Raw genomic sequence first — 72,089 nt, forward strand, 5'->3', positions numbered from 1 at the left:
AACTTTCAGAATCCCTGCCACAGTCCCAGGACAATGCAGAAGCCAAGGAGAACCACAAGGCACACATGCTGACACCTGCCAGCATCGCAGCCATGAACCCGACTAGTGGGAGCAGTCACACACAAATACAAATGTCTCAATCACTGAAAGGTACCGCCCAGGGACAACTACATGATTTAGCAAATAAACAGGTGCCTTGGGGAACCCTGACTGTGTCACATCTGTGTCTGACAACATCATCACCACTCAGAACTGACAAATCCCAATGATGATACACCAATTAACAGTAGTGTGTCATGCACCCACACATCTGGTAGCCCATTGGAAAAGTAGTGGGATGAACCCAGTACCACTCAGCACCCAGGAACATATCAAGGGAACACTGTCTGTGTATGAGCAGGGATGTGGACACACACACATGCTCATACAACACACACCATGGGCCCAGGACATGTCACTGGACAACACACTTGCTTGAGGGGACCCAACTCCTGTGGAAGCCCAACTGTGCCAAACATATTCCCCACACATCTCACTCATGTCTGCAGAACACTTGGTCAGTCAGCCATCAATCAATCAATCAATCAATCACATAATTTGTAAAGCGCACTACATACCCGTGAGGGTTTCAAGGCGCTGGGGGGGGGGGGCAGCTGCTGCTATTGGTCGAAGAGCCAGGTCCTGAGTTGTCTCCTGAAGTTTAGCAGGTCTTCGGTTTGTCGCAGGTAGAGGGGGAGGGTGTTCCAGGTCTTGGCGGCGCGATGGGAGAAGGATCTGCCTCCGGAAGTAGTTCTCCGGATGCGTGGGACCGTGGCCAGGGCGTGGTCAGCGGAGCGGAGTTTCCTGTTGGGTACGTAGAAGGAGAGTCGACTGTTGAGATAGGCTGGGCTGGTTTTGTGGAGTGCCTTGTGTGCGTGGATCAGGAGCTTGAAGGAGGGGTTATGCACAAACCCCCGCCGGGTACCTGCTCGTGGAGCTCCTGCCCTCGACCTCCGATCCGCTCCGTGCGCGCCGCAACTCTTCCGATGCGATTTTTGACGCCCACTGTGTCGACGTCGAAGCAGCCACCGACGGACACCTCTCGCAGCTTCACTGCCGTCCCCCGCGAAACCGCCCGACAGCGATCGACGGCTTCCAGCGATCGTCGGACTTCAGGCCGATTGCCGATTGCTGTCCGGTGCCCGTCCTCGCCACACGACGACCTGGAGGGGAAGAAGAAAACAAAACAAAGGTTAACGCCTCCTAGCGAGGCATGTGTGCGGGGGCAAGCTGGGGAGCCAGGAACCAAGAGGCGGTTTCCTGGGCTCCCCAGCCCTTTATACCCCCGAACCGACGTTAGCCCATCGGCGCAACCCGGAAGTGATTCCAATCACTTCCGGGTCGCGCCCACGCCCGGGACCTATTAGGGTAGAGGGGAGGTTGGGGGGAGGCCGCCGCGTCACTAGGGTGCGCGAAAGGCACGCCCCCATCCCCACCCCACCACCGTCGCGGAGGGGGCCGGCTCGACCGCCATACCTTTGGCGTGGCCAATGCCTGCCCCGCCGTTCTAAAAACCTCTCTCTTGTACTCGTGAATTTAAACAATTGAAAAATGGACGTGTACGAGTCCCACTTAATGGGGCGGGTCAAAATCGCTCACTTTCCTCACTTTCGTAGTGCAGTGGGGGCTATTTTATTTTCCTGGCGACTACCTTGCACAGCGAGCAGATCTCTAAAATCAAGCGCTGGTCAGAATCCAATCTAGACTCGTTGCATCGCTCAGCCTTCCCTCTGACCAGTAGCGGCCGGCAAAACGGATGGGTGAGTTCACGCGGTGGGAGGTTAAGTGGCCATAAATAAAAAAAAAAAACCTTACCTTCCACAAGTTCCACCATCATGCGCTGGTGCCTCAGCTCCTTGCCTCCTGCTTCTCCTGGGTTTTAGGCAGCCTCCCTTGCTCCCCTAAGCCAATCACAGCGCTGCAATGGCAGCATTGTGATTGGTAAGGCGCAGGGGAGAGCGCCCCAGCCGCGCATTTTCTCGTACATAGAGAAAAAAGGAGAGTGGGCAGTCGTGCTTGAGGGCAGGGGGGGAAGTGGCTTACCCACTGTTGTGGGTACTGACTGTTTGGTCGGCCAACTTTAAGAAAATATATTTGGTTAAACACGAGTATACTAAAAGCTAGTGATGACACTTTTCGTTACACAAAGTTTAGCTTCTTTATAGGTATATACCCACACCTTGCCATGCAGTTAAACATTTTGTTAGCCTAAATCCTAATATATAAAACTAAGCATTCTCACACCCACAGCGATGGTGTGGATTTGCATAGAGTCTCCAGACAACCTAAATATCCACCTCTTGCTCCTCCACCTTAATACGCGGCAAGATGTCTGAAGAGTACTGAACTACTACTGCTTGTCTCAACCCACAGCATGTGCATCTGCGATACTTCAGAGCTTTTGTGTTGCCTGTTAGCACTGTGTCACAGTAACCTTCTTGACTAAAGGAGGTCCTTGCTAGTTTACTTTTTGTTGGTTGTACCGGCAATCGGGTCTAATCTCTACTTCCACCTTTAGTCTCCTTTGTGGGCACACCAAAAGGGATCTACTGACTCATCTATGAGACCTGCAAGAAGGTTACGTAATGGAGACAGGACAGAACTCCCAAACACTGCTTCGTTGACCCCTTCACTTGGGAGAGGGTTACCTTAAGGGAAACGGATACCTGTTTATTTCTGTACCACTCATAGCCTAGGTCCCTATCAGCGTACCAGCTTGGCTTTAACATTGTCTTCACGTTATCACCCTCCTGGCTTTCGCTTTTCCTGGACTGATCAAGCCCCTAGCGAACATTTGATCACTTTAGCAGCAGTTACACCTTTGCTGTGGGTTCCCGTGCCAGTCCGTGATTAGTGGACAATATCTATATATGGTACTGTGATTTAGCACTGCACAAATAGCCAAGATCAGCTACATATTTACAGTACAAGATGGCTGAAAGACTAGAATCAACCTTTTCATTCCAACGTCAGGTGATTACTGTTTGTGGGAGGTTTGAATTTTATAGATGAGGCACTGGTGAAGGAGGAAGGAGGACAGGATGCCTGTGCTGGGTAGTTTTGGTGAAACCAGAAGATTCAAGTTGACAGATGTCAGAGTATGGACAGGGTTACAGTGCATTAGGCTGGAGGAAAGCAGTAGGTTGCTAAGTCATAAATAGTTTCAAGTACAAATGTTAGTAACTAGTTAAGGTCTCTGCAGGCGGCATTCTAGCCTAGTACCAACTGGAAGAAAGGGATGTGTGCCAGGGACATTGTAAGTGTTCGTGCTGTGGGACAAAAGAATAGTTAGAGAGACCCATAAGCAGACTTGTAATAAGTATGTTTAGCACAAGAAAATGTATCTATGTGTTCGCTGTATGGACTGTCCTGACAGAAGTTGATGAGAAGTGGTAGAGACACAGGTACAGGAAGCAAGAAATGTGGGATGTTCATCAAATTTGGGATGCTCATGGCAGCTTCTGAAAGGACCTAGAGGTCAACTGGAAAAGGGAAATGTTTCTTAAATCGTAAAATTTTGCACTGAATTTTAGTGGATATTTTTTCCACATTAGGAATGCATATGCATCAGTGCCTCAACGGGAGGTCTGCCCCAGTCAGTGCACTTCCTCCACTAACAAGTCTCACCTGCAACCAAAATAAACTTCCAGACTATGTTAATTACACACAAGGAGCCTCAGCTATTCAGAAGGACCTGTATTATCACAATACAAATTACACTCTATGAGTGGACTAGTGACCGACAATCTATTGAGCTCCATGAAGTCTCACTCACTATGCTGCATAATCTCGACTATTAACCACCTTATTATAGTAAGCCCCCAAGTCTATCCCTGATCACCGCCACCTCTTCTTGCCCACACATCATTGTATTTCCCCAGAATTATGTTATTTCAATCTTGAACACCTGACTCTCCTGACTAGCACGTCTAGCAGGAAACACTTAGACCAGATGGTTTGTAACTTGTGTACAGTACAAGTGATTACACAATAAAGTCAAAGCCTTGTCACAGCTGTGACATGGGGAACCTTTGGACCAATGTACCAAACAAATGTGGCTCTACTCTGATGATCTCGTCTACCAGCACTTCTAACTCACTATCTGTGAACTTTGGATTCGTCTTTGGGGGCATGGTGATGGGTGGTGGTGGTGAGGGATGTGTGTGTGAGGGTGGGTTGGTGTTCGCTTTGCTGGCTGCATGTGTTTGTGCTTTTGGATGAGGTGCTGATGGTGTGTGAGTTGTGTGATGGGTGAGTTGTGAGTTGTGAGTGTCTGTGGTTGCTGTGTAATGGTGTTTGCTGCTGGCTGTGTCTCTTGTTTGCAAGGGATCATGGTAGTGATTGTAGTCCTTTATATATTTGGAGTTGTGGGTGTCTCTTTGTCCCAGGTTTTTTTTATTTCATATTTATTGGCTTTGTCATTGCTTGTTTGGTCCTTTTTTTTCCTTTTTACCTTTGGGTTTTGTAGGCATGAAGGAGACGTTCTTCTGATGGAAACGGACGCTGATGGCTAGTGCGGGCTTCTCTGCCTCGTTCATGCTGCCTATCTTCTGTGTTTCATACGCGTCGGTCGCGGAGATCTCTATTACTTGTGGGCCCGGTTTTCTGTGTGTGTCAGTCGTGCGGCTTGGTCTCCGTGCGAGTCGGTCTGGGTATACACGCATTGCATCGTACTGCGCGGATCGGACATCGCGGGTACGGGTCGGTCGGGTTCATTCCGGGTTCGTGTCGGTCGGTGAAATTCGCGTTGGTTTTCCGGCCGGTTCACTATTTTCCCTACGGCTCGGTCGTACGGCTTGTATTCCGTACGTGTCGGTTGTAATTCACACGCGTTGCATCATACTGCAAGGGTCGTATGGCGCTGGTCTGTGTCGGTCGGTATCCGGTCCGGGTCCGTGTCGGTCGTTACGATTTGTGACCGGAATCGGCCCCAGGGTGGCATTACATAAGCTTCAATTACCTGTTGGGGCTGCTGAATTTCAAGGAAACTGGTTCACTGACAGAATATCAACACCTAAAATATCCCCATACCACAATACCGAGTTATAAATAGCGATGTCAAAAATATCAACATCCTATATTTATTATGGTAAGTACATAAATAGCAAAAGAAATATCGATGTCATAAATATAGTTGTACAAAATATATATATATATATATATATATATATATATTACCTACTGGCGGTCGCCAGTAGGTAGTTATAGTTAGGACCACGTTTCCATAGGAAAACCTCAACATTCTATTTTGAATAACTTTGGCGCCGGTCGACGAATCCTCGCGAATTTCTCAAAATAGGTGGGGCGCTACGCTCCGCTCCTACCCTGAAAGTCTCGGGGGGATCCGTCAAGCGGGGGCTGAGATAAAAGGGGGGTCCCAAAACGCGTTTTTCCCATGCATTTTTCCATAGGACCTTTAGAACGACCTACAGCCCGAACGGCTGAACAGAATTACTCAAAATTTGGCAGAGAGGTAGTCCTCAGGTCAAGGAAGTGCCTTTTGTAGGTTTGGTGTAAATCTGTTCAGTAGATTCTGAGAAAATAGCCTTTAAATCAATATATATATCTGAGCCCGCTTACGGTACGCTTACCGTACGCTTACGGTAAGCGTACGGTGGCGTGCGCGAGCGCGATTCTGATTGGCTCTTAGATCTTAGTAAACATTCGAATCGGCCGAAACCAGGAAGCGGCGGCCGCCATTTTGTGTATTTCACTCTGAAAAAAAAGAGTGAAAACAAAGTAAGGGGGCAATGAGGAGAGTTACAGACCCCCTAACAATTGTAAGGGGGTCAAAGAAGGACAGAAAAGTACAAAAAAAACATTTATTGATTTTAAAAAAAATCACGGGGTACGCGTACGGTAAGCTCACGGTAAGCGTACGGTAAAAAAAATAAAAATAAATAAATGAAAATCAGATTTAAGAGTTTAGAAATTAGGGAGCTCTAAAAAGAGCTGTTGTGTTTATGGAGTCATTTTTTTAGTGGTACTTACAAGTAAGTACCGATGCAGAGTCTAAGGTTCAAGAGGAAGACTCTGTTCCCTTCATCATTGAAGTGCACACCATCTCCTCTATAAATGTCTTGCATGTCGTAACGCAAGTTGTTGTGGTAAATGGCACCCATACCATAGTCACGGAGGAAAGCAGAAACAGATTTGTTGACGTGCTTTCTTGCTTTGTCAATCTGTGGACAGAAATGATTGGACCAGTTCCATTTTTGCCTTTGGCATATGTTGGAAAACACAAAGGCAGTTTTAGGGAAAAGTGTAAACAGTTGTGCAAAGGTGTCCTTCATAAGCATTTCCAGACCTACCCCAGTCAAAGTGCCTAGGTCATTGCCACCACAGTGCACTATTATGAGGTCAGGGTGTTGGATTTGCATGAAGGATTTCACCAATGGCATCAATTGGTGCCACTTTAACCCTCTCTGACCAATCCATTTAATGTCTACATTTGGCAAAGCAAGGTCTCTCACCATATCTGTTTTCTCTGCAAACTTTTCACTCCAGAAGACATAGCTGTGCCCTACAATCCACACTGTGAACATCTTCAAAGGAGAACTGGATGCACTCAGGAGGTGTCTTTCAGTAGAATGGCAATATGAAAATAAAGACAGTTTGGAAATGGAGGCATACATATTTTTTACAAAACAAAAAGAACTGATTGGCTGTTTCATACCATTCTAGAATAAAAAATAGGCTGTATGTGAAAATTAATAGAAGCATGTTTTGTATTGGTACAAAAAAATGTGTAACCAAAGAACAGTACTATGGATTTGCAGTTAGGTTTGAAAAGTCAAGCACTCTTGCTCTGTGGAATTGAAACATTGTGTGTCGAACTTCTGACCTAACTGCACACAGCAGTGTTCCATGAGCTGTTGCTATGGTAGCAGGCAGAAGTCAAGTTGGGGGAAGGGTACTAGGCAGAAGTCAAGTTGGGGGCAGGGTACTTTTGGAAAAGGGTTGGTTTTCAACCAATAGAAATGTGTCATTACATTTGAAAAAAAGGGGGAAGCACTGAGATTTGAAACTTACATGTATATGTGTGGAAAAATAGAGGGAAAGTTTGCCATTATCTGGTTCTGCTGAGAGGAGAGAGGTGTACAGAACAGAGATCCTGGCTCTGATAATCTGCTGTTTGAGTGACACATTTCTTTCACAACTAACTAAATTTAAAGGTGAGTTTACAGTTTGAGAGGGGATGTATGTGGTAACTTAAGAAATGAATAATAGAAATGGGAATTGTTTTTGTTGTAGTTACACATGGTGGATTCATAATGTGTCAGTCTGTAAAAGAGATTTTCACTTGGCCCGAAAAAAAAAGAGCAGTAAGTGTGCTTTCAAATTGGCAAAGAAATTTCGTTTTGGCACTTATGTGAAAACATGACTCTGTGTGCATAGAAGAATTATAGGCAGAAATGTATTGCGTCTTGCTCTGGTGATTTCACAGTTGCAGTAGATGGAAAAGAGGAGCGAATTTTTGGGGGAAGAAGCAGAGGCTTAGCACACACCCATGTGCTTGCCATGTATAGTCATGCACAGTAATTAGAAGCGGGTGGGGTTTTCAGGTTTAAGTCTGTAATGCAAATACATTCAGCATCACTAAGGCTGGTTGCCCCTGCTGGAGTGTAGGCAGTCACAGAGAATACACACGGTGGTGGTCTGAAAAAAAAACAGCTTGGACATGTGCATTTAAATAAATTTAAAAAAAAGGTTTCAGAATGTGTCAGTCTGTAAAAGTGATTTCAAAGTGTAAAAAGAGATTTTCACTTGGCCCGAAAAAAAAAGGAGCAGTAAGTGTGCTTTCAAATTGGCAAAGAAATTTCGTTTTGGCACTTATGTGAAAACATGACTCTGTGTGCATAGAAGAATTATAGGCAGAAATTTATTGCGTCTTGCTCTGGTGATTTCACAGTTGCAGTAGATGGAAAAGAGGAGCGAATTTTTGGGGGAAGAAGCAGAGGCTTAGCACACACCCATGTGCTTGCCATGTATAGTCATGCACAGTAATTAGAAGCGGGTGGGGTTTTCAGGTTTAAGTCTGTAATGCAAATACATTCAGCATCACTAAGGCTGGTTGCCCCTGCTGGAGTGTAGGCAGTCACAGAGAATACACACGGTGGTGGTCTGAAAAAAAAACAGCTTGGACATGTGCATTTAAATAAATTTAAAAAAAAGGTTTCAGAATGTGTCAGTCTGTAAAAGTGATTTCAAAGTGTAAAAAGAGATTTTCACTTGGCCCGAAAAAAAAAGGAGCAGTAAGTGTGCTTTCAAATTGGCAAAGAAATTTCGTTTTGGCACTTATGTGAAAACATGACTCTGTGTGCATAGAAGAATTATAGGCAGAAATTTATTGCGTCTTGCTCTGGTGATTTCACAGTTGCAGTAGATGGAAAAGAGGAGCGAATTTTTGGGGGAAGAAGCAGAGGCTTAGCACACACCCATGTGCTTGCCATGTATAGTCATGCACAGTAATTAGAAGCGAGTGGGGTTTTCAGGTTTAAGTCTGTAATGCAAATACATTCAGCATCACTAAGGCTGGTTGCCCCTGCTGGAGTGTAGGCAGTCACAGAGAATACACACGGTGGTGGTCTGAAAAAAAAACAGCTTGGACATGTGCATTTAAATAAATTTAAAAAAAAGGTTTCAGAATGTGTCAGTCTGTAAAAGTGATTTCAAAGTGTAAAAAGAGATTTTCACTTGGCCCGAAAAAAAAAGGAGCAGTAAGTGTGCTTTCAATTTGGCAAAGAAATTTCGTTTTGGCACTAATGTGAAAACATGACTCTGTGTCCATAGAAGAATTATAGGCAGAAATGTATTGCGTCTTGCTCTGGTGATTTCACAGTTGCAGTAGATGGAAAAGAGGAGCGAATTTTTGGGGGAAGAAGCAGAGGCTTAGCACACACCCATGTGCTTGCCATGTATAGTCATGCACAGTAATTAGAAGCGAGTGGGGTTTTCAGGTTTAAGTCTGTAATGCAAATACATTCAGCATCACTAAGGCTGGTTGCTCCTGCTGGAGTGTAGGCAGTCACAGAGAATACACACGGTGGTGGTCTGAAAAAAAAACAGCTTGGACATGTGCATTTAAATAAATTTAAAAAAAAAGGTTTCAGAATGTGTCAGTCTGTAAAAGTGATTTCAAAGTGTAAAAAGAGATTTTTACTTGGCCCAAAAAAAAAAGAGCAGTAAGTGTGCTTTCAATTTGGCAAAGAAATTTCGTTTTGGCACTAATGTGAAAACATGACTCTGTGTGCATAGAAGAATTATAGGCAGAAATGTATTGCGTCTTGCTCTGGTGATTTCACAGTTGCAGTAGATGGAAAAGAGGAGCGAATTTTTGGGGGAAGAAGCAGAGGCTTAGCACACACCCATGTGCTTGCCATGTATAGTCATGCACAGTAATTAGAAGCGAGTGGGGTTTTCAGGTTTAAGTCTGTAATGCAAATACATTCAGCATCACTAAGGCTGGTTGCCCCTGCTGGAGTGTAGGCAGTCACAGAGAATACACACGGTGGTGGTCTGAAAAAAAAACAGCTTCGACATGTGCATTTAAATAAATTTAAAAAAAAAGGTTTCAGAATGTGTCAGTCTGTAAAAGTGATTTCAAAGTGTAAAAAGAGATTTTCACTTGGCCCGAAAAAAAAAGGAGCAGTAAGTGTGCTTTCAAATTGGCAAAGAAATTTCGTTTTGGCACTTATGTGAAAACATGACTCTGTGTGCATAGAAGAATTATAGGCAGAAATGTATTGCGTCTTGCTCTGGTGATTTCACAGTTGCAGTAGATGGAAAAGAGGAGCGAATTTTTGGGGGAAGAAGCAGAGGCTTAGCACACACCCATGTGCTTGCCATGTATAGTCATGCACAGTAATTAGAAGCGAGTGGGGTTTTCAGGTTTAAGTCTGTAATGCAAATACATTCAGCATCACTAAGGCTGGTTGCCCCTGCTGGAGTGTAGGCAGTCACAGAGAATACACACGGTGGTGGTCTGAAAAAAAAACAGCTTGGACATGTGCATTTAAATAAATTTAAAAAAAAAGGTTTCAGAATGTGTCAGTCTGTAAAAGTGATTTCAAAGTGTAAAAAGAGATTTTCACTTGGCCCAAAAAAAAAAGAGCAGTAAGTGTGCTTTCAAATTGGCATAGAAATTTCGTTTTGGCACTTATGTGAAAACATGACTCTGTGTGCATAGAAGAATTATAGGCAGAAATGTATTGCGTCTTGCTCTGGTGATTTCACAGTTGCAGTAGATGGAAAAGAGGAGCGAATTTTTGGGGGAAGAAGCAGAGGCTTAGCACACACCCATGTGCTTGCCATGTATAGTCATGCACAGTAATTAGAAGCGAGTGGGGTTTTCAGGTTTAAGTCTGTAATGCAAATACATTCAGCATCACTAAGGCTGGTTGCTCCTGCTGGAGTGTAGGCAGTCACAGAGAATACACACGGTGGTGGTCTGAAAAAAAAACAGCTTGGACATGTGCATTTAAATAAATTTAAAAAAAAGGTTTCAGAATGTGTCAGTCTGTAAAAGTGATTTCAAAGTGTAAAAAGAGATTTTCACTTGGCCCGAAAAAAAAAGAGCAGTAAGTGTGCTTTCAAATTGGCAAAGAAATTTCGTTTTGGCACTAATGTGAAAACATGACTCTGTGTGCATAGAAGAATTATAGGCAGAAATTTATTGCGTCTTGCTCTGGTGATTTCACAGTTGCAGTAGATGGAAAAGAGGAGCGAATTTTTGGGGGAAGAAGCAGAGGCTTAGCACACACCCATGTGCTTGCCATGTATAGTCATGCACAGTAATTAGAAGCGAGTGGGGTTTTCAGGTTTAAGTCTGTAATGCAAATACATTCAGCATCACTAAGGCTGGTGGCCCCTGCTGGAGTGTAGGCAGTCACAGAGAATACACACGGTGGTGATCTGAAAAAAAAAAAAAGCTTGGACATGTGCATTTAAATAAATTTTAAAAAAAGAGCAGTTTGTGTGCATTGAAAATGGCAAAGAAATTTCGTTTTGTGACTATTGTGAAAAGAAATGTAGTAATATATTTAAATACAATAAAGGATTTTTTTTTTAGTTTTTTTCAGGTATTGCTGAAGAACAGTGAACAAAATTTAAGATGCCTACAAAATCTCGAGTTCAAAAAACTCTAAAAAAAAAACTATATTTGAGGACAACTGGAGGACCAAAGTTAGTAGAAGATGCTGATGTTGGGAAAAAGAAAAAATCTTCTGGTAAGCAAAAAAGACAATTCCTAAACAAAATATTGAAAACAAACAAAAATGTACAAAATGTCTGTTCTCGGAAAAATGTAACAAAACCTACAGAACAGCAAAAAATTGAGGATTTAGTTAATGCAAATATACCTTCTGCAATTGAAAAGTTTAACATAAACAGAAAAACAGCATTTAAAGAGATACGTAGAAAAATGTTTCAGAGAAGAGTTATGTCCAATTTGATAAAGGATATAAAGAAATATAAGCAGAAGGCTAAATATTATAAGAGAAAAAAAGAAATTGAAGCCATTGCAGCAAAAGCATTAGAATTAAAAAGGAAACTATTCATATTAATTTTGAATAGGATGCGTACATTAGATAAAATGGTTAATGTACTGAAATCACAAAGCAAAAGCAAAAGAGTAGTGAACAGAACAAACTTTTGTAAAGTGTTTTTAGGAAAGTGGATGCATAGTTCAAGTAGTGAACCTTTTTTTAATGAAGAAAGCTATTTTCAAAGCAATAGTTTGCTGCATGCAGTTGACACCAGAGGTCGTTCATACGAAGTAAAAAACGGTTGCATAATGGAGAAGGAGATAATGGTTCCAAGAGATGAGGTACAAGTGATGGCAGATGAGGCAATGGGGAGACGTCCTAAAGCCCCAGTGTACACTTGGAATTGTAGTAGTATTTGCACTGTGCGTCAGGAATCTATTGACAGATTTCGAGAGTTTCTAAGAGAATATAGTAAAAAAAGTGTAAAACAAAAGATTAAGGTGCTTCAAAGTCTGGATCCATGCAGAGTGAGAGAGAATACTGGTTTGCAGGGTCATTCTCTTGCTTGTCTATCTAGAAAAGTGTGCAATAGTGTTTTCCATCATTTTAGGATGCTGGCTGTTCATCATACTGAAATAAGAAAGTTTGTGAGACGGTTGTATTTTGCCAAAAGTCCAGCAATAAAGTTAAATGAATTGAATAGGGCTCTGTTCCGAGGAACGGTATCAGATGTAGAGAAGGTTGTTGATGAAATTCAGTTTTGTTACTTTGGTCCTGAACAAAACAGTGCAGAGAAGGACACAATAAATGAGGCAGAAGTGGAAGAGAATGTAGAACCCTCTGTAAGTAACACATTTAATGATCACATAACAAAATTTGCAATAGTCTCTAATGAAAGACCAAATGTTACTTGTATTTGTTGCCGCAGAACTCATTATAGAAAACAAACTAGGAATGTTGATCTCTACAGAAAGAGTGAAAATGAAGATAATTATAAGTGGATGGATTTTGCCACATATATATTTCTTGAAAATTGTTTTGAATTGGGTGAAGATCAGCGTATTTGCAAATACTGCTACAACAAGTTAGAGGAAAATAGAATGCCGACCAGAGCTGTACATAATAATTTAGAATTGGATGCTATTCCTGCTGAACTTTCTGAATTAAATACATATGAGTCTATACTCATTCAATGTGTTCATCCGTTCCAGACCATAGTACGTATGGAGCCCAAAACTGGTAAATTACCTCCTTCAGATTTACTGAGAGGTTTAAAAGGTAGAGTGGTGTATTTGCCCTTGGATTTGAAAAAAAATATGGAAACTATTGATGCAGATACTTTGGAAACTGAACCATTAATTATTCTGGTTAATGGTGTCCCTACAAAGAATAAGAAGATTTGGCAGGAGCTGGTAGATGTGCGGAAAGTACAAAGAGCAAATTTGTATTTGAAAAAAAATAACAAATGGTATGAATCAATTTATATAGAAGAAGAAGAAGAAGAAGAAGATTTACAAGGAGACACAGAAACACCAACTGGACAAATTGAAAAAGTGGACAAGTCAAAGGAAGAAGAAATTTATGAACATTTTAGCATACATCCTCTCCATTCGAAAGAAGTTATGGGAGACAATATTGATCTCTTTCAGATGAAGAAAGCAAAAGGAAATCCTGTGAGTGTATGGGAGGAGAGCTTGGAAGCTCGATGTTTTCCCCAGCTGTTTCCTAAAGGAAAAGGAGGACGATACGATGAACGTCCGGAACAGATTCCAGCTTCTGAGTATCGGACTACAAGACTATATGCTGAAGATCCCAGATTTCGACAAAGTATCCCTTATTTGTTCCATCTTTTATTTGAAAGCGACTTGTCTGCACTGTCTTATGCAGTAAATCACATTTTAAAAAGTGGAGTACATTTACAAAATGTGTCTGCTAAGGATTTTATGGAGAAAGTGCAGCACCGAGATGATCATTTGGAAACACAACTGATCAATCTGATGGCTTGTCAGCGTGGGACAAATGAATATTGGTACCGACGCCATGGTGAACTAAAATGCATGTTACGCAACTTAGGAACACCAACATGGTTCCTTACCCTAAGCTGCGCCAAGTACGCTTGGGATGATTTACTGGATTTTCTACGAGAGGCCAATTCAAACATTGAAAACATCGAATACAAGACAGCAGGAGAACTGTGCTCATTGGATCCGGTTAATGTTTGCAGATATTTCAATCATAGATTTGAGGCTATGATGTCCTTCATCTGCAATAAAAAAAATCCACCCCTTGGAGAAGTAGTGGATTTCTTTTGGAGAAAAGAGTACCAGGCAAGAGGTGCTCCTCATATTCATATGCTGCTGTGGATCAAGGATGCCCCAAAGTTTGGAACAGATACTGATGAAGCAGTGTTATCTTACATTGAAGAATATGCAACATGTGCTATACCTAAAAACACAGAAGAGAACAAGTTAAAGGAGCAAGTTCTACGTTTCCAAAGTCATCGGTGTGGAAAATACTGTCGACGGAAATACAAGAGCAAAGAAAAATACTACACTAAATGTCGATTTGGATTTCCTAGACCTGTTCTTACAAATGGAAGAGTCAACAGTTTTATGTCAGCTGTGAGACATACTATCACAAGAAAATCACCTAAGAATACCTACAACCTTAAAAGAAAAGAAGAATCAAAAAATATAAATGACTACAACCCAGTCATTTTATCCATGTGGAACGCTAACATGGATATACAGTATGTTGCTGACAATTCCATTGCTGTTGCTCGATATGTAACGTCTTACATTACGAAATCAGAAAAAACAGAATTGAAGGAAATGTGGGAAGAGATTTCTCACGAGAAGACTGTCAGTAAGAAGCTGTACAGTTTTAGTTTGAAGATGTTATCGCATCGAGAAATTGGATCCTACGAATGTTCAGATAGGTTATCTTCTGCAAGTCTCTACTCGAAGTCAAGAAGAATAATTTGGGCAAGTTTAGGCCTTGCAGCAATGAGAAATCGGGTACTGAAATCTGTTGGAGAAATTGAATATTTGGCCGAGAATGACCCAGAAAGTACAGACATATTGAAAACAAACATGTTGGACACATATTATCCCAAGAGAAGTCATCATCTGGAGAACATGTGTCTCTATGAAGTGCTGCAGAACTACATTTATTCACGGAAAGCTGCAGAAGACATCAACAGTGGAAAATATAAAGTTGTTGGTGAAGAAGGATGTTTGGTGAAGCAAACCAAAGGAAGTTTGATAAATCACCGGAAGCTGAGTTGCGACACTACCGACAAGAAAGAATTTTACTACTTGGCTCTTTTACAGTTGTTTAAACCATGGCGTACAGAGGATGAACTACTGGGAGAATTCCAGAGCTATGAAGATTCTTTTAATGCTTGCAAAGACAGCATACAATGCAGTACATTCTCAACTTATCTGCAAATGTTAAATGAAGAAATTGAACAGGAAACTACAATTGCAGCAGAAATAGCTAGAGACAGTTCTCAGGACAGCCAAAGTTCAGGAACACACAGTCAAGATCCCCTAGGACAACCAATCGTTGAAAATGAAGCATCAATAGCCATGAATGAAGTGGAAACGGCTATGAATCTAGCTCAAGAAGAATTTATAGACTTAGAAAATTTGGAAAGACAACTGAATCAAGAGCAGCAACAAATTTATGAAGAGATCAGAAACAAAATTGATCACGGATTTCTACATATCAAAAAAGAGTGCTCATGCACATCATTTCATCCAATCAGGATGTATGTAAGCGGACAAGCTGGCACTGGAAAAAGTTTCCTAATTAAAGTCATCAGAAGCTACCTAAAGCAAAAAACGGATTCTACTTTGTCTTGTGTGGTTACTGCTCCAACTGGGTTAGCAGCATATAACATAAAAGGAATCACCTTACATCGTTTGCTAATGTTACCAGTGGAGCATGAGAACAAAATACAATTCAACAAGCTAACTGGAGAAGCATCCTTGGAAGTTTCACGAGTATTGAAGAAGATGCAAGTTCTCATTATTGATGAGGTGAGCATGGTATCAAACTTAATGCTTGCCTTTGTGCATTTAAGAATGCAGCAAATTTTGAAGACAGACTATGACGTGTTATTTGGTGGAAAACACGTCATAGTTTTTGGGGATCTTTTGCAACTTACTCCAGTTAAAGGACAACCAGTGTTTAATACTGTGACACATGAAGACACGAAGAAGTCATTGGGAAGCATTGGAAATACAAATATTTGGTCCTTCTTTGAGTACAAGGAACTTACAACTAATATGAGGCAAGCAAACGATGAAGAATATGGAAGTATTCTGAAAGATATCAGGATTGGACTACTCACAGATGTTGGGAAAAAAGCATTACAGAGTCGGCTGCTACATAATTTATTTCCAAAGGAAGAAATAGTTGCAGAGAAAATATACAAGAATATTGCAGAAAACAAAAGTGTCATCTGCTTAATGCCAACTCTACGTGAATGCTCAATATTTAATGAGGAGCTTTTGAAATTGGAAAAGGAAGACATCAGGAAATTGGAAGCAGTGGACAAAATTGAGGATGGAAGAATTACAGTCACAGTAACAGGCAAACTGAAAAATAAATTGGACTCACTAGAGAAGAACATCTCCAAAACAGCAGGATTAGAAAAAAATCTTTATGTTTGCATGAACTGTAGAGTGTTTTTAAGGAGAAATTTGGATGTTGAGAAAGGCTTAGTGAATGGAGCGATGGGAAGAGTTGTGGGTTTTATTAATTATCAGAAAAAAGAAGGAATTGAATGTTTACAGATAAAATTTGATCAGATAGAGGAAGTTAAAGACATTTGTCGTTGTTCAGTTCGTTTCATGCTTGTGAAAGACTTATATGTACGTAGGAAGCAGTTTCCGTTTTCACTAGCATATGCTGTAACTATCCACAAGTCTCAAGGATTGACTGTAGATTGTGCATTTGTGAACATTGGTTCAACTGTGTTCAAAGAAGGTATGGCATATGTAGCTTTGTCACGAGTCAAAACATTATCAGGTTTATTCATGATAGACTTTGATGACTCAAAAGTTAGTGCTGATACAAACTGTGTAAAGGAGTATAATAGATTAAGAAGAAGCTATGCTCCTCATTTAGGTCAGTATCCTGTGTTGGAGAAACGTGTAGTTTCTCGTAAAAGGAGAAATGAGAATATCTGTAATGAAGATGTAGAGAAGAGGAAAAAAAAGAGGAGTGATGTAATTGCAAGCAAAAAGAATAAGGAAAATGAAGAACAGGTTGTAGGATGTCATTTTGAAAATAGCTCTGGTGTCAACTGCTACGCTAATGTAGTGCTGAATGTTGCATTTTATCTGGAAAGTTTGCAAGAGCAGATAATAGTAAATCAGGGAAAAAGATTCTGTTCAGAGCTCAGTCTCCTTTTTCAAAAGCTGAGTAAAGATAAAACTCAAATAGAAAGTGCTACTGAAATTAGAAAACTTTTAGATGTATGTTCAGGACGAACACAGTTTTCTCAAAATGAACAGCAAGATGCACACGAATTTTTGATGTATTTTCTTCAGGTAGTGGAAGAAGAAGGAGTTCCCATTGACATTTTTTTTGGTCTCTCTTATAAATGGGAACATAGTTGTGATAATTGTTATAATATATGTGGCTCTATTGTTGATAATGAAAGGTTTATTTATTTGACATTGCCAGAGAGTAAAACAGTCACTTTTGCAAAATTAGTTAAAGATGCTAATCATAGCATGAAATGTGGTGAGTGTAATTCTGACATGTTTTCAACATTAATTTTAAGGGAATACGGACAGTATGTAATTTTAATGATGCAACGATGTAGAGCTGATGGATCAAAATTGGATACTTTAATAAAGAAGTTTACAGGACAGCAATTATCAATTTCAGGAAAAACTTTTGTAACTGTTGCAATAATTTTCCATGATGGACCTACTGTTACTTCTGGACATTACACAGTTTATCTAAAATGTGAAAAAGGCTGGACACTGTGTAATGATTCCAAATTGATTTTCAAACAACGTTTGCCTTTTGATTTAGCAAATTCCTATCTAATCTTCCTGAAACCTAAATTTTAGAGAGATTTGGCAAGATCTGGACAAAATAATTTTACCATTTTACTGGATTACCATTGCAATTTTGTAGAAAAAAGATTTTTAAAATTATCATTTGGCCTAAAGGAAAGATAACCAATTGTAATGTGGACTTTTTTAAATTTTAATGCAATTTTCAAAAACCAATAATTTAGAGATAATCGGTAACTTCTGCACATTTTAATTTATGGAATGCTATTGGACTGCCATTGGAAATTTTTTCAAAAATGATTTAAAAAATTACTATTTGGCCATGTGGAAAAGTAAGCAATTCTATTGTGGACTAAATAAATTATTCAAAAAATTTTCGTGAACCAAAATGTTACAGAGAATTGGTGAGATCTGGACAGATTAAACTTTAGAATTTTAATGGTTTTCCCTTGGAAATTTATTCCAGGAAAAAAAAAAAATACTATTTGGCCTAAAGGAAATAAAATCAGATGTATTTTGGAGTTATTTGAGATATAATATTGTGATTATACTTCTGAAACAAACATATCAGACGGTATTTTAAAGAAAAAAGTATTGTTTTTAGATGATATTTTTTTAGAATAATATGCATTTCTGTAATGATAAGTTTAAGTGAGAAGACATTCTGGGCTTTTTTAATACAATCTTTGTGATTGTTAATTTTTTTTGCCCGCTGTAAAATGATGAATGCAATTGCTTTCACAATTAATAGTGAAATGCAATATATTCTGAAAACAGCAAAAATAAGGCAAAAATATTTTTTTTTAAAAAATGTAAATATGTGTATTGTATTATAAAATGGATAAAAAATATTAATACTTTTTTTTTTATTTTCAGATCGATATAGAAAATTTTCGGAAACTACAACCATTTTAAAAACTATTTTAAAAAAAAACAAATGAATAAATATTTTTTTGAGTGAGTATGGTAAGTTAAAAATAAAAATTGTAGTCTCTCAAGGACTTTGTAATGAGATAAATGATTTTTAGTGTTTTTTTTTAAAAAATAAAAAAAAGGTACGCTTACCGTACGCGTACGGTAAAAAAAAAAAAAAAAAGTTTTTAAAAAAAAAGAAAAAAAAAGATGAAAGATAAGGTTGGCTCTTAAAAGAACCGTTGTGTTCATGCAGGGACAGAGGAAAGAAAGATTGGGAATATTAGACGGTACGACAAGTGTGCTGATCTATTTTACTGTTCACCAGGGAAACACTGGTCTCCCTATAAGTAATTAGATCGTGACAAGTGGCGCACCGTACTTCAACCCTCGCAAACCGAGGGTTAATTTCCAGAGGGCCAGCAAAAGGAGATTCTCCCCCCACAGATGAAGGGCTCACCTGACCTGCAGAAGAAGGAGTCTGCCCTGCAGATGATGGTCCAGGCTGAGCTGCTGTGGATGTACTGGCTCGTCTTTCTGAAGAGTTACCTCCAAAAAGATGACCATGTGTCCTTCTGTGTACTTCCTGGAGGTGTCTCTTCATGGTGTGATTCCCAAAGGAATACTTCCTGTTAGGATTACCTCTAGAAAGTACACGCTTACACAGCTTGCAAGTAACTAAGGGTGCATTCACCTTTTGCTGGCCTTCTGGAAAAGTAAAATACTCCCAAACGTAAGAAGGCTTTACTTTCCTCGCTCTCTGCCTCAAGACAGTGCTGCTGGTGCTAGCCTCACTCTCAGAAGAGCTCTGCTGTTCTGCCATCGTATCCCAAAGACAAACCAGCTCCTTCTCCCAAGGGATCACAAGCAGAAATGAGGGGAATGGGTGTGGTGTAGGAGAGTTCTAGAACTGAAAGTAGTTTCAACCAATCAAAAGTTGTGTTTCAAGATCACATGACCTACCGTACGCTTACGGTACGCTTACGGTACGCTTACGGCAAAAAGTACGCGTGCGCGTAAAAAAGACACGCGCTTGCGCGCATGCGCATAACAGTCATTTCCCGGCACTTCCGCGTAACGTGCGCGTGTTGCGTAAGCGCGCACGCGTCCCACGCGCAGTACGCGCGGCTACGCAAAGTACGTAACTATACGCAAGCAGCGTAGATAGATTACGGACGTTGCGTAAACCGTACGCTTACCGTGAGCTTACGGTACGCGTACTATAAAAAAAAAAAAAAAAAAAAAAAAAAAAAATCTGGAAATAAATTTTACTTGTTTATTTTAAAAAATTTATATAAAATAAATATTTAATGATTTTAAAAAATTAAGCATAGTCTTTATAAAAGGTAAGAAAATTAAATTAAAAATATGTTTGAAAAAAATGAAGAAAAAAAAAAAAATAGCATTTAAAAAACCTTGCAAATTCACTGAAAAAAACATGGGTTTCACACACGTTATAGTTAGGAATTAGCATTTAAAAAACCTTAGAAATTCACTGAAAAAACCATAGGTTTCACACACGTTATAGTTAGGAATTAGCATTTAAAAAACCTTAGAAATTCAGTGAAAAAACCATAGGTTTCACACACGTTATAGTTAGGAATTAGCATTTAAAAAACCTTAGAAATTCAGTGAAAAAACCATAGGTTTCACACATGTTATAGTTAGCTGGACATTTTACTCGTAAAAAACCAATGAAATTGCCCCGTTATAGTTAGTTCAGCTAACTATAACTTGCGCGCCCGCAATGCACTGCTGATGACGTCACATATTACATCACTCATGACATGGTCAGTGACATCACTCATGACATCACTGATGACATCTCAAATGACATCACTGATGACATCACTGTTGACATCATCCTTGTGATAGAGTGGCAGACCTCCTCTCACCTTAATATAAGCTTTGATACACACATTCAAAAATAGAGACTAAAAATTTCAAAACAATGGACATACCAATACCAGTTACAACAACCTCTTCAGTAATTCTAAGATCCACATACACATCCACTCATTCACCAACAGTCCTATACAGTCACTCATACATGTACTCAGTCATCATATGTACTCATACATCTATACATCCTGTTACACAATGCCACTCATCCATAGAGTTACTCACACACATAGTCACTCATGCTAATAAGGAATCAAACATACATTTACTTGCATATACAGTAATACACACACCACCATACTTACTTCTACGGAAACTTACACATACTTAGTCTTTTAAACAATCACTTATAGAAACACATACTTATTCATACAGGAACTCTTTCAATCTCTCCCTCTCACATATACTCACATATATAAACCAATAGTCACATATACTAGTTTAAAACATATGTAGTTACTCATAAAGACACTAGTGAGACAGTCATTCACTCACTAACACAACCATTCACACACTCATCCACCCATACAGTCCTGCACACATGCTGTCTTCAACACATACAAAGAGTGAATCACTCATTCATGCACCTATGCACTACATAATACCCCCCACCGAACCATACAGACACTCAGACTGATACTCAAAAAAACAACTAATAACCTATATAGACACCCATGAAGCTACTCACCAACCCATGCAGCCACTTATACACAAAGTGAGAGACTGATACAGATATTTTCATATTTAAACATTACTCAGTAAGCCATGTATTCACTATGATACACTTAATCAGTCAGTAACACAATAAATTTTTCAAAAACAAAGCATCCATTTAGACACTTATATACCCATTTATTCTTCCATTGACCTTGAGATATACATATATAAAACATATTTAATTTTCAGAAAAACACACATTCACTGGATGATGTCATCAGTGATGTCATCAGTGATGTCATTTGAGATGTCATCAGTGATGTCATGAGTGATGTCACTGACCATGTCATGAGTGATGTAATATGTGACGTCATCAGCAGTGCATTGCGGGCGCGCGAGTTATAGTTAGCTGAACTAACTATAACGGGGCAATTTCATTGGTTTTTTACGAGTAAAATGTCCAGCTAACTATAACATGTGTGAAACCTATGGTTTTTTCACTGAATATATATATATATATATATATAGATATATTATCTACTGGCGGTCGCCAGTAGATAGTTATAGTTAGGACCGTGTTTCCATAGGAAATCCGCAACATTCTATTTGGAATAACTTTGGCGCCGGTTGACGAATCCTCGCGAAATTTTAAAAATAGGTGGGGCGCTCTGCTCCGCTCCTACCCTGAAAGTCTCGGAGGGATTCGTCAAGCGGGGGCTGAGAAAAAAGGGGGGTCCCAAAACGCATTTTCCCCATGCAATTTTCCATAGGGACCTTTAGTCCAAGGTACAGCCCGAACGGCTGAAAATATATATATATATATATATATATATATATATATATATATATATTATCTACTGGCGGTCGCCAGTAGATATTTATAGTTAGGACCGTGTTTCCATAGGGAATCTGCAACATTCTATTTGGAATAACTTTAGCGCCGGTTGACGAATCCTCGCAAATTTTTCAAAATAGGTGGGGCGCTACGCTCCGCTCCTACCCTGAAAGTCTCGGGGGGATTCGTCAAGCGGGGGCTGAGAAAAAAGGGGGGTCCCAAAACGCGTTTTCCCCATGCATTTTCCCATAGGACCTTTAGTCCGAGCTACAACCCGAACGGCTGAACAGAATTACTTGAAATTGGGCAGAGAGGTAGTCCTCAGGTCAGGGATGTGCCTTTTGCAGGTCTGGTGTAAATCTGTTCAGTAGGTCCTGAGAAAATAGCATTTAAATCAATATATATATCTGTAAGTGCGCTCCGTGCGCTTACGGTAAGCTTACCGTACGCGTACGGTGCCGTGCGCGAGCTCAATTCTGATTGGTGGTTACATGACTGTAAACATTCGAATCGGTCGAAATCAGAAAGTGTCGGCCGCCATTTTCTGTCTCTCGCTCTGAAAAACAAAGGTGGATAACGTGAAAAGGGGGCAACGAAGAGAGTTGCAGACCCCCTGGCGTTTGTCAGGGGGTCCACGAAGGACCAAAAAGTACGAAAAATAAATGTAATAATTTTAAAAAAAAATCGCGGAGTGCGCGTACGGTAAGCTTACCGTACGCGTACGGTAAAAAAAAATAAAAAGAATTAAGAATCACATTTAATATATAAATGTAAGGACCCCCAAGGGAGAAAAAAACAATTGATATTTTCTAAAAAATGGCGAGGCGTGCACGGCACGAAATGCGCAACGTGGGTGCTCGGTGCGCGAAGCGCACCGAGTGCCCACAGCGCGCGCACCGTGCGCGAAGCGCACCGTGCGCGCAGGGTGTGTGCGCGGTGAAAAAACAGAAAAAAAAATTAAAAATAAATACATAACTTAGCATTTAAAAAACCGTACAAATTCACTGAAAAAACCATAGGTTTCACACACATTATAGTTAGGAATTAGCATTTAAAAAACCTTGCAAATTCACTTAAAAAACCGTGCGCGCAGTGTGTGTGCACGGTGAAAAACCAGAAAAAAAAATTAAAAATAAATACATAACTTAGCATTTAAAAAAACGTACAAATTCACTGAAAAAACCATAGGTTTCACACACATTATAGTTAGGAATTAGCATTTAAAAAACCTTGCAAATTCACTTAAAAAACCATAGGTTTCACACAAGTTATAGTTAGCTGTACATTTCACTCGTAAAAAACCAATGAAATTCCACGTTATAGTTAGATCAGGTAACTATAACTTGCGCGACCGCAATCCACAATGTGTCATTTCAGATGTCATCATTGATGTCATGAGTGATGTCACTGACCATGTCATGAGTGATGTAATATGTGACGTCATCAGCAGTTTATTGTGGGCGCGCAAGTTATAGTTACCTGATCTAACTATAACGTGGAATTTCATTGGTTTTTTACGAGTGAAATGTACAGCTAACTATAACTTGTGTGAAACCTATGGTTTTTTAAGTGAATATATATATATATATATATATATTTTTATTAAATACTAACATTAATGAAAAAAAAATACATTACATTTAGGGCCAGATTCCGATATCGCTCAGAAGCGCTCCTGACAGCATCTGTCAGTAGCGAGTCCGAGTCGAACGCGCGATTTCCGTGCGATTCGTACAGCTGTACGAGCAAGTACGATGTGATAATCACCTCGCACTACGAGCGACGGCGATCTCCTCCGGACGACTCCACCATGGCCGATACGCACAGTGCAACGGGGTGGATTCCCGGATGACCAAGTATGATGCGCGCGCCGAGCAGCTGGATCGAGTCGTTGCCTCTGACTCGAAAAAGCTCCGGGAAGTGGACTTTGGGGGTCCGTAGCAGGCCCTCCTTCACCCGTGTCCCCCCACACATGCATGCACGATGCGGGCGGGACCGAGGCGTCCCCTCGACAGGGGGCGCCCTTGTCCGAGATGTGCGCTTATTGTTTTTGGGAGCCTATGTACACAACGGACACCAGGCTCCCATAGACTTCAATGGGGCTCTGAGCTACCCGAGTCCATCACCGCAGTACTCTGTCGCTCGGAGCCCAGGAGCCCGTGTCGCTCGGAAAGCTCTACGAGCGCGTGTCGGCCGTAGGGATCGGAATCGGGCCCTTAATATACATTTTAACATTTAAAAAGATATAACAAATAAACAATCTAAAAAGGTTAAACACACATATATTATAATTAATATATATATATATAAATATATTTACTTTAAAACAATTATTAAACTAATAGTTTTAATGTATTTTATATTTTTAAAATTATAGAAAAACATAACAAATAAATATAATATAATGTGACACTAGAACCATCCTTGTTACCATTATATTTATATACACTGGGAGGTTACATATTAACAACCAGTCCCTTTATATACCTTTTATATACTTTTTATGCACTGACACTTTACACTTTAACACCGGTTCTTTAACTAGTTCTTAACTTTCTTTTACAATTTTATTGGATGCACGGTTATAATTATTTTATCACATAGGTCCCATGTAAATATTTTCTGCAATGTACGTTAACAAATGGAAACTCGTATGTCTCTGGCATTCATGCCATTAATTAACTTCTTAAGAGACTCTTCACGTATGGCACCCTGAAATATTATTTTAATAGCTGACATAACAATTAGGATACCATAAAATGGCAGGCATTCAGCGACAGAATTTTAAAGCCTGGTGTCTCTTTTTCGAGTTACATACTGTTGTAATTACATATTTCTGTTTTCTATGTCCATTGCACCATGTGACCTTACAATTTCACTTTAAAAATGAAATCCTTCCGTGTAAGCGCTGTCATGTGATCAAGGCAGAGGAGGTGCCGCAACGCGTCATGGTGGAGTGTTGCTTGTAACAATAAACTAATCAAGCACCTATCTGGGTCCTTTCTCGCTTTGTTCCAGCGGAGTGGCATGGAGGCGTAGGGCGAGCTTTTGTTGATATATATATATATATATATATATATCAACAACATAAAATCTAATTACAAACATTCTAATTATATTACAAATTAAACTATTTATAAATCTTTAAACTTAGTAAACATTATTTTCCAATTAACAAATATTAATAATTAACAAATATTATAATTTAAAATAACCAAAACATAATAATATAAATTATAACAATACAAAATTAATTATAACATTTAATACACATTCTATTCCCACTACATCTTAAAGTATTAAACTATTAAAGTAAATACATAAACAATTTACCACTCCCATTTAGCACAACACATAAATATTAAGACTGGATAAAAATAAAATGTACAAATCTCCCTCCAACAAATGCAACTGTACTAAAAGATAAATTACATATAGAAAATATTTACTGCACCCATTTCAGGCAATACAACACCAAGGAAACTGTTAAAGAGCAAAGGGGCAAAATGTAATATTCCCACTCCAGTCAGTGCAACAGTAGGGAAAGTTCTGGATTGCGGATGGGTAAAAATGACTATTCCCATTCCAAAGAGTGCAACAGTAGGGAAAGTGTTGGATTGCTGAGGAATAAAAATTACTATTCCCACTCCAATGAGTGCAACAGTAGTAAAAGTGTTTGATAGCGGAGGGATACAATTTACTATTCCCACTCCATTCAGTGCAACAGTAGGGAAAATGTTGGATAGTGGAGGGGTAAAATGTACTATTCTCACTCCAGTGAGTGCAACAGTAGAGAAAGTGTTTGATAGCGAAGGGGTAAAAATGACTATATCCCACTCCAGTGAGTGCAACAGATGGGAAAGTTTTGGATAGCGGATGGATGAAATGTACTATTCCTACTCCAGTCAGTGCAACAGTAGGGAACGAATTTCATAGCGCGCGCTGCATCGCATTTTGTGATGCAACACGCGCTACGAAATTCGTTTTATTTATTTAATTGTTTACTTACCTCCAATTATCCAAACTCCGGTGTTTAGTACCCCCACCCTGCCCCTCCCCCACCCCGCCTTTCCGCCCCACGGAACTCCCTCCACGGACCGCGGCTGGTGGTAAGTCAGACACCTACCGCATAAACAAACGACACATATCCACAAAATGGCACACACACACAGGGGATCCACATCCTGGCCACTAACAACAGCCCAACATAGGGGTTGCATGGCCAGCACCACTAACACACCCAGACATAGGGGACCTGTTGCCCATCACTACTGCCACCCCCACCCATAGGGACTATGTTGCTCATCACTACTGCCACCCCCAGCCATAGGGACTATGTTGCCCATCATTACTGGCACCCCCAGCCATAGGGCTTATGTTGCCCATCACTACTGCCACCCCCACCCATATGGGACCTGTTGCCCATCACTACTGTCACCCCCACCCATAGGGCATATGTTGCCCATCACTACTGCCACCCCCACCCATAGGGACTATGTTGCCCATCACCCCTGCCACCCACACCCATAGGGGACCTGTTGCCCATCACTACTGCCACCCCCAGCCATAGGGGACCTGTTCCCCATCACTACTGACACCCCCAGCCATAGGGGACCTGTTTCCTATCACTACTGCCACCCCCACCCATAGGGCTTATGTTGCCCATCACTACTGCCACCCCCAGCCATAGGGACTATGTTGCCCATCACTACTGCCACCCCCAGCCATAGGGCTTATGTTGCCCATCACTACTGCCACCCCCACCCATAGGGGACCTGTTGCCCATCACTACTGCCACCCCCACCCATAGGGCATATGTTGCCCAGAACTACTGCCACCCACACCCATAGGGGACCTGTTGCCCATCACTACTGCCACCCCCAGCCGTAGGGCATATGTTGCCCATCACCCCTGCCACCCCCAGCCATAGGGCGTATGTTGCCCATCACCCCTGCCACCCACACCCATAGGGGAACTGTTGCCCATCACTACTGCCACCCCCAGCCATAGGGACTATGTTGCCCATCACTACTGCCACCCACACCCATAGGGGACCTGTTGCCCATCACTACTGCCACCCCCACCCATAGGGCATATGTTGCCCATCACCCCTGCCACCCACACCCATAGGGGACCTGTTGCCCATCACCTCTGCCACCCCAGCCATAGGGCTTATGTTGCCCATCAACCCTGCCACCAACACCCATAGGGGACCTGTTGCCCATCACTACTGCCACCCCCAGCCATAGGGGACCTGTTGGCCATCACTACTGCCACCCCCACCCATCGGGCTTATGTTGCCCATTACTACTGCCACCCCCAGCCATAGGGACTATGTTGCCCATCACTACTGCTACCCCCACCCATAGGGGACCTGTTGCCCATCACTACTGCCACCCCCACCCTTAGGGCTTATGTTGCCCATCACTACTGCCACCCCCACCCACAGGGGACCTGTTGCCCATCACCCCTGCCACCCCCAGCCATAGGGGACCTGTTGCCCATCACCCCTGCCACCCCCAGCCATAGGGGACCTGTTGCCCATCACTACTGCCACCCCCAGCCATAGGGCTTATGTTGCCCATCACTACTGCCACCCCCACCCATAGGGGACCTGTTGCCCATCACCCCTGCCACCCCCAGCGATAGGGGACCTGTTGCCCATCACCCCTGCCACCCGCAGCCATAGGGGACCTGTTGCCCATCACTACTGCCACCCCCAGCCATAGGGCTTATGTTCCCCATCACTACTGCCACCCCACCCATAGGGGACCTGTTGACCATCACTACTGCCACCCCCATCCATAGGGCATATGTTGCCCATCACCCCTGCCACCCACACCCATAGGGGACCTGTTGCCCATCACTACTGCCACCCCCAGCCATAGGGCTTATGTTGCCCATCACTACTGCCACCCCCAACCATAGGATGGGTGATGCGCAACACATCCAGCATACTCTAACATCAGGTATGCCAGCAAAATACATCCCCCCCTAACATCATGACAACAGTGTGTAGTCTGTGACAAATGCCCACAACAGTGATTATGACTACGAACATACAATGTAAGTAACCGCACATGTGTGACCAACACATGAGTGTGACATACACAAGGCAAGCATCACCATAGCACTGTGGCAATGTAAAAAGAACACCCATTCACTGTGTAGAACAGAAGTTAAGTGGGGGCTTCCAAAATGCAGCAGATGTTGAGCATTGTGGTGATGGGAACTAAACCCCCCCTCATCACAGTGACCAAAAGGTAAGTGTCATCATTGTCAGAGCTGCAAATAACAAACAGCATGTATGATCCCTGCTCCCAACACATTAAACACTTCTGGGGCAAACTAGTGGTTGTGTCCCCTTCCCACAGCGATATGGTGAGGCTAACCGTGCTGTGAAAACATAACACACTCTCGGCCATGTGCAGACACGCACCACACATGGGGGCTGACAATGCATACAGTGTACAATAACACAGGAGCAGAAGTGACCATCACCAAGCATGCAACCTCACACAAACACAAACATGCAACTTCACACTGCATATCTGACACAGCATGCGTGTGTGTGTCACAGTATCCCCAGGCAACAACACAACACATGAGGGGGGATGAACCACAGTGACACAGATGTGGACACGGTGCCACACAAAAGTAAACCATCATTGGGACACCCTCAGTGGGCAATCAGGCATTGGGAGATGAGAGGGAGCACAACAGACACATGTGACACAAGCTGGAATGAACACAAACTTACACAGCAAGAGACTGACACACAACACCACTACCCCCAGGGACCAGACATTGGGGTGACACAAGCATGCATGACACCTCCACTGTGATGACAAAGGCAGATGTCGTACAAACTGGGAAACCCAGACATGTGTCCTGTGCCACAAATGTACATCACACATACACAAACACAAATCACTCAGCATGGCCCCTCATCCATGGACAAACGGGAGCTAGAGGACCATCCATGCAAACATTTACATCAGTCCACCCTCAACACCACACACCCTGAACTGCAACAATGTGTATCTGTGAAGCCCACATGGACAGGTGACATTGCACATGCACCCATGACAAACACAGTAATGTTGGGAGGAACTAAGGTGCACAGACACGTCACACAAGGACCGTTTACAACCCTGGGGAATGACAGACATACTGCACAGTATGCGGTACATGGCCAGGACCTCAAAGCTCATGTAACTTTCAGACTCCCTGCCACAGTCCCAGGACAATGCAGAAGCCAAGGAGAACCACAAGGCACACATGCTGACACCTGCCAGCATCGCAGCCATGAACCCGACTAGTGGGAGCAGTCACACACAAATACAAATGTCTCAATCACTGAAAGGTACCGCCCAGGGACAACTACATGATTTAGCAAATAAACAGGTGCCTTGGGGAACCCTGACTGTGTCACATCTGTGTCTGACAACATCATCACCACTCAGAACTGACAAATCCCAATGATGATACACCAATTAACAGTAGTGTGTCATGCACCCACACATCTGGTAGCCCATTGGAAAAGTAGTGGGATGAACCGAGTACCACTCAGCACTCAGGAACATATCAAGGGAACACTGTCTGTGTATGAGCAGGGATGTGGACACACACACATGCTCATACAACACACACCATGGGCCCAGGACATGTCACTGGACAACACACTTGCTTGAGGGGACCCAACTCCTGTGGAAGCCCAACTGTGCCAAACATATTCCCCACACATCTCACTCATGTCTGCAGAACACTTGGTCAGTCAGCCATCAATCAATCAATCACATAATTTGTAAAGCGCACTACATACCCGTGAGGGTTTCAAGGCGCTGGGTGGGGGGGGGGGGCAGCTGCTGCTATTGGTCGAAGAGCCAGGTCCTGAGTTGTCTCCTGAAGTTTAGCAGGTCTTCGGTTTGTCGCAGGTAGAGGGGGAGGGTGTTCTAGGTCTTGGCGGCGCGATGGGAGAAGGATCTGCCTCCGGAAGTAGTTCTCCGGATGCGTGGGACCGTGGCCAGGGCGTGGTCAGCGGAGCGGAGTTTCCTGTTGGGTACGTAGAAGGAGAGTCGACTGTTGAGATAGGCTGGGCTGGTTTTGTGGAGTGCCTTGTGTGCGTGGATCAGGAGCTTGAAGGAGATTCTGTTGTCGACGGGGAGCCAGTGCAGGCTCCTCAGGTGGGGGGTGATGTGGTCGCGGCGTGGGACATCGAGGATCAGGCGTGCCGAGGCGTGATGGATTCTCTGTAGTCTGTTGATGAGCTTGGACGAGGCTCCGGCGTAGAGGGCGTTTCCGTAGTCGAGTCTGTTGCTGACTAGGGCCTGGGTGACTGTTTTCCTCGTGTTTGTCGGGATCCATCTGTAGATCTTGCGGAGCATGCGGAGGGTGTTGAAACAGGTGGAGGAGACTGCATTGACTTGTTTGGTCATGGAGAGATTCGTGCGTGGTCGGTGGAGGACCCCAGTGACGTGGGCCACCAAGAGTCGTCCCATGCGGAGGGGTTGGACCCGAGAATGAGGATTTCCATCTTGTCTGTCTTCAGTTTGAGGCGGCTGTCCTCCATCCTGTCTGCGACGGCCTTCATTCCCGGGTGGAGGTTGGATTTGGCGGTCAGGGGGTCCTTGGTGAGGGAGAGGATCAGCTCAGTGTCGTCGGCATAGGAGATTATGTTGAGGTCGTGCTGACGGGCGATGCGTGCTAGTGGTGCCATGTAGACGTTGAACAGCGTCGGGCTGAGGGAAGATCCTTGAGGGACGCCGCAGATGATCTCGGAGGCATCTCGGAGGCATCAGATCGGAACTGAGGGAGGCAGACTCTCTGAGTTCTGCCGGAGAGGAAGGAGGTGGTCCAGTCCAGGGCCTTGTCCCGGATCCCTGCGTCGTGGAGGCGCGTGCGTAGTGTGCGGTGGCAGATGGTGTCGAAGGCGGCGGAGAGGTCCAGGAGGATGAGGGCCGCCGACTCGCCGTTGTCTAGCAGGATCCTGATGTCGTCTGTGGTAGTGATGAGGGCGGTCTCGGTGCTGTGGTTGCTGCGGAATCCTGATTGGGACGGGTCCAGGATGTTGTTGTCTTCGAGGTGACTGGTGAGCTGGGTGTTTACGATCTTCTCGATGAACTTTGCTGGGAACGGAAGTAGGGAGATGGGTCGGAAGTTCTTGAGGTCGCTCGGATCCGCCTTGGGTTTCTTCAGTAGGGCGTTGATCTCTGCGTGCTTCCAGTTCTCAGGAAGGTGGCGGTCTCGAAGGAGAGGTTGATGATTTTGTGCAGGTGGGGTGCGATGGAATTGCTGGCTTTGTTGAAGATGTGGTGCGGGAGAGAGTCAGGCGGGGATCCAGAGTGGATTGTTCCCATGGTCTTGATTGTGTCCTCGATGCTCACGTTGGCCCAGGTTGTCAGGGTGTCGTGGGCGGTGGGGTGCGGTGGGTTCGGTGCGGTGTGGTCTGTAGGGGTCGTCCTGGGTCTGAAGCTGTCATGGATGTCGGTGATTTTCCGGTGAAAGAAGGTGGCGAGAGAGTCGCACAGGGCTTGCGATGGTGGGATGTCGTTGGCGTTGGAGCTGGGGTTGGAGAGTTCCTTCACGATGGTGAAGAGCTCCTTGCTGTTGTGTGCGTTGTTGTTGAGGCGGTCTGTGGAGGAGGTCCTTTTGGCGGTCCTGATGAGGTGGTGGTGGTTGCGGATGGCGTCTTTGTGGGCAGTGCGGCTGTCTGGCGTCTTGTCACTGTGCCATATGTTTTCCAGTTTCCGGCAGGTTCGTTTTGAGTCGAGGAGTTCCGGGGTGAACCAGCTGACTCTTCTGCTGGTGTCTCTGCTGGTGGGGCTTTTCAGAGGGGCGATTGTGTTGGCGCAGTTGTTCATCCAGCGTTCGAGGGTGAGTGCACCTTCATCTGGGTTGGTGGGGTTCGTCGGAGGGTTGAGTGCGAGGCTTGTCTGTAGTTGTTCTTGGGAGACTTTGCCCCAGCCGCGTCGGGGGGTCTGTAGTGTGTGTTGGTGTGTGAGGGGTTTCCGGAAGGAGAAGTGGATGCAGTGGTGGTCTATCCAGGTGAGTTCGGAGGCGTGGCTGAAGGTGACATGGGGGCTTGGGGAGAAGATAGCATCTAGCATGTGGCCGGCGATGTGGGTCGGCGTTGTGACGAGCTGTTTCAGTCCGAGGTTTGCGAGATTGTCGATCAGGGTGGAGTAGTTGCTGTCGTTGTTGTTCTCCAGGTGATAGTTCAGGTCTCCGAGGAGGATGTAGTTGGTGGAGGTCAGTGCGTGCGTGCTGATGAGGTCGGCGAAGGAGTCGCAGAATTGTGCTCAGGGTCCTGGTGGTCTGTAGGCGAGGGTGCCTCTTAGGGTGGTCTTGGGGTCCTTGTGGATCTGGAAGTGCATGTGTTCGGCGGTGCTGAGGGTGTTATTGGTGTTTGCTGAGACCCCAATTATGTTTTTGTGGACGATGGTGATTCCTCCTCCAGCCCTGTTGGTGCGGTCTCTGCGGGTGATCTTGTACCCGTCCGGGATGGCTATGGCGATGTCTGGCGAGGAGGTTTCGTTCATCCAGGTCTCGGTCAGGAAGGCAACGTCCGGTGATGTGGTATCGAGTAGGTCCCAGAGTTCGACGGCGTGAGCGGAGCGGGTGTTGATCAGGATGCATCTAAGCTGGTTGGGTTCCGTCGCGGCAGGCGTCTTGGCGCTTTCGAGACAGAAGAAGCTGCAGTTCCGGCAGGTGAAGGGGCCGTGGGTGCGCCTCGGGCGGCCTTGCAGCAGGTGTGGGTCCTTACTGGGTTGAGAGCGACGAGGGTGTTGGTGTCGTAGCAGAGGCGGTGGTCCTTGTGGCTGCTGCGGGGGCCAGGGTTACTGGCACTGGGCGCGGTCCAGGCGCAGACGGGCTTGCGTTAGGCACGCCTTTGGAGCGCCAGCGGCGCGGCCGCACAGCGGCCGCCATATACGGGGAGGCGGGGAGGGAGGAGCAGCTGGGAGGCGGGAGGCGTGGGACGGGGGAGTGAATGGGTGCAGAGGGGGCGGGGCCTCAGGGGAGACAGCTGCGGGGACGAGACCGGCGAGGAGACCAGCGCGGACTTGAGGAGGGGGCACAGAAGATACAAGGCACAAAATCAGAGAGGCACACAATTATAAGAGCACACAGTCAAAGAAGCACAGAGGTCAGTGGTACAGAAAAGAAGGGGCACAGATGCAAGCGGAGGGCAGGAGGGCACAGAGGAAGGAGTGGGCAGACAGGCAACGCGGTAACAGGTGCAGCGGAACGAACCTTAGGCCACCACTGGCCACCAGGGATGAGGCGCAGATGGAAGCCTGCGGGTGGTGGAGGGCCTGGAATCACCGGCGGCAGCAGAGACAGCGGGGGTGACGTCGGAGCTGCAGCGGGGGGGAGCGACCTACCAGGAAGGTCATGGGTCGCATCAGTTAACACACAATGAAGGCTCTGGTCACAACAGCCTGGGTACGTGAGTCTCCCCTAAGTCATCTGCACATACCCAAAACATATGTCTAGCAAGTTGCAGAGAGGACCCAGTTGCTCCCATACCAATGATGCCCACTCCTGTAGGTCCAGTGTTGAGGAGCACAAACTCTGTTGAAGTGACAAATTGGACAATGGGAAGCACATCATATGTGCAGGGGTGCAAGCCACAGATGTGACCATGCAAATGAAATGTTCACAGAGATGCCCACAAATAGTTGATCCTGACGCACCCAGGTAGCTGCAAAGTATGACATGGATACCCACCAGAATAGGATACATATATCATGGACCACAGAGAATACCTCACAGCAACACATCAGTATTTAACATTGGAAACCAAGCATCACAGGTGCAAGGGCATGTTAAACATCATCAACATAATTAAGGGTGGGCGTAGTTCGCGAAGTAGCACTTCGCGAAGCTACGCAAAGTGAAGTTCGCACTACGCGAGCTACGCGTAGCACTTCGCGAACTGCGAAGTAACATGTTCGCACTGTGCAAGATGTTGTTTTCAATGATTGCACAGTGCGGACAAGCAACCGGCACTGTGCAATCATTGAAAATGGCATCTTGCACAGTGCGAGCTGTAGTTTTCTGCTGCTCGAGTAGATTTTTCCTCGAGCTGCAGCTTTCTCAACGCGAACTGGTAGTTTCTCATCGCGAGCGGTCGCGAGCATACGCGACCCCTCGCAATGAGAAACCTGACCTTCTCGCGTTGTGAATCTCGCCGGGAGGTTTATTTTCCATGCTCGCGATCGCGAACAAGGAAAAAGTCTCGCCAGGATGTCATTTTGCTTGCTCGCGGTCGCCAACTTGACGTTGAGGACCGCGAGCAAGCAAAAAATGACCGCAGCACTACGCAACACTACGCTACGCGTGTTCGCACTGTGCTACGTGCAGTTCGCGTAGTGCGAAGTAGCGCGAACTTCGCAAACTACGCGAGCGTAGCGTAGTGCTTCGCCCAGGCCTAAACATAATGCACAGCTAAATCAAGTTCACAGGGATAAAGAAAAAAGCTTTATTCAGCATATTAAAAGTTAAATGTCTGTTCATACAAAAGGCCAATGGCCAGTCCATGTCCAAATGTCAAGGAGTGAAGTAGAGTGACAACTGTCACACCTTGCTTGCCTTCACTGCTAAGGGCCGGGGTCATCCCCTCGGAGGGGCATACATGGGGGCAGGCCAGGCACCGCAGGGACATGATCAGGGCGCAGCAGAAGGAGGCAGTGAAGGGGTGGTGGATGCAGGCGAAACACTTGCAACTGCAGTGGAGCTGACTGAAGTGGTGGGTGCTGTCACAACTGTGGGGCACAAGTCAGATGGGGTGGGTGCCGGCACAACTCCAGTGGGCAGGTCAGATGGAGTGGATTGGGTCACCACTGCAGTGCCCAAGTCAGACGGGGTGGTCGTGGACTCCAATGCAGTGCCTACATCCATGAGAGCGGAATGGGGGGCAGGTGAGGTCGGCAGGGCAGGGGGGGACACGGTCCCCACATCAGTGGCACTAACCGTCTGACCAGGTGTGGAGGAGCAAGTGGCGGGGGGAGGGCCTTAGCATTTTGGGGATGGTGTATCTGTGGGTGGGGGAACCTGGGGCAGGGAGTAGCGGTGGGACCTCTGGAGTGGTGGCCTGGGGGATGGAGGACAGAGACTTTGCCTTGGAGCTGCGTGGTGGCGGGGGGTCTTGCTCTTCTGGCGCCGGGGTGACTTGCGGGTGGGGGTCTCTGTCTGGGGAGGGTGTCCGAGTGTGAGGGGCACTCCCCTCTGTGTGTGGGGACTTCCTCTTCCCCTTGCAATCAGGATCTGCTGGGTCGGTGGGGAAGAGGCCAAGGTCACAGAAGAAGAGCTTCTGGGGAGATGGGGTTGCAGGTGATGCAAGGGAAGGGGGCTGAGAGGGAGAGGTCTCGGAGGATTGCGGAGTGGTTGTGGATGACTGTGTGTGTGTCTGCAAACCAGACCCTGTAAGTGTGTCATCAGTCCCCTGCGCTTGCTTGTGTGCACGCCAAGACCTTGGTTTGGGTGTTTGTGTGCTTGGGACAGGTAGGCTGCTAGGAATCGTGGGTGGTGCAGGGGTAGGAGGGGTACAGGACTGTTGGAGGAGGGACACTGCTGCCGTCAGGGAGGAGGCCACAGACTGATTGGTCCTCTGTAGGGCAGACATGCCCGAGGAAATGCCCTCCATGAATGACACCAGTTGTGTCAACAGACCCGTGTGTGCATGGAGGACCTTAAGCATTGACGCCTGCCCTACATGGATCTGTGAAGTAAGTCCACAGACTCCTCACTCAGGGTAGCAGGGGACACAGGGGCAGGGGGTGCGGTGCCGGGCATGAAGGAGACATGCTCACGAACACGGGAGCCCACAGGGACCTCTGGGATGTGAGCTGATGGGAGGGTGGTGGTGGTGGTGGTGGTGGCGGGGACAGCCTCACTAGCTTGGGTTTGGTGGCTGCTGACACCCGCCTCCACAAGGGAGTCATTCTCAGAGCTGCTGTGGCCCTCAGCTGGGGGGATGGTGCTGACGACTCCTCTGTGTGGCTCCACTCGCCATCCGTGCCACTGGGTCCACCCGACTCCTCTCCTTCTGTCCCTGTAAGGCTCTGTTGCTCCTCCTGGTCCGTGGAGCTGTCCCCTCCTGTGTCCGTGGATGTATCTGGAGAGGAATAGGAAGTAAGAGAACATCATCAGTCACCTGCACCGACTGCACACACCACAGTGAGTACATCACATCACAGGGCAAGCCCTGGCATCATCAGCTGAACACAGCTCAAAGTGCCAACACTGTTTAGGATAAGCCAATTGTCATTCTTAACATCAACCATGGCACACATATCCCTCCTTGACTTTCACACATGTCTGTTGCATGTTGGATGCTAACACCCCAATGTGCCAACATGCACCACCCACACATTATTTTGACATGCAAGTGAACATGTAGGAGTATGTCACTATACTCACAGCACATCTTTTGCTACTGACTCAGTACAGGTGTCCGGATGAAGGGATGGGCAGAGACTCATTTCACATGCTTGTGATGCATGCCAGCAACACACACTATGATGTTCTCATGTCCTGATGGGCAATGCCACAATGGTATGCATGGTGCACACTTGAACACAATGCAGGATCACTCATAGCAAGTTAAATGCCATGGCACTGGGATGCCCTGAAAGTCAGTCAACACTGTGTCCTGTCACAGGGGCAGGGCATCCAGACAACAACAGTATGCACTGTATCACAATCATAGCTCATGGGTAAAGCAAACTCTGCAGCTGACAAGTGCACTTGCCCATCCCCTGCAAACAACATATCCCGGACCCAGAAGACCCCACATCATACAAAACAGACATATGAGTCTCTGCGAACACAACTCCCTGTACATTAGTACATCACAGTCTGCCATGCATGTAACCCAGCTGCCTGAAGGACACAGTTGCATACACCATTGTGCGCTGTCAGATGATCACACACCTATATGTCACACAGGTCTTGTCTCTCACAGTCACATCTCAGATGTCATGCTGACCCTCTGAATCATGGACACACCAGTTGTATGTAACAACAAGCCACACCCTAATGACACAGAGTCAGACCCCTGAGGGCACATGTCACTAAGCACAACCTGCAATTTCATACACAGGAGTGGGATTACAGAGTGTTTCTAAATGCCCTTAAGGAGGCATGACTGGCAAGGTCAACGTGAAACAGTGTGTAGCCCTGGACAGTAGTCAGGTGGCTAAGCAAGTGTGACATACTCGATATACATGCTCCTGAAGCCCAAAAATTGGAGTCCCCTGCTGCATGGGTTTGTTTGGAATACCCTAGCCACGTGTTGCGAGGCAGACCAGCAATTGGAACACATCTCAAGGGCACACACATATCACATGTCAGATCTCAGGCATTGTGTAAACATTTGACCCACACATGAAACACACAACAGAGTCACGGGAACAGATGCTGACCAGTAGCTGGAGCATAGCTGACTGCAGGGACACAATGCCCTAGTGACACAAGCAACAGACTGTAGGGGCCACACCTGTGAAACAGATGAGGAGGGTGCATCACACAATTGAGGGACATGAGTATTGGACTAAAAGACCTACGTTTTGTGGAAGTGTGACCAGGCCAAAAGACTGCTATTAGCATGTCAGACATAGTACACAGATCAGGCATGGACTTACCCCCTTCCTGCTGCTGTCTGGCCTTCAGCTGCCGATCCAGGTCCGGGAAGACCACCGCCAGTATCCGGAGCATGTGGGGAGTCAGGGTCTGGTGTCCGCCCCTCCTGCGTGGAGGTGACAGCTTCAGCTGGACTCTAGCTATCCTCCGGGTCTAGCCCCGAGGGTCCTGCCACCTCTTCTGGTTGTTGCGGATCCGGCGCTTGTAGACCCCCACCAAACGAACAGCCCGGGCGATGTTCAGCCAGATCTCCTGCTTCTGGTGGGCATCAACCTGTGAGGATGACAAAGTGAAAAGTACATTAACACACATGCCCCAGATTTGTGCAGCACACATTTTTATATACATGTCATCATCACAAAGGGAAATGAATTACACAGGTAGTGCAACAATGGGGAAGGACAAATCACCTCCATGTCTGCCATGTTAACAATGCCTGGATAGTTTAAGCTTGTACTAATGCACTTTAGCAGCAGGAAACCTATTCATTACATGCACCTACACACTTTGGGTGATGAAAGTAGTCAGTGAGAATGCTTGCAACTGGTGTACAAACTGCTAGTCCTGCTAGTCAGACAACATGCATGATTAGGAAGGCAGTGGACTGCACACTTACCTGCTCCCCTGGTTTCCCATAGTGCTTGCTGTACTGTGGAAGTAGCCCGTCCAGCAGGGCCTGGTTCTCCTCCTCAGTGAAGGCTGGGGCCCTCTCCAGAGTACGTGCCATAGCAGGAGCCAGAGGATGCAGAGACAGCAGCAGTGGTAGCAGGGATGTGGTCCAGTAGCATGTAGTGCAGGCAAGTGAGCTCCCTGGGGGCTAGCCAGCCTTATATATGTGCTGCAGAGGCAGACTCTGTGCCATGTGTCCCAAGTGATAGGTCCAACACGGTTGCATTCTATGAATCTGGCCAATCCATTTAAATGTACGACTCATACACGCCTTCCGCACCGTTCAAATCTTCACCTTCATGGAACACTTGAAATTGCAACATTGTTGTAGGCATCCAACTGAATTTCCAGTGCACAACTCGTACAGGTTTTGAATCCGCATCCGTCTCCATGGCAGTCCGGAGCCAGTGGGTGCGCCCGGCTCGTTCAACTGACTGTACAAGACATATTTAGAATATACACATGCACCCGTCTCAATACGATTCAATGACAAAGCGTACGCACGGCTCGGACATGACCCGTGCAATGCGTACGCATAGTCACCCGCGTCGGACCTCATTGCATTCAATGAAAAGCGTACACATGGCTCGGACATGACCCGTGCAATGCGTACGCATTGTCACCCGCGTCGGACCTCATTGCATTCAATGACAAAGCGTAAGCACGGCTCGGACATGACCCGTGCAATGCGTATGCATTGTCACCCGCGTCGGACCTCATTGCATTCAATGACAAAGCGTACACATGGCTCGGACATGACCCGTGCAATGCGTACGCATTATCACCCGCGTTGGACCTCATTGCATTCAATGACAAAGCGTACGCATGGCTCGGACATGACCCGTGCAATACGTACGCATTGTCACCCGCGTCGGACCTGGTTGCATTCAATGACAAAGCGTACACATGGCTCGGACATGACCCGTGCAATGCGTACGCATTGTCACCCGCGTCGGACCTCATTGCATTCAATGACAAAGCGTAAGCACGGCTCGGACATGACCCGTGCAATGCGTACGCATTGTCACCCGCGTCGGACCTCATTGCATTCAATGACAAAGCGTGCACATGGCTCGGACATGACCCGTGCAATGCGTATGCATTATCACCCGCGTTGGACCTCATTGCATTCAATGACAAAGCGTACGCACGGCTCGGACATGACCCGTGCAATGCGTACGCATTGTCACCCGCGTCGGACCACATTGGTGTGACTATTATACGGATGCAACACACATATCCTGGGCAGGGACACCTGTGCACACCTACCACACCACAGCATTGGCCACACAGTGTCCCATGGCATGTAAGGCTGCATTCCCTGGGTGTTGGGGGGGGGGTCACATCTGGTTTTTTGGCTGGCACTTTGTACAGCCACTCCCAGGCTGTGCACGTGTACATGGGGGCAGAATCCTTTGTGTGTTGTGCATATTACCACTGTAATGTGCAATTGTACAGTATTGGGCATGAGTCACGGACACAGTGTCAGGTTGGATATGTTTAGGACATGTCACATACACCCTGAGTCCTGGGGGTGATGGCATGTACGTCACAGTGAGACCTGTAGCCACAATACTGATGTGCACCCACAGTCTGTGTTCATGTTGTGTCTCAGATGTGTCTGATCAAATGTGCCCAATGGGTGACAGTCTCCACATCCATGTGGTATATGCATCAACCTTGATGGGCTGTGTGTCTAAGAGACGTGCATGTAGGGCTGGCAGGAACAACAGTGGCCACTACCTGTGGGACTTACGCTTGCCTTGTGGTGTGTACGTGCTACGCCATGTCCATTGATGTGCTGATGTGGCAATACAGGGACACTGGGTTTCTGCATGGCAAAAATATGTGATGCCTGGGAGACATGAGGCCTCACTTGTCACTGTGGTGTGTGTTTGGAACATTGCAGCAGCACATAGGTCACAGCCAGATGATTGGCCATTGCACTACATGGGACTCATGTGGACATGTGGAATTGAGATGTGAGGTGGTGGTCTTGTAGGTGACATATGTGTCCATGCCCAACAGCACACACCTCAGTACATTGTGTAATGTCATGATCTAGCATGTGATATTGATCGTGGTCATGGCCACATGGGTGGATGAACTGACAATCTTCCTTTGTGCATCTCTGTACTGCAGGGCACCAGCTGTCCATCGGCCATTCCCAGATCTCGCAACCATGCAGGAACGCGACTGCATCAGACGGTACCACTTCACCAGGCCACTGATTGCGGAGTTGGCGGAGCAGTTGGCGCCACATCTGCTACCTGGCCGGACATACCCTACAGCACTGACCCCACAGGTGAAGGTGATGGCAGCCCTGCACTTATTTGCTACTGGTACCTTCCAGTACACTGTGGCTACTGCTGGTGGGATGTCGCAAACGATGTTTAGTCGGGTGCTACGCGATGTCTTGGAGGGGATGTTGCAATTCCTAGACCTGTATATCAAGTTCCCTTGCCCAGCTGAACTCCCTGAAATAAAGGATGCCTTTTATATACTGGGGAGGATGCCGAACGTCATCGGATCTATTGATGGGACACATGTTGCCCTGATACCACCACTGGCACATGAGCAGGCATACCGTAACAGGAAGCACTGCCATTCGATCAATGCTCTGGTGGTCTGTCTTGCTGAAATGTCGATCACACATGTGTGTGCATGGTTCCCTGGTTCTGTGCACGATGCCTACATTATGAGGAGTAGTCGCATTGCAACGCTGATGTCACAGATGCCAGCTCAGCATGCCTGGCTTGTCGATGTGACTGACTCTTTCTCATTGTGGGTTTGTCAATGTTGTATTCCACACTCCTACAAAACTCAGCTACTTGTTCATTTTTGTGTGTGTAGGTGACTCCGAATACCCCAACATGCCGTGGTTGCTGACAGCCCTCAGGAACCCCGCGACACCAGCCGAGATGCGCTACAATGAGGCACATGGTCGGAGCAGGAGGGTGATTGAGCGGACATTCGGCCTCCTGAAAAGCCGCTTTCGCTGCCTGGACAAGACCGGAGGGGCCTTCCCATATGAGCCTGCAAAGGTGTGCAAAATAATCCTTGTCTGCTGCATGCTACACAACATGGCAGTGCAGAAGGAGGTGCCTCTCATCCAGGATACCGATGACCAACCTCCGGCACCTGTGGAGGATCCCGGCCTGGGCCAAGATGCCAGTGATGATGAGGATGAGGGAGACGTCCGCTCACAGCTCGTCAACAACTTCTTCACCTGAATGTGAATTTCCAGGGTTATGTAAATGTATGGAAGTAGCCTGGAATGTGTTGTACCAGCTCAGTTGCTGTCTGAGTGTGTCTGTGTGCCACTTGACTGGATGCGTGCTGTGATGTGTCCATTCAGGTGGTGTGTACTCCACAATAGGGTAGTACTGCTAACTAGTGTTTGTGTAGGTGTCTTGCAACATGTTTTGTCCTTCCCAGGGTACTTTGCCTGTTGTGTGGTTAACACTGACCCCCAACACCCAGAAGCCAACACCAGTGTGGAAGTTGGCAATTCCCATCAACTGATGTACCACACATCCCTGGACTTCCATTCTCCAACACATTGAGAGCGTGTGTCCACTGTTACTTAGAATTACCGTGCAACTATTGTGGAATCAACGTGTTGCTGATGTGTAATGAACCTGTGCTACGCTTTGTTATGTGCGTTGTCTGTTTTCCCACATCTGAGTGACATCTGCTTACCTCACCTGTGGACTTGTTACCACTGACTGGGGTTGGTGTTGTGTCTGTGCATGCCAATGCGTTTCAGGTCAACATCATTGTGTGTGATGAGTAACATGGCCATGGTAAGTATGTTTTGTGTTGCCATAGTGGTGTGTCTCCCTCACATGTGTCACATCACCATAACTCACCTTACTTTGGTCACATTGTTGCAGTATTTGGCATGCACTGTGTTGTGTAGCAGATCGACATCTCCCTGAACATGACAAGTTGGAATCACAACAGAGGCAAGTATGGTGTACTGGTGAGCTTATTTACAAACATGTGTGAGGAAAGTGCACAGGATGGTGGGTGCTGTACATTGGTTTGGGAATCCAAAGTTCACATTGGAGTTGGAAGTGCTGGTAGGTGAAATGTCCAGAGTAAAGTCCACAGTCATCTGATACATTGGCCCAACATGAACCCTCCATGTCATGTGGGCGAGTTGTGTGCGATTGGACAAGGTGAACGGGTTGCGCACAAAGGACATTGTCCAGAACAGGTTTAGGGGCCCTGGGGGATGTGCTGGGACATCTGCCTCTCACATGTCCTTCTTCGGACGACCTCTCTTCTTCCCGGGGGGGGGGGATCCTCATGTGCAGGCCTCTGCGGTGCAGGGGACTCTGCGCCAGAGTTCTCCTCCCTCCCTGTGGCGCTAGCAGATGGTGTTGCGACAGATGTTGTGGCCACACAGGGGGGTGTGGACAGGTTGGTGTTGATCTGGCGGAGGCATTGGATTATGTCCCGATGCACCGCAGTAATGTCATCCCACTTGGCCTCCATGCGGGCATGGCAGGCGACCTACTCATGTTGCATGTCCTTGAGGACCCCACTACCTGGCCAAATCCTCCGGTGCTATCCTGGTACGCATCTAAGATGCGTGCCAGGTGGGGGTCATCATGCAGTCCAGACCCCTCTGCAAGGCACGCCCTATACCTCCCACCCCTCCCAGCACCCCTCTCCACACGGGCACGACCAGTGGCAGGACGCACAGGTGACACTGGGACCCCTTGGGTGGTGTTGCTGGTGGTGTTTGCTGTAGCTTCCGGGGGTCCTGTGTCCCTGTGCTGTGGGTGTTGATTGGCCTTGGTCTGTCCGTGTTGGCGGGGTGCCCTGTCGGTGTCCAGATGCTGGAGGCGTGGGTACAGGGGGTGCAGATGTTGATGCTGCTCGTGCTGCATGATGGCTCACACCGGAGGGGCCAGGTTGGTCGTCGACATCCGAAGAGGACAGAGAGAGAGTCAGACCAGAGAGCTCAGTGTCCGCCAGAGTCTGGGACTGCTTATCCTCATCATTTGGTGCAGGGTGCCCAGCACCACCTGTGTTTGGAAGAGACACACAATGTGAGCTATGTTTCTACATGCATCGATGGTTCACAAACATGACATTTTCTACTTTTCGAACAGATGCCTGCATGTACGCTGCTTTTCCCTGCTTGTCACGGACAGAGTTTGATATTGTTGTTGGCCATTTCCCAGCATGGCCTTGTGCTCCCCACGACAGAGCTTGGTGTCAGACATCTTGTCAGTCCCTTCCCACTCCCTGTGAGGCGAGTATGGTTCAGTGTGAGCTTGCTGGGCCATGTGGGTGGGTGTAGATTGTCTGCGACTCCTATCATACTCTTGGCTATACCCCCTTCCCAGCATGCCCATACTTCCTCCCTCTTAACTCTGCTTCCCTGTGAGGGGGTGTGACAGCAATGGCAAGATGGCTGACTGTGAATTCATGGTGTTTGTTTGGCTACAAGTCCAAAGTTTGCCCCTGTGCTTCACACAGCAGCACCCAGTACGGGGTATCTTTTGCTGATATATCAATGAGGTGTGTGGCAATGCATTCTACCCGGTAAGTTGTGTGGAGTTTGTGTTGAGGGGGGTGTCTCCACATGCTGGTAAGAATGGTCAGGGCTGTCAGTCCTCCTTCCCATCATGAAACGTGCTTCCATTGTAGGGCGTGCAAGTTGTCTTTCAGGATGTCAGTCAGTGGTGTCCTGCTTCTGATTTGCACACAACCCCGAGCAGGGCCTTGTGCTCCCCACAGCAGGACCCAGTGTCAGCCATCTTGTCAGTCATTTTCCACTCCCTGTGATGTGGGCATGTTTCAGAGAGGTCTTGATGGGCCAATCAGGAGGTGGAGCATTATCTGTGACAACAGGCCCCATCATCCTTTTGGATACACTCACTTCACCTGCATCCCCACTATTCCTTCCAGACAGTCAGCTGCACTGTGAGGTGCTGTGTTTGTGGTGGCAAACTGTCTGGCAGGATCTATTTGGCTTTGTGCCACTGGCTTGCTCTATTTGTTTGTAGGCTGGTGCATGTCATGCAACAGTTCCCAGTCACTATGAGATGGCAGGTTTTGTGTTTGTCTGACTGGCATACACATCTTGGGATGATTATCTATTGGCTAGGATGATTATCTATTGGCTAGTGTAGCTTTGCTTGCGGTGCATGGTTTCACTGTCCCCTTGCCGCTCAATCTTGGGTATGTTGTTTGTGTACTCACCAGGCTCTGCGATGTCTGTTAGGCCATGGACGCTCCCTGGTGGTAGGATGTCCCGCACCTTCTCCTCCCAGGTCCTGAAGTAGACTGGTTTAGCAGGAGGGCCACCGCCGGTGCACTGACTCAGGGCATGATCTTTTTCGATGAGTTTCTTGACCCTCCTGCGCATGTCATACCACCTGTTCTGGATATCGTCCTTTGTGCGCCTTGTTGGTGCTTGTGCGTTCACCTTGTCCACAATCCTCGCCCACATCTTGGCTTTCTGTGAGATGGGGGTCCTTTGGACCAATGTACCAAACAAATGTGGCTCTACTCTGATGATCTCGTCTACCAGCACTTCTAACTCGCTATCTGTGAACTTTGGATTCTTCTTTGGGGGCATGGTGATGGGTGGTGGTGGTGAGGGATGTGTGTGTGAGGGTGCAAGTGAGGGTGGTTTGGTGTTGGTTTTGCTGGGTGTATGTGTGTGTGCTTTTGTATGAGGTGCTGATGGTGTGTGAGTTGTGTGATGGGTGAGTTGAGTGTGTCTGTGGTTGCTGTGTACTGGTGTTTGCTGCTGGCCGTGTCTCCTGTTTGCAAGGGATGATGGTAGTGATTGTAGTCCTTTATATAGTTGGAGTTGTGGGTGTGTCTTTGTCCCATGTTTTTCTTTGGTATTTATTGGCTTTGTCATTGCTTGTTTGGTCCTTTTTTTGTCTTTTTTCCTGTGGGTTTTGTAGGCATGAAGGAGACGTTCATGTGACGGAAACAAACGCTGCTGTTGTCTCGTGCGGGCTTCTCCGCCTCGTTCACGCTGCCTATCTTCTGTGTTTGGTATGCGTCGGTCGCGTCGTCTCTATTGCTTGTCTGCCGGGTTGTCTGTGCGTGTCGGTCGTATGGCTTGGTCTCCGTACGAGTCGGTCTGGTTTTACACGCATTGCATCGTACTGCGTGAATTGTACATCGCGGGTACGGGTCGGTCGGGTTCATTCCGGGTTCGTGTCAGTCAGTGAAAATCGTGTTAGTTTTCCGGCCGGTTCACTATTTTCCCTACGGCTCGGTCGTACAGCTTGTATTCCGTACGTGTCGGTTGTAATTCACACGCGTTGCATTGTACTGCACGGGTCGTACGGCGCTGGTCCATGTCGGTCGGTATCCGGTCCGGGTCCGTGTCGGTCGGTTTGTTTTGCGGCTGGAATCAGAATCGGCCCCTCAGTGGTTGGCTATTTAAAGCACCAAGGCCCCCCTTTCCCAGAACAATCCTACAGTCCATTCAACTACTTATCTATGATAATGGTCGTTCACTCCCACCGTCTAAGTTGAATCTTCCTAACTTCTTTTAGAAAACTTATGTAATGAGAATCCGGTTAAGGAAAATATATGAGACTAAAAGCTTTATGATAATAGAGGCTCATTTTAAACCCCTTCGGGTATTGTTGCTATATCACATTGCATTTTATATGTCTGGATATGTTAGAGATCTCTCTAAATATAAACAGCAGAATGATGCTTATTGATTAGTATTACTATACTACATAACATTGTTCCTTTTTACTTTTTTGAAAAAATACTTATGAAAATATTGATGTGCAGTGAGCACCACCATTACCTTGGTGAAGACCCTGGGTGCAGATGTTAATCTAAATGGGAGTACCATAAACTGGTAGTGGGTGGAGCCTACCACAAATGCAGGTACCTCCTGTGCACCCTCAGGATCAGGACATAGAAGTATGCATCCTGCAAGTCGAGGGGAATTATCCTGTCTCTGACTTCAATGACAGGAGCATCTTAACCAGGGAAAGCATCTTGAATTTCTCCTTCCGTACAAGGAAGTACTGGGAGTAATATCCCTACCCAATCTCCTGCTATGGGAAACTCCACTGCTCCTTTCTGCAGTAGAGTCTCTACTTCATGCTGCAGAATATTGTTGTTCATCTAATTGGGGGACAAAAATATCGGGGGTGGGTAGAGGGCACTCTTTGAAGGGAAGGGTATCGCCCCTGTCTATGATCTGTAGGACCCATTAGTCTGTTGTAATAGCCTGCCATGCATCTATATGGTATGATCCCCTTCTCCCCACAGTGATCCCTCAAAGGAAAAACTCAAGGGGCTTCCTGGGTGGTGCCCAGCAGGACGAGAAGAAGGAATGAGGCTGCTGGGCTTGCGTGCTCTTTGATTTGCCACAATCTCTGTATTAATGCAGAAATGAATTCAGTTGCTGAACGGGTTGGCGAAATGGTAGTCCTTTTGAGTAGGTGCAAAAACTTGCTCTGCTGTAAATGGAATTCTTTATCGGAGGAGACCAAACTCAAAGAATGAGCCAAAGCACAGCCCTGCTTAAAACTTTTTATGGCCAAGTCTGCTTTGCTGCCCAAGAGGAAAGACCAGTCAATGGGCATATGCATGAAAAAGCTTGGCAACTGGAGCAAAGAGTGGCATTTAGTACAGATGGAAAATCCCATGATGCTAACCAAATTCACAGTAGCCAAGCCAGCTCGCCATGTTCTGTCTATTCTTGCCTACTTCTGCATAATTGTCTGTGAGATGGTCTGGGGAACTCAGTACCACCATCTGTACCATTTTACAGAGCACGTGAGTGTACTTCGCTGAGAGAGCCTTTTAGCGTTCATGGATCTGAGTCCCAAACTTCCAGGGCAAAGTACCTTTTTGCCTACGGACTCCAGTTTTTTTTATTTTGGTCTGGAAGTGCATTGGAAAAAGACCCACAATTTTGTTTCAAGGAAGATCACGCTTGTACCACCAGGGTCTCTAGTGAATGGTGGGAAGACAAAAAAGATGTTTTGCTCTGTGCCCGTGATAATGGAGTGGTACCAACATAGACTTAGCCTATGGTGTCATATTGGTTCCATTAAGGCTTCATTAAATGGGAGCAATGGCTCCGAAGTGGTTGAGTGTGTTGTAGGATGTAACCCCTGCAAAGGGTGGCCCTGAAAAACAATCTAAGTTCACCACCAGAGAGGCATCAAAGCTACTCGCATTATGAAGTGTCAAGTAATCTGCTGTTCTCATACTGGTAAGAGCAGCAAATTGGCTTCCTCACTGCCATGATCATTGTCATGTTACATTATATGGAACATCTGGTTGTGGTGTGAACCAGAACTAAATATGTCAGCCCTGCTTTCCTCTCTATATTGAGCGTTTCTGCACTCCTCACTCTTCTCCTTGGGGGCTTCAGCACAGTAATATGGCCTTTGTCTTAGGCATAGACTCCATAGTCAGAGCAAATGCCAGGGTCATCATTGGTGTTAGCACCAGTGTTGGAGGAGGTGCTCACTCTTGGCATTTGAGTGCTAGTGCGACTCCAGCTGTTGAGTGCCCCCCAGAAGACATTTGGGGTCCTCGGGCACCAGGGAAGTACCTGCTGGCGGTATGCCATGGGGCTTTTGGGTGTACTAGACAAATGTAGGCACCACAAAAAAACACCAAAATGACCTGTGTAAAATCAATGACCTGTGCCAGGTGCCTGAAATTCTGGGTACGTTGTAGGGAGGATTGGCGCCGGGGTTAGGGTAGGTCCTGCCAGCGTGATGTCCACCAGATCTGGTTCCAGAAATGAAGGTTCTTCTCAAGGAGCAGTTAGGAGACCTACTCTTGGAGTGGGAATGGTGACCTGGTGTGGCATCCTCTCCTCTGCACCACTTCTTGTGTTATTTCTTCTCTTTTAATGAACGTGATTCGGGGCTTGATTGGAAACACAACAGGAGCACAAATGGCGCCTGGCAAGGCACTTGTTGGGCTCATGCCGTTAAGAACCTTACCTCCCATTCCTTTATGGTCTTGAACGGCAAGAGGATGCACTGCGTGCATGACTTGGAATTTTGCGTGTTCCCCACACACCACACATGGTCCGAAATGGACATTTGTTCATAGTAGAATCGACAGATCGTGAACCCTACCTTTTATGTTGTGGCATCTTGTCTACTCTTCAAAAATGTTAAATCTTTCACTGTTTTGGAAAATTATCGAATATTCCACAGAAAGCAGCTCTGGATCCATGTCAAAGGGCATGAAGAAAAAAGAACCGATACTTGGGTGGCACTATACAGCTCCATTGACATCTGGGGTGGAACTGAGACAGAGCTGAGATCCGCCTATTGCCATTTCAAAAATTCTGGATCCAGTCTGGCACCTGGGGGATATCTAAAAGTTGAGGAATCTGCAGACAGAAATATTCATTGGAAAGGTAGAGCTTACAAGTTCTGTCTGGATATGGGAGGAGCAATGCTCTTTTTGCACCAGTTTAAAAGCTTCCTGATCTACAGGTGTAGACTCTTCTGAAGAGAAGAACTGTAGGAGAGGGGGAGTGGAGCTGAGAAATGGATCCATAAATTCTATAAGGTAACCCTGAACGATCTGGAGAACTTAGGGATCTGCTGTAATTTCTTTACATTGGAGGAGAACAAACGCAGTTAACTTCCCCTACCCCCGTCCCCCCATCCCCCCTGTCAGGGAAAGTAGAGGGAGCAGAAGGGAAATAAGAGTGAGGTACCAGAAATGTTTTGGGAACGTTGAAAGCCATCTCTACTGCAACCATCTCTGCTTTTGTCCCCACCGCTTCTCCCTGAGAACCTTCCACCATAAAATTGTGGGGTTTTTTTTGCTGGCACAGTCATGAGAGAAGATAGTGAGGAAGGCCTGGCCACTGAGGCCTGTGGGACTTTACCGATTGTCATCGGCCGACCCAAAATCAAGTCTTCTGAAGAACAACCTCTTGATGGTGTACAGGAAGAGAAAACATTGATGACTTTGGAGATCTTTGAAGAAAAAATCATGACAAAGATGTCATGTAAGGCATCATAGAGTACGTCAACAACCAAATTGGCAATCTTAGGGTCAATGTGCTCAAAAATCAGTTTTTTCTTCTCATTTGAGAGGGTGCTGGTAGTGTCTCAAAGGAGGCCTACTGCTCTCCAAGCCCATGCTTTAAGGACAGGGAGAGCTAGAGTCTTAGAGGAAGAAACCCCACGATCTGACATGTTCTGTAACCTGACTAAAAGGCTGACCACATCAAGAACGTGATCCTGGAAACACTTGAGGGCGTAGTAGATGCCCTGCCTAACAGAAAAGAAAGAAAACAAGGTTGGAGTTGACCTCTACAGTGGTGGTGGCTTTGTCTCCCAAGGTGGACCTGGGGCTTTTAGATTTTAATGTGAAACAGGCAGGTGTGTTCAGTATCTGTTGAACTGAGCCACATGCTTCAGTGGTAAGATGGATTTCTCATTTAAATCCTGGAAGCAAAAGCCTCTTAATGCTTGACTTTCTAAGGGTAGCGAAGCAGAGCAGTCCAAGGACTAATCAGGGCAGGTGCTGTGGGCTAGTACCCCATATAGATGGTTTGCAACAACAACACATAAGAAATCACTGTCCAATCACTGATTTTTCTTATGCAAAACAAAAGGTACTTTATTGCACACACTGCTAAACAATATTGATTAATTTACAAATATGTACAATTAGGGATATGGAAATACCTTTGTTGACACTCCCAAAATAGTTCACAATTCCAGCAAGGTCCGAATCCTATGGCCACAATGCCCCCACCTATACTAGATACAATATAAGGGGGTGTCATTGTAAAAAAAGGCAGGCCTACTGGCTTTACCAGGGTGCCATCACATAAAAGGTAAAAAATATGATAGGGCATAATAAACTAAAACAACACCATTGAAATCAATAGGGGTGGTACCATCTTACAATGACATTCATTAAGGCTTCTTTTGACTTGCTGTTAACCTTGGGGCTGTCAATCCAGCATTTCAAAATATGCCAGTAACCATCATTAAACTATGTAATGATTGACCATTAATAGCTTTGGTACACAGCACCTCGGGGTATCCTACCACACGAGAGCTTTGAGACAACTATCTCTGGGTACACCCGAGACCCAATTGTTCATGTTCCAGTTTCCATCTCATGCCCCCCCACCCCACACTAAAATACGAATCCTCACCTTGTATACACATGGCTAGGAAACACACTCCATCAATTCATACCTTAAGTGGCAGAGCACACAAATTATCTTTCACCAGGAAATGCATTTCACAACTACAGTGCTACAGTGCTTGCGCAGGAAATGGCAGGGGACCATGGTGGCCACCACATACTCTGCCTATGCCCGTAGAGCACTTATATGGAATCTGGAAGGAGTCCCCTTTCAAGTATTAGATACAATCATAGATAGACAGGGCCGATAAGCCCTGACAGATGGCCATCTCAACGGTGCTCGCATTTTCATAGGGAGAATCTACGCCCCCAACATCGACCAAAAAGCATTCTGAACTGCACTCACAGAGCAGCTGGTGCACAGGACACACCCACCATGGGTTTTAGGTGGGGACTACATTTGCGTACTCAGTATTCAACTGAACCGCTCACCCTTCCCCCTCCCCCCCCCCCACCCACTGCCCCCTTCCGTCCACACACCCACTCCGAGCACTTTTCCAACAGGGCTCACCAATGGGCCCTTGTGGACGCTTGGAGGTCCCCAGACCAGCATTTGTTTATTTTACTCAATACAACATGCTCTACATGCAGGCGGGCAACTAGAGCCAGATTTCAGGGGGGGGCTGAAAAAAGATTTCAGGGGTGGGCTAATTCTTCCAGCCATAGGCAGAGTGGCTCTAAGAGGCGGGGACACAACAAAAGCCTCATTAACAAGTAAATGGTCTTTTAAAGACCTGTGAAGTACTCGGGTGCGGCTGCAATTAGACGGTCACCAGCCGCGAAGCTGTCTCAGCCCGGGCTGACACACACGACGGGGGGGGGGGGGGGCTGAAGCCCGGTGAGCCCAATGGGTGCTGCGCGCCTGTCTACATGTTCACCTTGACTGAGTTCTCTGCTTCACCTTCATCACAGACATGATATGACATGCAGGCTTCGTCGGGTAAGTGGTTTCAGATCTGTCTTGCACATAGTAGAGCTGGCATGGAAGGCCCCAGTCCCTGTAGTACCCATTTGGCGCCTCCTGCGGGAGCACCTAGATGGCACGGTGTTCTGTGATTCACAAAAAGAACATATTAGGCAATACTTTGCAGAGAACCAGGCCACAGCATCCTCCAGGGCGATGGAGTGGGATGAGTTCAAAGTAGTCACCAGGGGGTTCTGCATGCAGGAAGCAGCAGGGGTAGTCAGAGTGTTGGAATGGGGTGGTGCAGGGGGCGGAAACATGCTTACCCACATTGGAGACAGTGCAAACTAGGATCCCTCCAAGTGCTGGCAGTTGGCCACAGCCAAAATCCTCCAATGCCTTGGTGGAACATCTGTGCTGTTTCAATCTAAATACCTATGTAGCGTGGACACACCAAGAAGGCAACAAATCCATCAGGCTACTAGCATGGCCCACCAGACAGGAGGACCGACCAGGCCCTATCCTAGAAATAGCCTCCCTCACCGGGGGCACCCTGCATGCACAACACAACAGCATGAATGCTTTTCACATTTATTACTCCTCGGTGTACAGAGCATGCCCACCATTGACAACATATGCCGTTGGTGCTCTTCTCTCTGGGCTCACTCTCCCCTGCAAAACCCCGGGCCTAGATGGATTCTCAATTGAACCCTATAGCACCTTTTCTGAGAGCCTAGCACCCCAGATCGAAGAGATGCACAATGAGGCCCTACACCTAGGAGAACTTGCCCAGCTCTTTGTGAGTCCCTCCTGAAACCAGACAGGGAACTGCACACCTCTCTTCATACAAGCAGATCAGCCTTCCTAGGCGCAGATTGATTGCATTTTAGGCAAAATCGTAGCAGACATATAAATGCAATTCCTGCTGGAGTTAATACACCTAGACCAAAATGACTTTGTCTCATGATGTAGCATGTCCCTGAAGACTCATTGTATTTTCCACATCATGGACCAGGCCCTTCACAGTTATCCGAATGCAGCATGCCTGATACTCAAGCTTAAAAAGGCTTTCAATACCCTTACCTGGGAAAAACTATTTAGGGTGCCAGCCGACATGGAGTGGGAGCATGTCTCCTGGTATACACCATACTTCTCTACGCCAACCCCACCTCCAGATTTTGACTGGGCCGACTCATCTCACCACCATTCTCAGTAGGCAGAGAAGGATAACCTGAGGAATCCCCTTAAACAATGTGATCCACACAGTGTCCCGATATGCAGACGACCTCCTCTTGTATATCGGGGTCACACGCACCAACCTCTCCCCCATACACAACTTTCTTCACTATTTTGCTCAAGCGGCGGGCCTCTGGGTCAACTGGACAAATTCATGCATGTATCCACTCATTCCCACCATCACACTTCACAAGGTCAGGCTTGGCGGCACTCTCCTGCACTTCAAGGAAGGCATGATCTGGTGCCTAGGAGTCCACTTATTATCACACTACCACCAATCTATTTGAGGGCAACCTAAAAAATGCCCTTTCTGCCCTGAAGACAAACACCTACCCCTCGCCACCACAGGGAAGATTGCCATTTCTAAAATGATAATGCTACCCAGGCTCCTGTACTGCTTTGCAAATATCCCTGTGATTGCCCCCCCCCGATGCTTTTTCCAGGACCTGGACAAACTACTAGGTAAACTCATATGGGGGGAAAAAACGTCACCCGGTGTGGTCCTGAGGAAGTTGCAGCAGCTGGTTGGAGGAGACAAACTCCCAGCCCTCTCATTTAAAATCTACTACCTGGCAGCACAGCTGCAATGGGTCTCCAGGTGGCTGGCGATATGTCATCTGGGGGAAACATGCAATGGCACTGGACCCCTTCGCCCATCAGTAATTTGTAACCTCCTACTCCAAAACACTACACCACAATCCACTTGGCTGCTCCTGGTTACCACTGCCCGCAAGACCCAGGCCAGGGCGCAGCGCCTGATACGACGCATCTCAATATACGCCCCGGCCTTCCCTATACTTGGCCTCCCACGCTTCCTAGCTTCAATTCTACTGTGGACTTGCGGGCATGGCACAAGCTCTCTCTATCCACTGCTGCAACCTCTTTGAAGATGGCCACCTTTTATCCGTTGATCAACTCCTTCAGGACTACACTCTTCCCGGAAGTCAGTTCCTGGTCTTTTAACAGTTACGCCACACCTGCCGCAATCTTTGGTCCATTATTATTTATTGTTGACCTCTGAGGCGGAAGCCGGAGGACTGTATTTTGCTCTGTTTTTAAAAAATTTACCTGCATTTGTCACTGCTTTAATAACGAACTCACCTTCACTTGAAGCGCTTGCTAAACGCGCCGAGCAGCCCTCCTGACAAACCCTGATACAGCGGATCTTATCGCTGAGACAGGGTAACCCCTCTAACCGCCATCGCGGCTCGAAGGCGTAGACACGCCCACAACGAGGCCACGCCCACTCCGAGCACTACTTAAACGCTGATTGAAAGCGCTCCTCATTATTATTTATTGTTGACCTCTGAGGCGGAAGCCGGAGGACTGTATTTTGCTCTGTTTTTAAAAAATTTACCTGCATTTGTCACTGCTTTTAAAAACGAACTCACCTTCACTTGAAGCGCTTGCTAAACGCGCCGAGCAGCCCTCCTGACAAACCCTGATACAGCGGATCTTATCGCTGAGACAGGGTAACCCCTCTAACCGCCATCGCGGCTCGAAGGCGTAGACACGCCCACAACGAGGCCACGCCCACTCCGAGCACTACTTAAACGCTGATTGAAAGCTCTCCTCATTATTATTTATTGTTGACCTCTGAGGCGGAAGCCGGAGGACTGTATTTTGCTCTGTTTTTTAAAAATTTACCTGCATTTGTCACTGCTTTTAAAAACGAACTCACCTTCACTTGAAGCGCTTGCTAAACGCGCCGAGCAGCCCTCCTGACAAACCCTGATACAGCGGATCTTATCGCTGAGACAGGGTAACCCCTCTAACCGCCATCACGGCTCGAAGGCGTAGACATGCCCACAACAAGGCCACGCCCACTCCGAGCACTACTTAAACGCTGATTGAAAGCGCTCCTCATTATTATTTATTGTTGACCTCTGAGGCGGAAGCCGGAGGACTGTATTTTGCTCTGTTTTTAAAAAATTTACCTGCATTTGTCACTGCTTTTAAAAACGAACTCACCTTCACTTGAAGCGCTTGCAAAACGCGCCGAGCAGCCCTCCTGACAAACCCTGATACAGCGGATCTTATCGCTGAGACAGGGTAACCCCTCTAACCGCCATCGCGGCTCGAAGGCGTAGACACGCCCACAACGAGGCCACGCCCACTCCGAGCACTACTTAAACGCTGATTGAAAGCGTTCCTCATTATTATTTATTGTTGACCTCTGAGGCGGAAGCCGGAGGACTGTATTTTGCTCTGTTTTTAAAAAATTTACCTGCATTTGTCACTGCTTTTAAAAACGAACTCACCTTCACTTGAAGCGCTTGCTAAACGCGCCGAGCAGCCCTCCTGACAAACCCTGATACAGCGGATCTTATCGCTGAGACAGGGTAACCCCTCTAACCGCCATCGCGGATCGAAGGCGTAGACACGCCCACAACGAGGCCACGCCCTCCCCCTCCCCGCCTCAAATGGGTCAGCCATACCAGCGCAGCGGACGAGCGCAGCGGACGAGCGCAGCGGGAGCGCCGTTTGCGCGCCGAAGGCGCGCCTACGGCAAGCCCGTCTGCGCCCGTCCGCGCTCGGCCGGGCTCAGGGTCAGAACCCATGCCGGACCCAGCATCCAGTAGGGTAAGCTATTCGCGTCGGGACCTCCTCAGTCTCAGACCCTCCAATGACAGTTCATGCAGTTATGTTCACGGGCTAGAAGGACCATTTTTTAACTGTTCACTCTGCCGCCCAGCTCAGCTGCAACTCCCTAGGTCTCCCGGCAGTCCTCCGACGCTGAAACTGGCTACTCTGAATTGTCGCTCACTCCCTATGCATGCGCTGCTCATCAACCACCTAATGGAAGACCACGAGCTAGACATTCTATTCCTCTCTGAAACATGGCTCACGGACCATTCGGATTCAGAAGTTGTGCTAGCCCTCCCTCCGGGATTCCTCATCCAGTCCCAACCTCATCCATCAGGCAGAGGAGGAGGACTGGCCATCATCCACCGGAACTACTTCTCCTGTAGAACCAATGACGCTCATATCCTGGACTCCGAAAGCCTGTACTTCACAATCCAGCTAGCGCCGACTAGCTCATTGTCAGGCCTCCTAGTCTATCGTTCCCCTGGCCATGTGGGCCCTTTTACCAACCCTCTCCTAGAGTCCATAGCGTCTCAGGCCCACTCCACATCTAACTTCTCGATACTAAGAGACCTCAATATACACTTCGATGACCCCTTAGACACAGGGGCAGTCGAATTGATTTCAGAATTGGCTGCCTATGGTCTCCACCTCACCAACTCTGGAGCCACACACATCAAAGGCCACTTGCTCGACCCGGTGTTTACTAACATCCCCACCCTCAAAGCCAAAGAGTCCCTCCCCCTCCCGTGGACGGACCACTTCATGGTCCCTCTTCAATTACCAGGAGCCTTTAAGAAACCCCACAAACCCAGGACCTATACCAGGGACAGGGCTTGGTCCAGACTCTCCGCGGAGGCATGGTCCACAACCCTGAACTCTACTACCCCCACCCCTTCCGAAGATCCGGTCACCGCAGATAGTAAATTCAGGGAGTGGATTTCCACATCACTGGACTCCATCCTCCCCATAAAATCCCGTGAGGACAAAAATGGGAAACTAGGTTCAGCCCCCTGGTACACCCCGGAACTACGGTCTCTCCGCAAGAACTGCAAAAAAGCAGAGCGACTATGGAGGAAAGACTGGCTGCACGCCAGCAAGGAAGCCTATCAGAGGTCAGTGAGACTTTACAAGTCAACTCTGAAAATCACTAAAACCTCGCACTATGACACCAGAATAAAAAATTCCACCAACTCGGCAAGAGAATCTTTTCTCATCGCCAAAGAGCTCTTAAAAATACCATCCCCCCCCTCCTCCAACACACTCCCAGCGGATAGAAGTGACAAACTGGCAACCTACTTCAATTCCAAAATCGCCCAGATCCTAGCCTCCCTCCCCCCTCCCTGCCTGCTGAACCCCATGGACCATGATGCATCTACCAACCTTACAGGAAACAACAGGCATCCTCAGCTGACCGCTTTCAGGGCAGTAACTTTGGACGAAGTAGGCTCAACCATGGCCAAAATGAAAAGCGGCTCCCCACTGGATCCCGCCCCCATTAGATTCCTGAAAACAGTAGCCCCTGCCATCGTGCCCACGATCACGGAACTAATAAACATCTCGCTCTCTCAAGGCTCGGTCCCCCCTAGTTGGAAGAGCGCAGTAGTTAAGGCACTTTTAAAAAAACCTCATCTGGACCCCGCCGACATGGCAAACTACCGACCAATCTCACTCCTTCCATGCGTCAGCAAAATGGCAGAGAAACTGGTCAATGGGCAACTGTCTCAGTTTCTAGAATCGAACAACCTTCTGCGGCAGTCCCAAACTGGGTTCCGCCCGGGCCACGGCACAGTACCGCCCTTCTCGCTGTCATCGAAGAGGCAAGGTGCATTCTGGATTCAGGAGGGTCAGTGGCAGTGATCCTCCTGGACCTCAGCGCAGCCTTTGACACGGTTAACCACCGTGTCCTTCTCCATCGGCTGGCCGTGGCAGGGCTCGCAGGCTCCGCGATTACTTGGATAGAATCCTTCCTTTCAGGGCGCTCGTTCCAGGTATGGGATGGCAATTCACACTCTGCCTCCCTCCCCCTCCTGAGCGGAGTCCCCCAGGGGTCCTCATTAAGCCCCACTTTGTTTAATGCTTACATGGCCCCCCTTGAGGATGTCGTCGCCCCCTTCGGGATCAAGATAGTAAGTTATGCGGGACACGCAATTGGTCGTCTCTCTCTCACACCTTGACAAACACCCAGACAACCTACTGAATTGCCTCCAGGAAATTCACCACTGGATGTGCGAGTCATCGCTCAAGCTAAACGGCTCAAAGACAGAAGTCATGCTTCTGGGCAAGCAATGGACATCCATCCCCTCATCGGTCTGGCCAGATGTTTTCGGGGAAGTTCCCACCCCGAAACAAGAAATCAAGACCTTAGGAGTCTGGCTGGAACCCGAGCTGTCGCTGAAAACTCAAGCAGTCAAAACAGCAGGCATCTGTTTCGGGCTCATGCGCTCCATCCGCAAGATCCTTCCACTACTTCCGCCCCTATCTAGGAAACTCCTGGTCCAAGGTCTGATCCTGGCGCGGCTAGACTACAGTAACATGGTCTACCTAGGAGCTCCGGAAGCCACCATGGCAAAACTTCAGCGCACGCAAAATGCAGCTGCCCGGCTCCTTTTGAATCTCCCTTCCAGAGCCTCAGCCAGACCAGCGATCAAGGCCCTCCACTGGCTCCCTATTCGACAAAGGGTAGAATTTAAGGCCCTGTGCACCGCACACAAACTTCTCAATGGTCTTGGCCCTGCTATCCTGAGAGACCTGGTCACCCCTTACAAAGCCCCCAGATCCCTACGCTCGGACAATGAGCGGCTGGCCAACGTCCCTAGATACAGGAAGGCACGCACCGGCGGCCGTCGCTTTTCTGTAAAAGTCTCCTCCGGAAGGAATTCACTTCCTCGCCCTCTGAGGACGGAACCCAGCCATCTCCTGTTCCGGAAAAAATTTAAAACGTTGCTGTTCCCAAAATAAGGTCGCCTGTCCCCTCTGGTCTCTACAATGTTAAAGCGCGGGGATGCCTTCGGGTCATTAGGCGCTCTACAAATCGCTAAATAAATAAATAAATAACAGAGGACGAGCCTCAAACACACCCTGTTGTAAATACCCTCTTACACATGGGCCCAGCAAGACATTTAATAACATGGATCTATATGGTGTTACGAGCATACCGGGACTCCCCTATGGGGTAGATGGGAAGACGACTTTGCAGTGCTTAATTTGAGTCAGTGATATGCGGTACTCGGCACTGGTACTTAATTGGTTTCTGGTTCTCGGCACAGTTGTCATCACCACACTTATGACAGTCTGCCATATGGTGGCGCTGCTCATCTAATTTAGAGATGAAAGATCAACAGTTGTTTATGAATACAATATAAATAAAAAAATACTAATACCTGCCTCCCCAGCCATTCCTTTAGCTTTGGGGACCTGGAATAATCGGAACTGTCGCAGTTGCAGGCGTGAAAAAATGGATAGTCGTTGTTTTGGCAGCGATGACGGTCGACGGGTGGTGGAAGCTGCAGTGGCCTCCGGGTCAGGGCCCTGGCACCTATTACTTTACAAATTAAGCACTGCGACTTTGGCCGAGCGCTGCACAACAAAGAATAGGAACAGGCACTAGAATTCCCCTAGCAGGTATCTAGGAACGTTGGCTTGAAAGCCATTCATTTTCACATCCTAAACCGCGCCAACCTGACATCCGATCAGCTCAATTGCTTCTTCCTCACAGTGCAACTGAGTTGCCCCCAATGCCACTATACATAAACTGATCTGTGACACAGGCTGAGGACCTGCCCAGACCTCTCTCTTTACTGGCGCTCAATCCACGAGGCGATAGTTGAGGTGACTGAGCTCCCAGACCTCGAATCGTGGGAGTCCTGCGCGCTCGGCATCTTCAAATTCAGGAAACAGCACAAAGTACGGGCGCGCTTTGCTGGCCTAGCACTCCTACTAGCCAAGAGAACGCACACTGCAAACTGGAGAGCCACACAAGCTCCTCCAGTGAGCAGCTGGCAGGGAGTGCTGTGAAAATGAGATAAGGTAGAGGGGTAATACCTATGATATGAGGAAGCCTGTCACCTCCTTAAAGAAAAGATTTCACAGGCCTGTGATGCCCTTCTCGACCACTTCCAGCACACCACACACAACGACGACCTCCCCCCATAGACCATCTGAAGCGTCAATGGTTAATCACACAATTAACTTAATCCACCTCTCATCCCTCCCAAACCCTGCTTCCCCTGTCCGCTCCATCCACCCACCCCCCCCCCCCACCCCTCACACCCGGCCAAGAGACCAGACCCCGAACCCAGCTGCACTTATCCACAATTATGTATCGGGGGTCTCTGAAACCCACGGACATGCAGGACACACAGAGATACCTGCCCACCATGGCACAAGCCCAAACACAGCGGAACCCAGAACCCCCCACCCAGCCCGAGTCCTGACAAACATGGCATAGAGCTAGGGTTACCAAACATCTGTAAATTTCACAGGCGGTCTGTAATTTGGACCGCACGTCCGTTGTCCGTGAGGATTCCTTTTACGGACGCCTTTTTTCCGTAATTTTGCTCTCTGCAGGGAGCAAGATGTTACAGTTAGCGCTCTAGCCTTCGGCTAGAGCGCAATGAGGAATGCGTAGTTTGCGCTCACGTCGACGGACGTGAGCGCGTGTATAAAATAAAGGGGCGGGCGAACGAGTTCAGTTTGCGCCCGGCTAAGGACCTGTGTCTGTGTGATTTACTGCACGCTGCTGGCGCTAGGCCCCACGCATATGGCGTGCCCCCAACCTGTATGCCCCATGACCCTGCTACATGGCAGAACCACAGATCTTAACACTGGCGACGAGGTGGGCCTGAAGAGTGCATCGCCCAGCAAGGCGGCGCGGTGCGCGACGGAATAAAGGTGGACAAGTTTGCTGAGGAGGTCAGTGGTCACTGCACTGGTGCACCGAGCACATGGTTCTTGCGCCACGATGAGCGACACAGAGCAACAGGACCAAGCCAGAGCGCTACCCCATCACCCCCCGACAGGGGTCCTGCCCCAATTCAGCGAAGCCGCTGACCCCACGACCGCTGCCCCGCGCTGGCAAACCTGGCTGGGCAGACTGGAGAACTATTTCATTGGTTTGAGGGAGACGGACGGGGCGGTGAAGAGGTCCCTCCTGCTCCACTACGCGGGGGAAGAAGTATACCTCCTTTTCAAACACCTGCCTAACACGGGGAACCAGGACAACTACGCAGCGGCGGTGGCAGCTCTAAATGCACACTTCGACCCGCAGGTCAACCCGGACTATGAGCACTTCAAACTCCGCCAAGCGAGACAGCGCAAAGGGAAGTCGGTGGACGCCTTCCATGCATGGTTAAGAGCCCTCGCGGACACGCACCTCATAGGTGACAGGGCCAAAGAGGAAATTAGGGCGCAATTGATACTTGGGATCCGGAGCAAGACGCTTCGCGGACTGATACTCCGCAGGGCCAACATCCCGATGAACGGCATCCTAGTCCTAGCCAGGATGCATGATCTGTCGGCGGCACGGGCAGAGGAAATGGACCAGGCCCTAGTAAAGGGGATAGAAAAACAAGTGGAGGTGAAGACAGAAAAGGCGGATGCGGTGCGGACACGAGAAAGGCCTCAGAGTCCCCGAGACCGGCGGGCCCCAGCCCAAACCCGGCTATGTGGGTACTGCGGGTACGAAGATCACCCGCTCAAAACATGCCCAGCCAGAGGGAAGGTGTGCACAAACTGTGGGATCGAAAATCACTTCGCGTCAGTCTGCCGGAGGAAGACACAGAAGGGCGGAAGCAAGTGGGATAAGCCGCAGAGAAAGCTGGTAAGACAGCTCTCGCACACGTCACTGTTATCCCAACCGCCGCCCAGGTATGAGAAAGCCAGGGGCCACCAGGACTCGAGCACCGAGTCTGAAGATAGCGAAGAAACGTACTTCATATCCTTCACGAAAGCCCTGAAAAGTACCAGGCGACCGCAGCCGCGATGCGACCTACTGAAAGCAGGAACGGAAGTCAACGCGGTGATAGACACAAGTGCGTCCGTGACAGTAATGGGCGTACAGCAGTACAACCGTCTCAGGCTGAGACCGGAGCTCCGACAGTCCAAGGCCAAGATCTACGCCTATGGGAGCGACACGCCGTTACCGCTAAAAGGGAAGATGACGGTGGTGGTGAGTGCAGAAAACGCAGAAATAGTGATTGACATTCACGTCATTGACCAGGAGTTGGACACCCTACTCAGCGGTCATGCAGCCGAGGACCTCGGGCTGATCGCGTTCCTCAGGAAGATCCAGGACAAGCAAGCTGAAGACCTGTTGGATACTTTCAAGGGCCTCTTCTCAGGGCTAGGGAAGATCAAGAGGCCACCGGTACATCTTCACATCGACCCTGCGGTGGCACCGACGGCCCTCAGGCACAGGCGGATACCATTCCACCTACGGCCGCTGGTGGAGGAGGAACTCCAAAGGTTGGAAGAGCAAGGAGTGATCGAGAAGGTGACCGGACCCACGCCGTGGGTATCACCCATGGTGATCGCAGAGAAGCCCCGCCAACCGGGGAAAATCCGTTTATGAATAGATATGCGGTTGCCAAACAAAGCTATCAAGCGCGAGAGACACATCACACCGACTATGGATGACATTGTGTCTGATTTAAACGGAGCTCGGTGGTTCTCCAAACTAGACTTGAACACAGGATACCACCAGCTCTCCTTGGCAAAGCAAAGCCGATACATTACTACGTTCAGCACGCACCTAGGACTGAGGAGATGCAAATGCCTGAATTTCGGAATCTCCTCGGCAGCAGAGATTTTCCAAAATACCATCAAAGATATCCTGCTCGGACTTCCTGGTGTCTTAAACGTGAGTGACGACATCCTCATCTACTCCAAGACGGTGGAAGAACACTATCGGCATGTCCGCGCCACACTGTCGCTGCTGCAAGAACATGGTGTCACCTTGCACCGGGAGAAGTGCCAACTGTTTCGACAAACCATCGAATTCTTCGGCTACGTCTTCACCAAAGAAGGCATCCAAGTGGATCCCCGGAAGTCCCACGCCATCAAAGCGGCCGCAGCTCCGGCATCAGGAGCGGAAGTCCGCTGCTTCCTGGGGATGGCCACTTACTGTGGGCGGTTCATCCAGAATTTGGCCACTCTAGCCGAACCTCTCAGACACCTCACCAAGACCGAGGTAATGTGGCGATGGACAGATGCCGAAGAGGCAGCATTTAAGGCAATCAAGACAGCCCTCTTGGACCAGACCACACTGGTCTACTTTGACCCGAGCAAGAAGACGGAAGTCCTAGTGGACGCAAGCCCAGTAGGATTAGGCGCAGTTCTAATGCAAGAGCAGGAACCCGGGCAGTGGGCAGCCCTGGCGTACGCCAGCAAGGCCCTCACGGACACAGAAAAGCGCTATTCCCAAATCGAGCGCGAAGCCCTAGCCATTCGGTGGAGCTGCCGTCATTTTCATCTGTACGTGTGCAGACACCCATTCACGGTGGTGACGGACCACCAGCCACTAGTGCCACTGTTCCGAGGGACGGCACCACATCCGCCCCCACGAATAGAACGGTGGGCCATCAACCTTCAACAGTACCACCTCACTGTGGTATACAGGCCAGGGGCCAAACCCAGCAGACTTTCTATCCCGACACCCCGAGACCCACAGCGAACCGACACCGATGGATGGGGAAGAGGATGCTGAAGGTCATCTCGACATGGTGGCTGCCCTGGCGTGCCCCCGGGCCTTAACGCTAGAGGAAATCATGGAGGCGGCCGAACAAGACCCAGTGCTCATCAAGGTCAAGGACACCATACTCGGGGGAACCTGGCAGCATTTTCTCCAAGCAGCGAACTCATGGTCTCATGAAGGGAGAGATGATCTCCAACACATGTGGAGAGTGTGTCACGAGCTAAGCGTGACTAGAGGAGGGCTTGTCATCTGAGGATCCAGAATCGTCATCCCGGCTGCCCTCAGGACCCGGGCCACGCAACTGGCGCACAAAGGACACCAAGGAACAGAGAGAATGAAGGCTCGGATGAGGGAGAAAGATGGTTCCCGAGCATGGACACCTACGTAGACTACGCGGTTCGCAGCTGCTAGTCATGCCAGTTGACCAGCGGAGCCCAACCGTCGGCTCCCATCATCACCGAGGAGCATGGAAAAGGCCCGTGTGAGAAGATCAGTGTGGACTTCGGGAGCCTACCGGACGGGCGAGTCACGCTAGTGATCATTGACAGCTACTCGAAGTACCCACTAGCGGAGGCGTTGGCGTCCACGGCCTTCGTGCACGTGGGCCCCGCCCTGGGAAAGGTATTCGGGATGTTTGGGTGACCGAAGAACTGCGGAGCGACAACGGGCCCCCATTTCAAGGGTACGAGTTCGGAGAGCTCCTAAAGTCCCATGGCATACGCCATCGACGCATCACCCCGCAGTGGCCACAGGCCAATGGAGAGGTAGAAAGGCTCATGCGTACCATCAACAAAATACTGCGCATCGCCGTGTCGGAACAGTCAGACCCAAAACAAGAACTGCAGCGGTTTCTGGGGGAATACCGCAGCACCCCCCACTGCTCCACTCGTCAAGCACCTTGGGCCCTGATGTTCAAAGGGGCTCGCCGAGACGGGCTACCAGTCGCCCCAGGCTGGACAGCCCCGCCGTTCGACGTGTAGAGTGCGTTCCGGAGGCGCCAGGAGCGCAACGACAAAGTCAGCAAGGCACGGAGTGCGGTGCCCAGGGAGGTCCACGTGGGGGACATGGTGGTTCTACGAGAGCGGCGACCCGGAGGAAAGTTCAAGACTCGGTATGAACAGGGCTACTGGAGAGTAGTCGACCGGCACGGAACCATGGTGACAGCGCGCCGGGGAGGCGAGCTGGTCACCCGTAACATCTCATGGTTCAAAGTGGTGAGGAGGCCGGCGGTCGACCATGAAGCTACAGTTGTGGGTGAAGAGCCTGACACAGGGGTTATTCCAGCGGGTGTGCCTAGCCCCGTCTCGCCGGACCACCCAAGGGCCGGTCCAGATAATTCCGAACGCCCGGACAGCGGACCAGAGCAAGAGGCTGCACCAACGACCCAAGCCCCGACCCCTCGGGGAACTGCGAGGTATGGGCAAAGAGAAAACCCCAGGCCCAGCAGCCGATTGCGGGACTTTGCATGTCAAGTAAGTGGTGCCGCGAATTGAAGTTGGGACTGTTGTCAAGGACTAACTTGGAGAGGGATGTTACAGTTAGCGCTCTAGCCTTCGGCTAGAGCGCAATGAGGAATGCATAGTTTGCGCTCACGTCGACGGACGTGAGCGCGTGTATAAAATAAAGGGGCGGGCGAACGAGTTCAGTTCGCGCCCGGCTAAGGACCTGTGTCTGTGTGATTTACTGCGCGCTGCTGGCGCTAGGCCCCACGCACGTGGCGCGCCCCCAACCAGTATGCCCCATGACCCTGCTACATGGCAGAACCACAGATCTTAACACCCTGCGACAGGCCTCAGCTCGCTGATAGGCCTCCTCGCACTCATCCTCAGAGCAAAGGAGCAGCCCCACCCCACCCATTGTCATTCTGTATGCTGGCTGATTGGGACATACAGAATGACAATGGGCCAGTCTGGGCTGTTACAGCATGTAGTGGCCTCCTCCAGCCTCGGTCTAGGACAGGGCATTCTGTTAGGGTTAGACTGAAATGAAACGAAGGGGCTGTACACGCACTAGAGTGTAACTTGAATACTAAAAAAGTTGTGGCATGCCTCGGATGTGTCACTCTCTGATCTTTGGCGTGTTGGAATAGCAACTGAAAGTCATGCGTTCTCTACAATTAGGGAACGTCCCTCTGGGCGCAGCGGTGAACGGATCGCGTGAGCGATATTCTGGTTCCAGTGTAAATAAACAATTTTGATACTGTAATCTCCGTTAAATCGGATTTTTATTCATGCCATAAAGGTGTGTTAACTTCTTTCAATATTGAAGTGCCATCCTTTATATGTTGCAAACAATGTTTAACTATGATCCCAAAGCATTTCGGGCTTAAAGTTAGCCCTTCATCAGGGGAAATCTCCCACTCTGTGTAGCTACAAGCTCTACATTCCCATGCAGCTACACAGAAGCGGGAGATAAAGATCCGATTTAACTGAGATTACAGTATCAAAATTGTTTATTTACACTGGAACCAGAATCTGAATATCGCTCACGCGATCCGTTCACCACTGCGCCCAGAGGGATGTTCCCTAATTGTAGAGAACGCATGACTTTCAGGGTTAGATTGAAGAAATGTACAAAAACGCCCATGCGGCCATGTGCCACTTCATGAAAAGAAGCTGGTGACAGAAGTTAAAAAGAAGAGGTTATAGTTCTTACACAGTCTCATCATTTCAGAGCTGCAGCATTTTTAATATTACAGACAACGAAGCCATAGATGCTGCTTTTTAATTTATTTTATGCAACTAACATTCATTGACAAACCCAATAGTCATGGCTTGTTGTAGGTCGAATGTTACTGGATGCAATGGTAGAAACAGCAAAATACCAGTCGGGCGGCACATTATGCTCAGCAATATTTTTAGCTTAAGTGTTTTAAGCCACACCCTTAATTACATCAGACACACCCCTTGGAGAGACCCCCAGTTTTTTCATCCCTCTTAAAGCCCTGGAAACAACACCATATCACAGTCCCCTCATATCCTGGCACTGCGCATCATGCATGACACAGGACTTCAAAGTTTTGAGATTGCCTATGTGCAGGTGCATAGTGAACCCTTTCGCACCCCACCCCACCCCTTGCTTTAGGAACTACAGCAAGGGTGAAGTTCTTGATGGGCCTCTTCTGTCTGCAACTCAGTTGACAAAGGCTCAGCTCATAATTAACGTGAAAACGTGGGTGACTAAGTAAAGGAATGGGTAAATGGTTGGAGGGATTAGTGAAAAGATGAATGGATGAGTGAAAGGGTGAATGGTTGGATAATGAGAGGATGGATGGATTCGTGAGTGGAAGGATGGATGAGGGTAAATAGATGGATATATGGGTGGAAGGGTAGATGGATGGGTAAAAGGGTGGATGGATCAGTAAAAAGATGAATGGATGAGTGAAAGGGTAGATGATGGGCGAGTGAATGGGTGGATGAATGAGAGAAATGATGGATGGATTGATGAATTGATAAGTGAAAGGGTGAATGAATGGATCGATGGATGAGTGAAAGGGTGGAAGTAAGGATGGATGAGTGAGTGAAAGGGTGGGTAGATGGACAAAAGGATGGATAGATGAGTGAAAGGGTGGATGGATGAGAGAAAGGATGGATGGATGAGTGAAAAGATGGATGAGTGATAGGGGCAATGGATGGATTCATGAGTGGATGAGTAAATGGATGAGTAGGTGAAGGGTGGATGGAAGGATGGGTGGCTAAGTAAAAGGGGATTGGAGAGAGAAAGAGAGGATGAATGGATGGATGGATGTATGAGTGAAAGCACGGATGAATGATTAGCAGAATGGATGGGCGAATGGGTGCATGGATGAGTGAAAGAAAGAATCTAAAGATGGATGAGTGAAAGAATGCATACATGAGGAAAAGGGAGGGTGGAGAGCTGGAAGAAAGGATGGGCGGCTGGATGAGTGAAAGGTTGAATGGGTGGATGGATGAGTGACTGGGTGGATGTATGAGAGTAAGTGAAAAGATGGCTGGATGGGTGAAAGGGTAAATGGTTGGATGGATGAGTGAATGGATGGATGGGTGGAAGAGTGTATGGATGAGTGAAAGGATGGCTTGATTGAAAGGGTAAATGGTTGGATGGATGAGTGAATGGATGGATGGATGGGTGAAAAAGTGGATGGATGAGTGAAAGGATGGATTGGGGGAAGGGTGGAAGGATGATAGGTGGATGAGTGAAAGGGTGGATGGAGGGATGGATGAGTGAAATGATGGATGGAAGGCTAGATGATGGATAGGTTTGCAAATGGTTGAAAAGGTTTGGATATGGATGGGCACACAGTTTGAAGGACAGAATGAATGGTGAAAGACTAAATGATGGATTAAAGAATTAATAGATGACAGAATGTAAATTTGAAATGGTGAATGAATGAATGGCTAGATCCTTGGACAAGAGAGCTCTTCTAGGGAGGGTTGTGATGACTTACTTTGCTTTCTTGGTGCCGTATGAGCTTTAGTTCAAAGTGGGAGGTATTTACATTTTCTGGCTACTTCCTTGCCTATGTGTTACTATTCTGTATTTGCTGTGTGCTTATGTGTGGGATCTATACATCATGCATATGACATTTTGAGTGACACCCAACTGCTACTTGAATGTTACACTAGTAATTGTAAATGTTTGCATGTTTTGTTTTAGGTGTAAGGTTTTAGGGAGAGCCTCATAGTGCCATGAGCTGTGCTTGAGATGTATATTGTGTTCGTAGGAATAGGCAAGGTGTCAAATATAAACTATGTAATATTGTATCGACAGTGCCTTCTTTAAGAAAGCTGCAGGGAAATGCACCTTTGTGACTTCCGTCAGCTAGTGCAACTCTGCGAAGCCCCCATAAGCTTCCATATTTTAAATTCCACTTGCTGAAACACCCATAATGAGTACCCTATAGTGGGTTTATCACAGCAATCCTCCCTTTAGTTCACCTATGTGTGCCATTTTACATCTCACAATGGCACTCAGATATGAGGTGCTAGTAACAAAGTCTATCCGAGCAGATCTTCATGACCACTTATCTCACCAAACATGCCTGCCAGGCCCATGAGTAGTGAACAAAACATCAGTCTGGACAACCCAGTGCAGCAACCATATAAATAGATTATTATCATATGGAATACCACAAAAAACGTGAAGTGCACAATTGTCTCAACCGAATGTAAACTTATTTTGACTTGTACTTAAGTGGTTGTCTATTTACTTACTTTTATACTATTGCGCAACTTCCTCTGATGTGTCTGTAAAACATAGCTTTTGTCCCGAAGTTTTGTCCTGAATTTTGACCCTTTGTCTTGAATTTTTACACTTACTGTCCTGAATTTGTACCCATGCCAGTTGGTTACCCTACATAGAGCGCCCACCTTGACCTCTTCTCCTCCGTCTTCATGTGCACACCCACTCAACACCTTCCTGACAACTGTCGCTATCTCTCCCCACATATTTATTACACTGTTTGGAGGTATTAAGAATGCTTCGTACAGTCGGAGAGGCAGACAACATCACACCATCCCTTTCATTGGTCACTGGGGAACTGTGGCAATCGGTCAGACACTTCGTCCTACTTCTTCCTCCTCATGCACACCTCACACAAAGAGGGATATGCCTTGATGATTATTGTTGCCTTACTTATTTGTTTACCACCGTAAAACTGTCTTTGTTCTTAATCACAAAGCCCCAATAAAAACAGTTAATAAAAATGATTGACCATTAACTTTCTGCTTGCCAATAAAACCTTTTCATAGCCTTAATTACACCATATGTCATTGCAATATCAATATTGTTAATGTAAATAAAGAATTATCAATTCAATTCGAGTCTTTCTTCTGTTTTGTATGCTGCCACTAGTGCTTTAGGACCTACTCACACCTGCCCCCACACTCCAGACCCTATGTCAAAAAGCAAAAGCATTGGGAGTGCCGTAAAACATTGAGAATGCCTTCACGGGGGCATTCATATAACCCACTGAGAGACTCAGAGTGACCTTTGGACAAAGCATCGGAGGGGGGGTGGCTAGTGTCCTTTTTGCAGGCCTTCAAACACTCTCTCTCTAAGTGCTGGTGGTGCCCCTGCCCTTCCTTGGGCACCAAGAAAAAATATGCTATTTTTTACGTTATTTGGTTAGCCCCTCACAGGGGATCATGGGGTGCTCCATCACTCCAGGCCGTGAATATTATATGAGAGGCTTCTGCACTTACCGAAATGGTTTCCTTCATATTTTTGTGAACAGCTGCCAGTGCCCATTTGGACACACGTGGGCTGTCTTTTAGCTGGGTGCCCCAGGGGATCCCCCAAGACCCCTGTGGCCGCAGCCGGCACCCTGCCTGTGCAGCACTCTTCCTTGCCACTCTGATGGAGCTGGCATCTGCTGTGCTACCAGTGGGCAGGAAGCTGGGTAGTCAAAAAGTAAACACTCCAGGGAGATTAAATGAGTGGAAGTTATTTTATACACTGTGCAATTGCAGCAGTTTTATTTAACATATTATAACATCAAACTGAACTAAATATGAGCAATTAAAAGGTAGATGAACACATAATAGAAGAGAGTAGTAAATATTCCTAAGCATTTAAAATATGTTGTTGCTGGAGGAAAAGAGATCGCTCACAGCTCTGATATATCTGGGTCTAAAATCTGCTAAGTCTATCCTGTTTAGGTAGCACCATCATGCATGGGCAGGACATGGTCAGAATAGTGAGTAAAACTCTAACCCAACGATCCATACATTTACATAAATATATACGTTATCTAAGGCTGGTGTAACCGAGGATAAAGATGTGTTGATATCTCATGAAACCACATAATGTGTCATAAATAGATCTCAAATTTGAAATAAGCACACAATCTATAGATATGAATGAGAATCATTAGCTACACATGATGGAAGTAAGAGTATGGATAAAAAAACAAAAATTCTAAATATGCACTGTGCAGAAATTATCATTCATTCATTACTAGGCAGCGCTGCTGTTTCAAGGGTGATGATCAGATGCTGTAATTGGTAGAGGTAGAACATTATGATTCACTCAGAGATTGGTCTGAGTATCATGTGGATGCAGTGAGCAAAAGATTGGACCTAGGTATTAAATAGGGTAGGCGAAAGTCTTAAACTCTGGGGACACCACCTAAGATGGTATAGGTGTTACAGAAAATCTGAGTGTAATCAGAAAGTAACAAACGCACAAAATGATTCTTTTAGCGGCAAAATGGAATAGAAGAATGGAAGGATATATGACATTGAAAGTTGCTGACAAGTCTAATAGGACTACTGCTGCATTATCTCTAGAGTTCTGAGTGTGCCTCGGTAAATCCAAGTGTGCATCAGGGCTGACTCAGTGCCCCTAGAGCAGCATTTCCTAAACTGTCGGTGAGGATCCAGTGGTGTGTTGCTAGCTAATTGTTGGTAGGTCACGAAAGTCCTGGTGTATGTTTAAATATTATTTAAAATGATTAGCCCTGTTTGGGCATCAGTAAAAAGGTGCTGAAAAATGTCCCGAAGTCCAGTTTTAAAACAAACCCTTGCAAGTATCCCCAAGCAAAACTCTGGTTGGCCCTTCCAGTATTTGTTTTATTTACATCTCAAGGCCATTTCAACTGAGAATGTGCTCACTACACTTCACTATACACAAGCATACCATATGACTTTCACACATAAATTGAGAAACATGAATGTGGCCTTACCACCAGGTCTGCTAACTTTAGATCTGGAGAACCAAGTTTGAGTCGCAGCGTTGGCTCAACATCCTCTAATTCTGAGGAAATCACTTAATCACCAGTGCTTAGAATAAAATGAATCACACCTTGTATAATGCAATCTGGTGCTCATGTAAAGTGTTTCAACACCCTTAGGCCCTGTTCGTGCTGTATAAAACTGCAACATGTATACATATATGGAGTCCAAAATGCACCACTGTACCTCATTTTAACACAATAATGGATATAAGGCCTTGCCCCATACTCTGCTACAGAAGGGGTTTCTCAAAAGTGCTAAAAGCACTAGTATCATTACCAAGGTTTTTTCAAAAGCCTTGTGATTTTAGTGAACTGATGCCAGAGGCCAGCACCACACTTTGAAAAGTGTTCCAGCACCAGACTCCAGTGAAAATCACCATCTGCCATTGTTATGGGCAGATCTATACCTTGGCCACAGTATGATTTCGAAGAGCATGGTCACGGTCATGACGTTTACAAACAATTGCTGTTATTCCATGAAACAAATAAGCCCTGGCTCATGTCCATTAAAGCTAGGTGGGAGGCAAACGTGTATTGTTCTAAAAACAGGGTCATGGTTCCAAAATGTTTGGGAAGCACTGAAACTGGTTGCAGGGGGTCCAAAAGGTTTGTAGATTCAAGATGGTAGTCAACTACCGGAAATAACTGTTCAGGCTGCAGCCAGCTTAGAAACTGTCAGATGCAAAGAAATCATGCAATTTTTCATATCTAATTATGGCTTACTTTTTAGTCATCCCTGTGTATTTTAACTATGTCTTAATGTACATTAAGTCAAAGCCATTATTAACGTTTTTCTACCAATAAATATATTTATCCTGTGATGCATTAAAACTGAAAAAAAGGTTTCTATACCTGTTCTAAGTATGTCTGCTTACCAGGAAACACCAAACTTGTTCTACTAAAATAAAATGTGATTGTTAATTCCCCCCCCCCCCCGCCTCAAAAAAAAGTCTTTAAATATTTGGCTGACTCAAATGTTTGGGTGGCTTTTTTTCTTCTTGTTGCATGTGCTTATTAAAAAATAAAATAAATGTTAACCATAGCACTAAATTGCCAATGTTGGATCTACTGGCTTAGCCAATAGTTCTTCTCCAGACAAAATCACAACTTCTCTTTTCATGGGGTAGGGATGGAAAAGTCCCCGGCTTGGCGACGGAGGCGGACCCCTGCCCTGAGTGGCCCAGCTGTATGGATATCTGGATGCCTGGTACTGATTTTTGGTCATAGATTGATACAGATCATGCGTGTGTGGCATGATCTATGATCTAGGCCTGTCTCCTGGTAATATGGTCTTGTTAGAACGGGAAGGGCACACCAAGCGCTTCCTTCTTAGTGATAGAGGGAGGAAACAGCGTTTATAACTCTGCCATTACATCGTATTACTATTACAACGCAGTCGTTACAACGATTGCGTTGCTAGAACACGATGCATTTACATCGCAAGTCATTAGATCGACTTGCTGTAGGGGGCGCTCTAACCTAAGGAATAGTATATTTTTCTATTCCAATACCTTCCCTACTGTTGCGCAGGCTGGAGTTGGACTAGTAAATTATACTATTCCTAAGTCTAGCGCGCCCCCTACAGCAAGTCGATCTAATGACTTGCCATGT

General features: G+C 47.1%; 1 protein-coding gene across 1 annotated transcript; it reads left to right on the forward strand.

Moving 5' to 3' along the window:
- The first annotated feature begins 5,886 nt into the window (after window positions 1-5,886).
- On the forward strand, window positions 5,887-59,680 carry LOC146871218 (uncharacterized). The gene is made up of 4 exons (XM_085646258.1): window positions 5,887-7,214; window positions 11,111-12,993; window positions 55,200-56,891; window positions 59,641-59,680. Exons 2-4 carry the CDS (start codon window positions 11,153-11,155, stop codon window positions 59,678-59,680), a joined length of 3,573 nt encoding a protein of 1,190 aa, XP_085502384.1. The 5' UTR covers window positions 5,887-7,214; window positions 11,111-11,152.
- The last annotated feature ends 12,409 nt before the right edge of the window (window positions 59,681-72,089 follow it).

The sequence above is a fragment of the Triturus cristatus genome, chromosome 1_1 (genome assembly GCF_964204655.1).
Source record: "Triturus cristatus chromosome 1_1, aTriCri1.1, whole genome shotgun sequence".
Lineage (NCBI taxonomy): Eukaryota > Metazoa > Chordata > Amphibia > Caudata > Salamandridae > Triturus > Triturus cristatus.

Excerpts from the sequence above, each read along its gene's own strand:
- LOC146871218 (XM_085646258.1), top strand. The coding sequence starts at position 11,153 with ATGCCTACAAAATCTCGAGTTCAAAAAACTCTAAAAAAAAAACTATAT. Across the intron at positions 12,994-55,199 it reads TTGAAAAAAAATAACAAATG|GTCTCCCGGCAGTCCTCCGA; the intron begins GTATGAATCAAT and ends GCAACTCCCTAG. Across the intron at positions 56,892-59,640 it reads TTCTCGCTGTCATCGAAGAG|GGAGCAAGATGTTACAGTTA; the intron begins GCAAGGTGCATT and ends TGCTCTCTGCAG.